Source organism: Oncorhynchus tshawytscha, linkage group LG33, assembly GCF_018296145.1.
Source record: "Oncorhynchus tshawytscha isolate Ot180627B linkage group LG33, Otsh_v2.0, whole genome shotgun sequence".
Classification (NCBI taxonomy): domain Eukaryota; kingdom Metazoa; phylum Chordata; class Actinopteri; order Salmoniformes; family Salmonidae; genus Oncorhynchus; species Oncorhynchus tshawytscha.
Genome location: NC_056461.1, coordinates 26,229,873 through 26,301,961, shown reverse-complemented (window position 1 = coordinate 26,301,961; position 72,089 = coordinate 26,229,873). Strand labels below are relative to the sequence as shown.

General features: G+C 43.1%; 2 protein-coding genes across 3 annotated transcripts; one reads left to right on the top strand and one right to left on the bottom strand.

Annotated features, from left to right (window-relative positions):
* Positions 1-3,481: 3,481 nt before the first annotated feature.
* Positions 3,482-23,869, top strand: LOC112246509 (gelsolin-like). 2 transcript variants are annotated; one of them, XM_024414887.2, is made up of 17 exons: positions 3,482-3,639; positions 9,410-9,607; positions 10,077-10,231; positions 10,724-10,885; positions 11,161-11,310; positions 11,505-11,594; positions 11,749-11,881; positions 12,249-12,553; positions 12,890-13,023; positions 13,120-13,210; positions 13,414-13,440; positions 14,991-15,161; positions 15,282-15,456; positions 15,557-15,684; positions 15,765-15,842; positions 21,594-21,654; positions 21,853-23,869. In XM_024414887.2, the coding sequence occupies exons 2-17, from the start codon at positions 9,415-9,417 to the stop codon at positions 22,020-22,022; spliced, it is 2,223 nt and encodes a 740-aa protein (XP_024270655.1). In that variant the 5' UTR covers positions 3,482-3,639; positions 9,410-9,414; the 3' UTR covers positions 22,023-23,869. The 2 variants fall into 2 exon arrangements, with proteins under 2 accessions (XP_024270655.1, XP_024270656.1); XM_024414888.2 differs by lacking the exon at positions 13,414-13,440.
* A 2,081-nt stretch (positions 23,870-25,950) lies between these two features.
* On the bottom strand, positions 25,951-44,406 carry LOC112246510 (stomatin-like). Its single transcript, XM_024414889.2, has 7 exons — positions 44,224-44,406; positions 32,745-32,854; positions 32,325-32,397; positions 28,508-28,590; positions 28,219-28,422; positions 27,401-27,535; positions 25,951-26,802 (listed from the first exon to the last, which is right to left on the bottom strand). The coding sequence occupies exons 1-7, from the start codon at positions 44,282-44,284 to the stop codon at positions 26,611-26,613; spliced, it is 858 nt and encodes a 285-aa protein (XP_024270657.1). The 5' UTR covers positions 44,285-44,406; the 3' UTR covers positions 25,951-26,610.
* Between the last annotated feature and the right edge of the window lie 27,683 nt (positions 44,407-72,089).

Sequence of the window (72,089 nt, the reverse complement as noted above, 5' to 3'; positions counted from 1 at the left end):
GTACTCCCTGTATATAGCTCCACATTGATCTGGTACTCCCTGTATATAGCTCCACATTGATCTGGTACTCCCTGTATATAGCTCCACATTGATCTGGTACTCCCTGTATATAGCTCCATATTGATCTGGTACTCCCTGTATATAGCTCCACATTGATCTGGTACTCCCTGTATATAGCTCCACATTGATCTGGTACTCCCTGTATATAGCTCCACATTGATCTGGTACTCCCTGTATATAGCTCCGCATTGATCTGGTACTCCCTGTATATAGCTCCACATTGATCTGGTACTGGTACTCCCTGTTTATAGCTCCACATTGATCTGGTACTCCCTGTATATAGCTCCACATTGATCTGGTACTCCCTGTATATAGCTCCATATTGATCTGGTACTCCCTGTATATAGCTCCACATTGATCTGGTACTCCCTGTATATAGCTCCACATTGATCTGGTACTCCCTGTATATAGCTCCACATTGGTCTAGTACTGGTACTCCCTGTATATAGCTCCACATTGATCTGGTACTGGTACTTCCTGTATATAGCTCCACATTGGTCTGGTACTGGTTCTTCCTGTATTTAGCTCCACATTGGTCTGGTACTGGTACTTCCTGTATTTAGCTCCATTCTTGAGTATTTTATTTTATTCCTCGTGTTACAATTCTTTTTTTTTGCCTTATTCTTTTTAAACTGCATCGTTGGGAAGGGCTTGTAAGCAAGAACTTCACAGTGAAGTCTACACCAGCTGTATTCGGTGCATGTGACAAATAGAATGTGATTTGATTTGATAAGAGGGCACTGTAATGTCAAGTGTTAGCCATTAATGCCATGGTGGAAAGGAAATGATCAATGCATACAGATGGGGAGACAGCGACAGCATACACCCAGTTTGAGTCACTTCTGATTTGCTCTACAAACATAAAAAGATGACAATATCGTATTGATTGTACCCAACTTCAAATGACTGGAGAGATGTATGTTAAGCATACCAGGCATCATGGGCATGAAGTTCGGAGGGGCCAGGGGCACATGCCCTGATTGCCCGTTCTGGCAAGCGGCAGTGTTTGCATAACTGCACCACGTGCACCACGAAAAAATACAGGTAGTCCAATGCGAGTCGAAATCAAGGTCATGCCAACAGACACCTATTTAACTACAAGGGGGCATACTTTAGGGTTTTGGTTACTTTTAATGAAACACTTTGCACTGTTCATCATGGCGCACTGCCGGTTTACAAGTGCATAAAGACCATGAAACTCCTTCAAAGACTTTTGAGGCTACTGATTATATATGGTATATTCATATAAGAATTCAAACCGCAAACAAATACCACCTAAACTGAGCCTACACCTTGGAATATCTCAAACACCCTTTTACCTGACTTGGCATTCTAGCTGCCGTCTGGAATGGTAGTCTTCCAAAGTTAACACTTTCCTTCTTGTTTATCCTAAATGAAGCTATTTGTACAGTCGTGGCCAAAAGTTTTGAGAATGACACAAATATGAATTTTCACAAAGTTTGCTTCTTCAGTGTCTTTTTGATATTTTTGTCAGATGTTACTATGGAATACTGAAGTATAATTACATGCATTTCATAAGTGTCAAAGGCTTTTATTGACAATTACATGAAGTTGATGCAAAGAGTCAATATTTGCAGTGTTGACCCTTCTTTTTCAAGACCTCTGCAATCTGCCATGGCATGCTGTCAATTAACTTCTGGGCCACATCCTGACTGATGGCAGCCCAGTCTTGCATAATCAATGCTCGGAGTTTGTCAGAATTTGTGGGGCTTTGTTTGTCCACCTGCCTCTTGAGGATTGACCACAAGTTCTCAATGGGATTACGGTCTGGGGAGTTTCCTGGCCATTGACCCAAAATATCGATGTTTTGTTCCCCGAGCCACTTAGTTATCACTTTTGCCTTATGGCAAGGTGCTCCATCATGCTGGAAAATACATTGTTCGTCACAAACTGTTCCTGGATGGTTGGGAGAAGTTGCTCTCGGTGGATGTGTTGGTACCATTCTTTATTCATGGCTGTGTTCTTAGGCAAAATTGTGAGTGAGCCCACTCTCTTGGCTGAGAAGCAACCCCACACATGAATGGTCTTAGGATGCTTTACTGTTGGCATGACACAGGACTGATGGTAGCGCCCACATTGTCTTCTCCGGACAAACTATTTTCTGGATTAACCAAGCAATCGGAAAGGGGATTCATCAGAGAAAATGACTTTACCCCAGTCCTCAGCAAGTCCAATCCCTGTACCTTTTGCAGAATATCAGTCTGTCCCTGATGTTTTTCCTGGAGAGATGTGGCGTCTTTGCTGCCCTTCTTGACACCAGGCCATCCTCCAAAAGTCTTCGCCTCACTGTGCGTGCAGATGCACTCACACCTGCCAGCTGCCATTCATGAGCAAGCTCTGTACTGGTGGTGCCTTTAGGAGATGGTCCTGGCGCTTGCTGGACCTTCTTGGGTGCCCTGAAGCCTTCTTCACAACAATAGAACCGCTTTCCTTGAAGTTCTTGATGATCCGATAAATGGTTGATTTAGGTGCAGTCTTACTGGCAGCAATACCCTTGCCTGTGAAGCCCTTTTTGTGCAAAGCAATGATGACGGCACATGTTTCCTTGAAGGTAACCATGCTTGTCAGAGGAAGAACAATGATTCCAAGCACCACCCTCCTTAAGAAGCTTCCAGTCTGTTATTCAAACTCAATCAGCATGACAGAGTGATCTCCAGCCTTGTCCTCGTCAACACACACCTGTGTTAACGAGAGAATCACTGACAAGATGTCAGCTGGTCCTTTTGTGGCAGGGCTGACGTGCAGTGGAAATGTTTTTGGGGTATTCAGTTCATTTGCATGGCAAAGATGGACTTTGCAATTCATCTGATCACTCTTCATAACATTCTGGAGTATATGCAAATTACCATCATACAAACTGAGGCAACAGACTTTGAGAAAATGAATGTTTGTGTTATTCTCAAAACTTCTGGCCACGACTGTACTTTAGTTTTCTGAGTCTACTTTAGCCTTACCAGCAGATGGTGCCATGGTCTCTCCAACAGGCAGACTTCACTGGCCTTCATAATGACTCTCCAACAGTGAAGAGGTATTTTATTTTATTTTTATTGTGCCTTTTTTTAACTAGGCAAGTCAGTTAAGAACAAATTCTTAATTGTTATTTACAATGACGGCCTAGGTAAATCAAAAGGGGATATTTGATCTTTTTTATCAAAGTGTTGTCAAAATAAACTGCAACACAAGCTAATCGTTTTTCAGTGTTTTATGGCCACTTTTGGATGCATAACACTGAGAAAAAGAGGGGTCATTTTAATGATGTGCTTTCAAACGATCCGTTAAAAACAGAGAATCTGCAAGACGCAGCTGTAATAGTCAACCATCATGCTGCGTTGTCATCTGTCGTTGTCATCCAGACAAGGCGGGGTTAAATGCCAGGTTACTCCATTTGTAGGTGGGGGAGGCCCTGTTAATGACATAGAGGGGAGTTGCCCGGGCCAGACCAGACGCACCAATACACCCTGCCAAGCAACATAGTCCTGTCGAATTAAACCCTCTCCTGTCCCGCATCACCAAAATACCCGCCGCGGCCTAGAAAACGTCTAAATCAGACAGCATAAGGTAAGAAATGCCATTTTTAAATGTTAGACATTGTGGAGCGCCACTCCGGTGCCTTTGTTACAATGACACATCAAGTCATTGCAGCAATGTATAAGCCATTTAAAGCTCTGATTTAACCAGAACCGGACCGTTATATTCTTTCTATTATCATTATTGGCTACGTAGACATTGTGGACCGCCCCTCCGGTGCCTTTGTTACAATGACGCTTCAAATCAATGCATAAACGTAGAAGCCTTTTAAAGCTTTGTTTTAACCAGAACCGGACCTTTATATTCTTTCGATTATCATTACAGGCTACGAGATATATTCTGAAAACGAAATTTGCAGTCAGTTCTATAGTACCTGGGATGTTTCGTTGGTTGGACACTATTTGCAGCAACTTTATTTTTTTCTTCCCCCTTCTGTATATGGGTCCTCTATTTCGTCAATGTTGCTTTGTTGTTCGTAAATGTGCGTAATTGGAGTAAAACAGCCATCGTTATGAATGACCAAATGTTAACATAGACAGAATTATTTAAATTGAGCATTGCCATATCATATCTAAGGATGCCATATATGGACAGAGACGAGAAAACGTGGATTAAAACATAGGAAAAGCAATGACATTTGCCAAAAAAAGAGAACAAAAAGAAAAGCACGTCAAATCCAGGTCGGATTATATTTCCACGCACAATATATTTGATAACACCATTATTATATTAAGTATGCTATACTTTCATGCTGCCCCTGTTGTTTAAAGTAAACTATATTTTAAGAAAAAGTAAATATTTTTTTACAACATTATTTACATTTGTATAGACATTTTATATGTACAAATTCTAGAAAGATTTTCTTCTTACATTATTTCTGGTCACTTTTTCATTTTGGAATATCAAAATATTCCTCTTGTTAATGTATATTGTTGAAAAGGCTGAGAAAGGGCGTGTCAATCAAATGCCACACATTTGTTTAGGCCTACTGGGCATATCCCATCAACAGCTGGGCATTCTCCTATCTTTAAATGGACTTCGTAGACACCATAGTAACACTCACAACTCTAAAAACTGTTTTTGCGTGTGTGAGACAGAGCACTCTGGCACTCAGTCAGCAGGGGAATTGTTGTGTCTAAATCTTACACACACAGCTGTGAGAGGGCCCAGACCAAGGCCAGCTGTCTGACACCACAGATTTCAGCACACCTAATCCCCATGTGACTCACTTTATCAAACTTTATTCCACTGTTAGCTGGAACAATAACCAATCATTAGTGTGTGTGTTTATCTGTGTGTGTTGATTATTTTATCCGAGAGAGAGACCAGTATGTAATATGTGTAGCATGAATGTGTGTGTGTGTGTGTGTGGATGAGTGGATATCTGAAGGAGAGGCCTGAGGGAGGAGCCTGAGTGGAGAAAATGAGTCACCCCTGAATCCTCCACTAAATGCTGAGAAATGTATCTTGCAAACAGAATTTTAGATTATCAATGCATTATGCATTGATTTGATTTTAAAACGTAACCCTTGAACTCTAAGATCTGATCGATGAGCAAAAATTAGGGAACATCCAAACAGAAAAATTCTAAAACATCCTCTCTCCTCATTTGTTCAATGTAATCAGTCACACGATTGGTTTATAGAAACAGCTATCAGTTCAATGCAGTGGATCAAATTCAGCATCCCCCCTTCCCAGTTTGAAGGCTTTGCACCAGCCAACCCAGAAGCTTTTCTTCAGTTTATCTGATACTGAGGAAAGGGCTGGTTCACGGGGGAGGGGTGCACCATATGCAGGCCAGCAGCAAGTCTCTGGGGGTGAGAATCCTGGAATGACTGACTCACTTTTACGTGGTTGTGGAGAAGAGGGAGGGGTTATGACTTGCTGAGGTCCTGAGATTTTGCACGGAGTAACACAGTCTCTTTTTCCCATGTGCCAATGAGGCTGGGACCAGCAGTCACATGACCTGTTCTATTTATACTCCCTCCTGTGGGGTGTGGAGTCTACTAAACTACCCCCTCTGGGTCTCTGGCCAGAACACAGAGCAGATTATCATTAGAGAAGTGAGTGAGTGTAGCTTGTGTTGAAACATAACATGCACATAGTAACCTCTGCTAGTATAGCCTAGCTAGCAGTGGCATAGATAATTCAATTCTTTAATCATACTGTATGTTGCACAATAGTAATTCAAATATTTTTTTCAGAATATTGACAATCTTAAGGGGGTTAGCCATCAGTGACTGAGTTGAGAACATACTCAAAACAGCCCCAGACCATTATTCCTCATCCACCAAACTTTACAGTTGGCACTACGCATTGGGGCAGATAGCGTTCTCCTGGCATACGCCAAACCCAGATTTGTCCATCAGACTGCCAGATGGTGAAGCATGATTCATCACTCCAGAGAACATGTTTCCACAGCTCCAGAATCCAATTGGGGCGAGATTTACACCACTCCAGCCGACGCTTGGTATTGCCCATGGTGATCTTAGGCTTGTGTACGACTGCTCGGCGTACACAACAGTTCTTGTGCTTCCAGAGGCAGTTTGGAAATCAGTATTGAGTGTTGCAAGCGAAGACAGATGATTTTTATGCGCTACGTGCTTCAGCACGGTTCTGTGAGCTTGTGTGGCCTACCACTTTGGTGAGGTTTCCACATCGCAATAACAGCACATACAGTTAACCTGGGCAGCTCTAGCAGGGCAGAAATTTGATGAACTGACTTGATGGTGGCATCCTATGATGGTGCCACATTGGAAGTCACTGAGCTCTGCAGTAAGGCCATTCTACTGCCAATGTTTGTCTATGGAGATTGCATGGCTGTGTGCTTGATTATTATTATTTTTGTATTTAACCCTTGATCTTATTTCATCGCTGCGAAGGTCGAGTCATGCGTCCTCCGAAACATGACCCGCCAAACCCCGGTTCTTAACACCCGCCCACTTAACCCGAAAGCCAGCCGCACCAATGTGTCCGAGTAAACATTGTTCAACTGATGAACCGAGGTCAGCCTGCAGGCGCCCAGCCCTCCACAGGGAGTCGCTAGAGGGCGATGAGCCAAGTAAATCTCCCCTGGCCAAACCCTCCCCTAAACCAGATGATGCTGGGCCAATTGTGCGCCACCCTGTGCGACTCCGGATCACGGTGGGTTGTGATATAGCCCGGGATCGAACCTGGGTTTGTAGTCATGCCTCTAGCACTACGATGCAGTGCCTTAGACCACTGCGCCACTCGGGAGGCCCTTTTGTGCTCGATTTGATTCACCTGGTGTGGCTGAAATAGCCAAATCCACTAATTTGCAGGGGTGTCCACATACCTTTGTGTATAGTGTATTTCTGCTTCTAAAAATAAAAGTTCAATATAAATAGTATGGAAAATTATTAATTTAAAAATCTCCAATTAAAAACAACCATTCTATCAGATCTTTCAGCTCTCTAACAGAGTTGACGTTAGAAATAAATCTGATGGAGTCAGCAAAATGTAACCTATTTGAACCAAAATGTATATTCTATTGTAATCTATCAGGCAGATGGAATTGACAGTTTATGGTTGTGACCATGGTGATTCCAATATTGTTTGTTTAAATCTATCAAAAGTAGAGAACTTTATAGACCATGAGTGGTCTTGTTGCACTACATGTAATGAGGACATGAATAATGGGTCCTTATGCTATAGATGACCCTGCTCATCCCTGATTCATTTAGGATTTTTGACAAATCTGACGGATTCTTTTAGCAATCCCAGTTTTTAGAGAAATATTGTTTAAAGCCACAGAGGGCTATTGCAAGAAACTACAGCAAATCATTTTTAAGTTAATATCCATTATTTCCGGTTTTTAGAATGTTTTGGAGAGTTTGAAATTGGCATCCTTTGGTCCGGACAAAGGCATTTCCAGGCATAGTGCCTACACGGAAATTAATAATATTGAAACTATTTAGAAAATTCCCAAAACAAATATTTTCCTCATAAGATTCCCATTAATGTAAATGATTAGCTCAAATAATGCAACACAATTTTAAAAATATATACTATAAAAACAAAGTTTCCCTGCTGAACAAGGATTGTCCCAACTTTCAAGAATCCCTGAGCTAATTTCCTGCTATTCTACACATTTTGCCATGAGGAATTTCCCGCAATGCAAATATATGGAGGCATGGAAACACAGTGAGCTGCAGCTGTTCTCTCTATTACCAGGTCTTCATGTCAGAAAAGAGAGAGTAAAAATAATGTGTGGCTGTTTGTGAAATAAGTCAAAGGTTTAAAAGAGGAGAAGAGACCGAAGAAAAAGGAACCCCAGATTCTTCGGGTCAGGGTTGCATGAATTTTGAACCAACGACTTCTCTCTCCCAAACAAGGTCACGAGCGGATTCTTTCCATGGTTGTGGCCAGTGGGCTGTCAAGAAGAATGGCAAGGCCTGCTCTGATGCTGACGGTTAGTCATACAAACTGAGAAGGAGCCTGCTCAAACCGCAGTCTTTTTCTAAATAAATGAGTTGGAGTCTAGAGTCGACAGGCACGCAGATTGACCGCGGTGCAGAAAACGCTGTGTTTTTAGAAACTGTGTTCTCTCTAGAACACAGCCTTATTTAGGTGCACAGAACAGCCTGTGTAAGCTGTCTGGAACGTTAAGTGTGGATCTAAAGGATTCAGGGTGTGTTATGCTGTGTGGATGTGGGCCTACAATAATAGTAATTTTCAGTATTCTTTTTGAACTGTTGTGTTTTAGAAAATGGATGAAGTCACCACTTATCTTGATTAGTCACTGCTTACGAAATATTTAAAAATATAGGATGTCTGACACTTTCCTCTCAGTGGGCAACAACTTACGGGTCTGGGTGCTGTGGAAACAATGTGTGGCAGGGATATTGTACAGGAACCAACTGAGGCATGATTGCCTGGCAGCTAGACATTTAGGAAATGCTTTTCTATGGTCATTATAGTGACCTGCAAAGGGGATAGGAGGAAGGAGTTGTCTGCCAGTTAGACATCAACAGGATATATTGCTAATGTCTTCAAAATCTAAAAAATGGCCACATGCCAAAATTACCTCAAGTACAGTAGGTGGTAATCTCACTGAGCGTAGGCACACACTTGAAGCTTTTAATAGAGCTCCTCTTGGCTTTTTTGTTTCTGATATGAATGAAGTGTGAAATTTGTGGACCAGTCTCATTGGGCTGTGTGTGTGCACTGTGCTGTAGTTCATCTTCGGTCTCTCCTGGGGAGTCTCCCCTCTCTTCTCTACACACACTCATCCTGCAGTGGAGGCTGCTGAGGGGAGGATGGCTCATAATAATGTCTGGAACGACGCAAATGGAATGGCATCAAACCATGTGTTTGATGTATTTGATACCAATGCACTTATTCCACTCCAGCCATTACCACAAGCCCGTCCTCCCCAATTAAGGTGCCACCAGCCTCCTATGTCATCCTGTGGTGGCACCAGTGCTGGGGCTGTCTGTTCCAAACTGAGTCACAGCACTTCCTGTTCAGAGAGAGAAGGAAACACCCAGAGCACAAATGAGTCATTACACCAACTGGACATTAATAACTCACTACTTGAAACTTTATATCCATGACAACATCTCTGAGTAAAGGGAGTGGCTCCCCTCTGCAAACTATACCCACAAATACTAAAGATTGACGTTTATTGTTTTTCACTAGATCGATTTTGAAAGAGTCCTCACAGAATAACCCATTTCTCTTAGCAGTAACTGTCAAATCCTAACTATAATTGGTTAACAACGATCTTCTATACATCATCCATACCTTCTAACCCAGTGTGTGTGATTTCTCCATGCAGGCAGCATGGTGTACCATCCTGAGTTTGAGAAGGCTGGCCAACAGGCGGGCCTCCAGGTGTGGAGGATTGAGAAGTTTGACCTGGTGGCCGTGCCAGAGAACCTGTATGGAAGCTTCTACACGGGAGACGCCTACCTGGTCCTCAACACCATCAAGCAGCGCTCCGGGAACCTGCAGTATGACCTGCACTTCTGGCTGGGTGAGGACAGAACCAGGAGCAGGATGGGTTGCATTACAAAGCCTGGTGGATATGATTGAGGTCATAGAAATATAATTACTAGAACGGGAATTTTTCTTGATGTCAATGTACTGTGATGGGTGGCCCGGAGGCCATATTGAGTGTAATTCTATCTCTATGATTGATGTACACTGGCAGAGTGCTGAGTCAGGCCCATTTTATTGTATTGATCATGCCTACTTTTAGGTAGCCTGTTAGATTGAACCTTAGCAGAATGTTATGGGAAATGTACTAAGTGAGTGATGCCCAAACTAGGTTCATTCATTGTACCGGTATGTATCAATTGGGTTTTGCTTTAGGGAAATAGTAATCAGTGACATCTGTGAAATCTAGCAGACTAAGCAGCCATTGGGGGATGGGCCTCCATTGATAGACCTGAGAGCAAAACGTTGTAATTCAGTGTGTAACATCTGTGGTTTCTCTGCTCCAGGCGATTTCTGCACCCAGGATGAGAGTGGAGCAGCAGCCATCTTCACAGTCCAGATGGATGACTATCTGGGGGGTAAACCCATCCAGTACCGTGAGGTCCAGGGACATGAGTCCAAAGTATTCCTGGGTTACTTCAAGGCTGGACTGAAGTACTTGGTGAGATATTATTTGAGATCATTTTCTTTTGTCATTATTGCTACAATCCTGTCCATGATACATGATATTGCATTCATACCTCAGGCGGGGTTATTGTTATGCACTATGCAGTAGTCTATACCTGAATGGTTATGGAGTAACCGACCTAATCAACCTTTTAATGGGAATAAAGTATAAAGTATTCCTCCATACAATTCATAGAAATTGGAATTGTATGGCGAAATGTGTCCTAGAAATGTGAATGATTCCATTAAATGTTTTTAAAAATTCATTTAACCTTTATTTTACTAGGCAAGTCAGTTAAGAACACATTCTTACTTACAATGACGGCCTACCGGGGAACAGTGGGTTCACTGCCTTGTTCAGGTGCAGAACGAAAGATTTTTACCTTGTCGGGGATTCGATCCAGCAACCTTTTGGTTTCTGGCCCAACACTCTAACCACTAGGCTACCTGCATAATAACTGTACCATATCATTTGTCACTGTTTTAGAAAGGAGGTGTGGCATCTGGGTTCAAACATGTGGTCACCAACGAGGTGGTTATGCAGCGGGTGCTGCAGGTCAAAGGTCGCCGTGTTGTCAGGGCAACGGAGGTGCCTGTCAGCTGGGACAGCTTCAACCAGGGAGACTGCTTCATCCTGGACCTGGGAAGCGTGAGTTACCATCAGCCTGAGGGAGACAGGGGGACTTTTAAGTTTCATATAGGACACGGCGTCATCAAACATTGGTGTCACATTTAAATGATAAAACAGAGAAGCATGTACAATGTAAGTTTTACATCTTGCTTACAGTAAAATATAAACATTTAATAGAGAGATTGTACAAGTACCCTTAGAATTCTTGCAAACTAATTCCTGGTCGATGCTGACCACATAATAATCATGATACATGGGATTTTATGCGCCTGTATCCCTGTCTCCTCCCACAGGAGATCTACCAGTGGTGTGGCTCCCAGAGCAACCGCTTTGAGAAGCTGAAGGCCACCCAGGTTGCCAAGGGTATCCGTGACAACGAGCGCAGTGGGCGAGCCCGCGTGTACGTGTGTGACGAGGGGGCGGAGAGAGACAAGATGATAGAGGTGAGATCATAAACTACTAAAGAACAGGAGGGTCTTCCTGCTCTCTTTAACTCTCTCTATGTCTGTGATTTGTTGACATCCATTATGATGTTTAATGATGTATAATGGATGTTTGAATGGACTCCAGCTGTGGTAAAATTATTGTTTTCTTTTCTGAAGTATATCTAAAAGGGATTTTCTCTGTGCGTCTTCAGGTTCTGGGAGATAAATCAGACCTGCCTGAAGGATCCTCTGATGACATCAAAGCAGATGCCTCAAACAGGAAAATGGCCAAACTGTACAAGGTTGGAGAACAGTGAACAAACCACTGAAACGAACATCCAACTGGTCTAGTTGCATTATGAGGACTTTTCACATTCACCTGTGGCTATCAAGAGAAAAACACATCTCTGATCTCTCCTCTACAACTCTTCTTCTGTCTCTCCTCCTCTCCCCCAGGTGTCCAATGGCAGTGGAGACATGGCCATGTCCATGGTGGCAGCAGAGAACCCATTCTCCCAGAGTGCACTGGAGTCCAGCGACTGCTTCATCCTGGATCATGGCTCTGATGGCAAGATCTTCGTCTGGAAAGGTCTGTTGGGGTCACCCAATATCAAATATTATCGTCAGCTGATTCAGCAAGTCAATTAAAACACAATAGCTAGACTTGTTTTGGCATGGTATGGTTGCTTTCATGTCCATTTGGTAACACTTAAAGTGTAGCATTACAGACCACATTTAAAGAATGAGACATTGAACAGTGTCACATGAACTCCCTCCAAGATAATATGATGCAACTAGAAGGGGGTTCTTCTTTTAAAAGATAATGGTCTTCTGTTATCAACCATGCTGACGGATATACGTAGATGTTGATTTTCAGTCATTAGAATTTCTAAGTGGTTTAATTAATGAAACCTATTTTTTTGTATTTCTCTTCCCTCCCGCACACTCTCACCCAGGCAAAGAAGCCAACCTGGAGGAGCGTAAGGCAGCCATGAAAGCAGCAGATGAGTTCATCAAGAAGATGGGCTACCCCAAACACACCCAGGTGCAGATCCTGCCGGAGATGGGAGAGACGCCGCTCTTCAAGCAGTTCTTCAAGAACTGGCGTGACAAGGACCAGACGGAGGGTCTGGGCGTGGCCTATGTCTCCAACAGCATCGCCAAGATAGCGAAGGTGTCCTTCGATGCCGCCACGCTCCACGACTCCCCTGCCATGGCTGCCCAGCACGGCATGGTGGACGGGGGCAACGGAGAGAAGCAGGTGAGCGGACGAGAGGAGGGGCTGGAGCATGTGTAGACAGCAAGCCTTCCCATTAATCTTTCTTAGAGTAACTATGTATTGCTATTAGCAACTATCAACTTTACATAGTAGGTCTATTGTACAGTAATTGCATTCTGTGAGGAATGCATTCTGTGCAGTCATGTGTGGGTTTCGGCCAGATGCAGTCAAAACAGGAAGGATATTAAATAGTAAAACAGATAGCAATCAAATGAGAGGGACATGATTATGCGTGATACACACTGTATTTACATATCCAGCTTTGTTTCAGTAGCCTGCCACAACTAGGGGTCACATCATGTGTATGTTCATGTACAGATCTGGCGTATTGAGGGATCAGGCAAGGTGGAAGTGGACCCCTCCACACACGGACAATTCTATGGGGGAGACAGTTACATCATCCTCTACAACTATCACCATGGAGGACGCCAAGGGCACATTATCTACATGTGGTAAGATAGACATTAAAGTAGAATTAAAATGATGGAAAATAAACAGTAGAAACTATCATAAGAGATATTTTGCATGCTAACTGGAGTCTTTCTCAGGCAGGGAAGTGATTCTTCCCAGGACGAAATTGGTGCTTCAGCCATCTTGGGTGCCCAGTTGGACGATGAGCTTGGTGGTGGGCCTGTGCAGGTAATGAGTGGGTGTTTGTGAATGGAAGAAGTGGCTCTCTTTCCCGTCGCATATTCCTTTTTTCTATACTTTCCTCTTGGCCTCATCTGTATTCAGCCCAGTAACCTCCTTCCTTACCAGTGTGTCCGCTCGTTCTCCCTTTTCCTCCTCTCCCTCCTCCTCTCATTGCTTCCTGTCATTTCCTGACTCTTTGTTTTTTCCAGGTTGCTGGGGCTCCTATTACCACCCAGGTACTCCTCTGCCAGGGCTGCATGACTCAGTACATAGCCCAGGCATGGGGGACTTAGAATCTGTGTATTTAACTGACATGGCTCAATGTGTTTACAGAGAAATCAAACAGGACATTCCAAAGCCATGTTTATGAGGGAGTTCCCTTTGCCCTCCCTGATTCTGTTGCATTATCTATTTAACTAGGCAAGTCAGTTAGGGACAAATTCTTATTTACAATGATGGCCTACCCTGGCCAAACCCTCCCCTAATCCTGACGACGCTGGGCCAATTGTGGAATCACGATCAAACCCAGGACTGAAGTGATGCCTCTAGCACTGCGAAGCAGTGCCTTAGACCGCTGCGCCACTCACGACCACTCTGACACATACTACTGTTCCCAGACCAGCCTATTTTCTGGCCTGCAGTGGGGGGAAAGAGCTCTCTTGCTTGTCCTTAAGAACTTAGTTCTACTCAAGCAAGGACCATTGCATAGGTTATCTAGAGGCCAACAGTGATTCTAGATCATGCCTTGGCTCTGTATAAGGTTTGATGCTCTGGGAATGTCTGTGACCATCTCTTGCTGTGTGTCTGTCTGTGTGTGTCTGTCTATGCCTGTCAGTGTCTCACCCTCCTGTCTATGTACAGTGTGAAAATGTTTGCCGTGCACTGCGTAGTTATGTTATTGATGTGTTTTAATGCATGACTGACACTGATCCCAAGTTTGTGTAGAAGCCCACCAGGGTGAAAAGTTCCATCACAAACCTGTTAATGTTCCAAGCAACTGTCCATGAAGTCAAAACGCTGATGACGCAGGTCATCTCCCATACATTTGTAACAGTATAATTCACAGTCACGCAAAATAAACAGCATTTAGACTAACTTAATGCATGGAAATAAGTCAGCACAATAAACATGGAACCTTGCCTCACAAGTTTTCAGTACAGAGGCTCCTTATTTCACTCAATATGCCCCTAAGCTCTCTAACCCTCCGTCCAGCAGTCTCCAATTTTGGGAGAAAAAATCTGAAACTACGCTTTGTGCAGGCCAACGCAGGTCCCAAACTTTCAGGAATGGTGTTGAGAGGAGAGTAAACACACTCTTGAGTGACTGAACAGTGAGAGAGCCACACAGTCCATCGGCCTGGGAGGGGGAGAGAAGGCCCCCATTGTGCTGGGGGATGATGAGGCAAGCTGGCTGCATCCAGCAAACAGGACGCCCTGCTGTCAGACAGCTAGACATACAGACAGGCGCACAGCATGCTGGGAGATTAGGGTAGGGAGCGCCATGGAACACTTAACTCTGTCAGAGTTTTCCTAGCCTGTTGTTGTTCAGAGCTCACTGATGCCACCCGGTGGGGTATTATTGTAGACGTATGCAAGGCTACAATTATATTCTTCCAAAGATCCACTGCTTCCTGATTTTCTCTGCATTTGGTCTCAGAATTTCTTATTGCACAGACAATTATTTTTGTAAAATTATCCAGCATGAATCACCATGATTAACAATGTGTCCAACTGCTGTACATCACAACAGTATAGATGTTTGTTAAGTAGTTTGCTCTGTGGTCCAGGTGAGAGTAGTCCAGGGCAAGGAGCCAGCTCACCTCATGAGCCTGTTCAGGGGGCAGCCCATGGTGGTGTACAAGGGAGGCACGTCCAGAGACGGGGGTCAGTCCGCTCCTGCAGAAACACGACTCTTCCAGGTGCGCTCCAACTCTGCAGGGTGCACAAGAGCTGTGGAGGTGAGTAACATGGCGATAGTGCCCTGTTTTTCTGAAATTAGCTACTCAACTGCACTATATTTAAATACATGACACTCGTGGTCATTTTCCACACACCATGTTTCATCCATCCACCTCTAGGTTGATGCTGTGTCCTCCAACCTGAACTCCAACGACACCTTCCTCCTGGTGACCCCAGCAGCCTCGTTCATGTGGGTGGGCCAGGGGGCCAGTGACACTGAGAAAAATGGCACCCAGCAGCTCTGTGACATTCTGGGGGTGTCCTCCTCAGAACTGTCTGAGGGTGGAGAGACTGGTATGTACTGTACATTGTGGCAATGAACATAGGCTTTTCTTTGCTCTGTGGCTGGCTGTAGCATGCCCTAACCAACTGCCTGCTGTGTGTCTCTGTGCAGATGACTACTGGGAGGCTCTGGGAGGGAAGGCAGCATACCGCACCTCCTCCAGACTGAGAAGCAAGGACAAGATGGACGCCCATCCACCCAGGCTCTTTGCCTGCTCCAACAAGACCGGAAACTTCATTGTGAGTCCCATATGATTACTTTCAGCCATTTGTGGTTAATTAACCTGGTCTTTCTAATGCTCCTGGTTTCCTCCACCCAGATTGAGGAGGTACCTGGGGAGATGACTCAAGAGGATCTGGCTACCGATGATGTCATGATCATGGACACATGGGATCAGGTAGATACATTAGCATGTGGTATTTTCTAAGATGTGAATATGATTAAGTGTGGAGATGTATTAACAGTAACACAGTGGATAACAGAAATGTTAATGTCACTTTAATAATGTTCTCATACTGTTTTACCCACTTCATGTGTATATACTGTATTCTAGTCAAGGTTCATCCTATATAACTACTGCTCGACACACCTTTTCTATTAATATAGTGTCCATCATTTCTATACATATCATCATATACATACATGTGTTTTTATTTTATTTCACCTTTATTTAACCAGGTAGGCAAGTTGAGAACAAATTCTCATTTACAACTGCGACCTGGCCAAGATAAAGCAAAGCAGTGCGACAAAAAAACAACAACACAGAGTTACACATAGAATAAACAAACGTACAATCAATAACAATAGAAAAATCTATTTACAGTGTGTACAAATGGAGTAAGGAGGTAAGGCAATAAATAGGCCATAGTAGCGAAGTAATTACAATTTAGCAAATTAACATTGGAGTGATAGATGAGCAGATGATGATGTGCAAGTAGTGTGCAAAACAGCAAAACAAGTCAATTAAAAACAATATGGAGATGAGGTAGGTAGTTGGATGGGCTATTTACAGATGGATTGTGTACAGCTGCAGCGATCGGTAAGCTGCTCAGATAGCTGATACTTAAAGTTAGTGAGGGAGATAGAAGTCTCCAACTTAAGCGATTTTTGCAATTCGTTCCAGTCATTGGCAGCAGAGAACTGGAAGGAAAAGCAGCCAAAGGAGGTGTTGGCTTTGGGATGACCAGTGAGATATACCTGGAGCGCATGCTACGGGTGGGCGTTGTTATGGTGACCAGAGAGCTGAGATAAGGCGGAGCGTTACCTAGCAAATCATTATAGATGACCTGGAGCCATTGGGTCTGGCGACAAATATGTGGCGAGTGCCAGCCGATGAGAGCATACAGGTCGCAGTGGTGGGTGGTATATGGGGCTTTGGTGACAAAACGGATGGCACTGTGATAGACTGCATCCAGTTTGCTGAGTTGAGTGTTGGAGGCTATTTTGTAAATGACATCGCCGAAGTTGAGGATCGGTAGGATAGTCAGTTCTACGAGGGTATGTTGTTAGCATGAGTGAAGGAGGCTTTGTTGCGAAATAGGAAGCCAATTGTAGATTTAATTTTGGATTGGAGATGCTTAATATGAGTCTGGAAGGAGAGTTTACAGTCTAGCCAGACACCTAGGTATTTGTAGTTGTCCACATACAGTGGGGCAAAAAAGTATTTAGTCAGCCACCAATTGTGCAAGTTCTCCCACTTAAAAAGATGAGAAAGGCCTGTAATTTTCATCATAGGTACACTTCAACTATGACAGACAGAATGAGAAAAAAAAATCCAGAAAATCACATTGTAGGATTTTTAATGATTTTATTTGCAAATTATGGTGCTGTTGGCCGGGGTTGGGGTAGCCAGGAGGAAAGCATGGCCAGCCGTAGAGAAATGCTTATTGAAATTCTCGATTATGGTGGATTTATTGGTGGTGACAGTGTTTCCTAGCCTCAGTGCAGTGGGCAGCTGGGAGGAGGTGCTCTTATTCTCCATGGACTTTACAGTGTCCCAGAACTTTTTTTGAGTTAGAGCTGCAGGATAAATATTTCTGTTTGAAAAAGCTAGCCTTTACTTTCCTAACTGACTGTGTGTATTGGTTCCTGACTTCCCTGAAAAGTTGCATATCGCGGGGACTATTCGATGTGAATGCAGTACGCCACAGGATGTTTTTGTGCTGGTAGAGGGCAGTCAGGTCTGGAGTGAACCAAGGGCTATATCGGTTCTTAGTTCTACATTTCTTTTGAAAGGGGCATGTTTATTTAAGATGGTGAGGAAATTAATTTTAAAGAACAACCAGGCATCCTCTACTGACAGGATGAGGTCAATATCCTTCCAGGATACCCGGGCCAGGTCGATTAGAAAGGCCTGTTCGCGGAAGTGTTTTATGGAGCATTTGACAGGGATGAGGGATGGTCGTTTGACCGCGAACCCATAATGGATGCAGGGAATGAGGCAGTGATCGCTGAGATCCTGATTGAAAACAGCAGAGGTGTATTTGGAGGGCAGGTTGGTCAGAATAATATCTATATCTGTTTACAGGGGTTGTACAGCTTGGAGCTGAGGGGGGTAGAACGGCTGGGGTCTATGACAGGCGACAACAGTGAGATACTTATTTCTGGAAAGATTAATTTTTTTAATTAGAAGCTCGAACTGTTTGGGCATAGACCTGGAAAGTATGATACAACTCTGCAGGCTAACTCCTCCCCCTTTGGCAGTTCTATCTTGACGGAAAATGTTGTAGTTGGGGATGGAAATCTCTTTAAACCTAGGTGACGATGAGAGAGGTTGCAGCTCTGGAGGCGCTAGTTATGAGGTCAACGCATGTGTGGGATGTGGGACAAAAGAGGTATCTGAGGCATGTTGGGGGTAGGGGCTCCGCAGTAAAATTAAACAATGATAACTACTCTAAACAACAGTATACAAAGCATATTGACATTAGAGAGAGACATAAAGCGAGCCATTAAGCAATCACAGGTGTTGATTGGGAGAGCTAGCTAAGACAACAACGGGTAAGACAGCAGCAGCTAATCAGCTAAGACAACAACAACAGGTAAAATGGCGATGAATGGGCAGAGAGGGTCAGTTAAACTACACACAGGGCCTGAGTTGGAGGCTGGGGCCGACAGATAAACAAAATGGAGTACTTTGATTAATGAACAGTCCAGCAACATCAGCTATGTAGCCAGGTGATCATCGGGTCCAGTGAACAGCAATAGATGAAACAGGGAAGCCGTTAGGTAGTCGTTACTATGCTAGCAAGCGGGAGACACGGCATTAAAAAAGATAACAGGCCGGGGCTAGCAGAAGCGTCTTCACCGACGTCCAGCAAAGGCCGGTTGAGGGCACAACGGACGGAATTACGTCGGCAGACCAGTCGTGATGGATCGGCGGGGCTTCTTGTCGACAAAGGCCAATTGGCAAAAGAGGTATTGTAGCTGGAGTCATTTCGTTTGCTAGCCGGGAGATGCGCCTGGCTCGAGGCTAACTGGTGCTAGCTTCGTGACAAGGGCGTTAGCCACGTAGCATCTAGCTAGCTGCGAAGTTCCGATGCAAAGGTCCAGAACTTATGGCAGGAATCCGGTGATGTAGTGGCTTCTAGTCGTGTTAGTAAAGAGTCCGGGAGGCATCAGCTGTGTAGCCGAGTGATCATAGGGTCCACTGAGCAGGCTGGGAGATGGGCCTGGCTCAAGGCTAGCTTCGGGGCTGGGCCACTCAGTAGCAGCTAGCTAGCTGTGATGATCTGGAGTAATGGTCCAGAGCTTACGGCAGGAATCTGGTGATGTAGTGGAAAAAAGCAGTCTGGTATGCTCAAGGTTGATATCGCGCTGTGCAGACTGGCGGGTATTATCCAGGCTAAAAGTGGCTGGTGTCTGAGTTAAAGGTAAAGGCCGCTAGCAGTGGCTAACAATAACTAAATAGCTAATTAGCTGGTTAGCATCTGATGGCTAGCTTCTGATGGAGGTTCTAGCTATACGGTCTAAAAATAGCAGATCCGTATCACATTGGGTGAAGCGGGTTGCCGGAAGGTATATTTAATTTAAAAATGGAAAAAGAGATTTAAATATATTTTAAAAAGACGGAAAAAAATGTACACGGGACAATGACAAACGCGTCTGCACTACTACGCCTTCTTGGATCAAGTGCATTCGGAAAGTATTCAGACCCCTTCTCTTTTTCCACATTTACAGCCTTATATGCCCAGGGTCCCTATGAACGTGCCTTAGGCATGCTGCAAGGAGGCATGAGGACTGCAGATGTTGCCAGGGCAATAAATTGCGATGTCCATACTTTGAGACGCCTAAGACAGCGCTACAGGGAGACAGGATGGACAGCTGATCGTCCTTGCAGTGGCAGACCACGTGTAACAACACATGCACAGGATCGGTACATCTGAACATCACACCTGCAGGACAGGTACGGGATGGCAACAACTGCCCGAGTTACACCAGGAACGCACAATCCCTCCATCAGTGCTCAGACTGTCCGCAATAGGCTGAGAGAGGCTGGACTGAGGGTTCAAGGACAACAAAGTCAAGGTATTGGAGTGGCCATCACAAAGCCCTGACCTCAATCCCATAAAAAAATTGTGGGCAGAACCGAAAAACCGTGTGAGATCAAGGAAGCCTAAGTGACCCAAGAAAGATAATTTTTACCAGGTTTAAATGTCAGGAATTGTGAAAAACTGAGTTTAAATGTATTTGGCTATGGTGTATGTAAACTTCCGTCTCGAGGGCCCGCTGATAACATAGACTCTTCTTGACCCGGGCAATTCCATGCGAGGTGTTCCCAGGAGCCACACTCAAAACACCTCCTTTGGTCTTCATCCACCTGGAGTCGTCGGCGGCGGGTCGACTCTCCCCAGTCTGTCTCTCCGTGGGTCTGCAGTCTTTTAGCCCGGATGACTGTCAGATTGGAGAGTACGGTGGTGGGGTCATCCATCCGTCCTAGCCTGCATCTTGTTCAGCAGGGCCTCAGTATTCTGGTGCGTCTCCACGACTCCCAACAGGTCCTCCAAGGTCTGGGGCGCGCATAGGCTTGTCGCCCTCTTCATGTCATGAGATAACGCCCGTAAGAAGTGATCCATGACCACTTTGTTGATAACGGGGAGGTTGTACCCGTAGCGGCTGAATACCTCCCTCGCTAACCGTAGTTAGCCTCCTGTTCGATGTCGAGGTCATAATATGTCTTATGGGCATCTCCGGACAGGAGCGGTGCCAGCAGACTCACCCACTTTGCCTTGGGTCATCCTTCCCGAAGTGCTGTCCATTCAAACGTGCAGAGGTAGGTCTCGATGTTGTCATCTTCCATTAGCTTGATTAAAAACTGACTGATTGGGATGCAATTCAGTCTGCGTTTCTCCTCGCAGCTTCCTGACTTCCTCAAGCGGGCTTCTGTAGACACGGTTCTTCCAGCGTTCGTTCCTGACTGTACTGTTGCGCTTGTTGGGCCCGAACTAACTGAGCTATCAACTCGTCCATGCTGATACTGCGTAAACGTCAACCCTGATCTGACCACGTTGTCAGACTTGCCCGCATTCTCCAACACTTGTGGCAGACCAAGGGGTTTGATCAAGACTTTTACACAGATCAGACACTGACATAAATGTGATAAACACCCTTGAAACTGATGTATTTTAAACAATAAAGGAAAAGAAAAGAAGCCAGTCTCCTCCAGGAGACCTCTTCCGGGTTACCACCTTCTGGGCTCTGGGGAATGCTGTCTACTCTGGTGTAGAACACCGAGCCCCTTGGTTCTAGAAGACCGTGAGCATGTCTATCCAGTAGCAACCTCTTACTACCTCCAACCCTCCTGTGTAGCTTTATGGGCCCCGTATGGCTGGTGAGCAATCAGCCCCTTGGTTACTCACCAGCCTCAATCAGCCCCAATTAGTCTTGGCCGGAGGACCCGTCGAGATCTGGCACATCCAGCAGAGGGAGCCACCGCTGCGTGATGTAGACTCTCTGTCACCAGGCCTCGATGAGTCTCCCCTGGTGGCTTGTCCGCGGTACGCCACAGTATTGTTAGGTGTTACTGTTGGAGCTAGGAACATAAGCATTTCGCTACATCCGTGACAACATCTGCAAAATATATGTACACAACCAATGAAATTGATTTGAATTGCTGTACGTAGTCTAATGTAGGTTGAATATCCTCTTCTAGGTGTTTGTCTGGATCGGGAATGAAGCCCATGAAGAGGAGAAGACTGAGGCTATGGCCTCCGGTAAGTGAATATGGAAAACTGTTGCTGAATTTAATTATTCATTCATTATCATCTAGACTGTTTTCCATAGAGAATGTACATGGCATGCTGCCTTTTGAGTGCATTACTCATGTCATGACCAAAATCATTTGATTGAGAAGTTTACCACTGGGAAAACTGCCCTCTATAGAACCCTCATTTAATCCCCTCCTCCCCTAGCTGTGCGTTACATTGAGTCAGACCCTGCCAACCGTGACCACAGGACGCCCATCGTGAAGATCAAGCAAGGGTTCGAGCCGCCCACGTTCACCGGCTGGTTCCTGGGCTGGGACCATGAGTACTGGACCAGCGACCCCCTGGAGCGTGCCATGGCTGAGCTGGAGCTCTGAACCCTCACCTTTAACCCTGCTGCCTGGCTCTACAACACACACTGAGCAGCTCCAGTCATGAGACTTTTAATGGTTGAACCCTTTATGCCCTGCCAACGTCCTTACCTCTGACTGCCAGTGGGAGAAGGAGGCTTTTTGGAATAAATCAAAAAAAGATATATCGAGAGAGTAGAACAGGCTTTCATACACCTGTTGAGCTGACACAGAGCACTGGTACACTATATTAATCTCTCCTGATAATACTTTATTAGCTTTTATACATATGCAAATAAGCATGTAAGAGACCAATAATAAGGGCTTAAATAGAACCGCAGGCTTAGATAAGGGAATCTGCATGGATATTTAAATATATTTTGTGTGAGATATGCTATAAATATATTTCTACGATGTCAACAGACTGTTTCTCGCTATTCAGAATCTCACAATTTCAACATGAAGAACTTAGCATATTACACTGAACAAAAATATAAACGCAACATGTAAAGTGTTGGTTCCATGTTTCATGAGAATGAAATAAAAGATACCCGAAATGTTGCATTCGCACAAATAGCTGAGGAGTATTTCAGTCTGTAATAAAGCCCTTTTGTGGGGAAAAACTCATTCTGATTGGCTGGGCCTGGCTCCCAAGTGGGTGGGGCTATGCCCACCCATGGCTGCACCCCTGCCCAGAAATCCATAGATTAGGGCCTATTGAATTTATTTCAATTGACATTCCTTATATGAACTGTAACTCAGTAAAGTCTTTGAAATTCTTGCATGTTGCGTTTATATTTTTGTTCAGTGTACAATCTTCTGAACCAGAGGCAGGGGGTAATGCAGGAAAACACACTGCCAGACATAACCCCACCCAAGTAATACAACCATTATAGCCTTAATCTATAATACTTCATGTTCAGTATGAAGTTACTCATCAATGCAGCGGTTCTCTGCCATAATGGAAAGGAATGCTGCGGTTCTCTGCCATAATGGAAAGGAATGCAGCGGTTCTCTGCCATAATGGAAAGGAATGCAGCGGTTCTCTGCCATAATGGAAAGGAATGCAGCGGTTCTCTGCCATAATGGAAAGGAATGCAGCGGTTCTCTGCCATAATGGAAAGGAATGCAGCGGTTCTCTGCCATAATGGAAAGGAATGCAGCGGTTCTCTGCCATAATGGAAAGGAATGCAGCGGTTCTCTGCCATAATGGAAAGGAATGCAGCAGTTCTCTGCCATAATGGAAAGGAATGCAGCGGTTCTCTGCCATAATGGAAAGGAATGCTGCGGTTCTCTGCCATAATGGAAAGGAATGCAGCGGTTCTCTGCCATAATGGAAAGGAATGCTGCGGTTCTCTGCCATAATGGAAAGGAATGCTGCGGTTCTCTGCCATAATGGAAAGGAATGCAGCGGTTCTCTGCCATAATGGAAAGGAATGCAGCGGTTCTCTGCCATAATGGAAAGGAATGCAGCGGTTCTCTGCCATAATGGAAAGGAATGCAGGGGAGAGGGACTGAACCAGGCCAGTTGTGTTTTCATTTGGTGTGTCACAACAGGAGCACCTTCATTTCTTTATTTTTTTTCTTTATTTAACCTTTAACTAGGCAAGTCAGTTAAGAACAAATTATTATTTACAATGACGGCCTACCCACAATTGTCAATGGTTTTCCCAGGCCTTAGTGCTTCTATTCTAGGTGGCTCACTCCTCTCCTCACTGGTCAGTGCATGTTGGCCTGGCTCTGTCTGCAGCCTTACAATGTGGTTCTTCACCGGGAATCCAAAGCTTTGCTGCTATAACTCTCATTAGCCACCACATCACACCTGTCAATTGTTAACCCCAATTGTTTCAATAAAAAACCCTATGTCACTGACACTAGATGTGTTGAGGGTTGTCTCCATCGTATACCATTTCAAGTGTGTATATACTTTTTATTTAAAGGTTGAATCATAGTGGAAAGAACACGCTACAGCTTTGAAGGTAACACTAACATACAAGTTCATGTTTTGTAGTACAGGTTAATGATGTGGATGTGAAAATATTAACTTGATATAGGGATGGGCGATATGGCCTAAAAGTAATATCTACATTTTTTTCAGAGGTTTGGACAATTCACAATATATATCTTTATCTTGTTTTTCTCTAAACAAATTAAAAAAGGCCAAGACATAATTCTTAACCGAATTTTCTTCATTAAAAGAAAAAAATACAAGGCCTCAAAGCCTATTTGTGCAAAACAAATTAACAAACCCACACGTCTATTCTATTGTTTAGGAATGGTTGACCACTAGCTGTTGGAATATTTAATTTATATAATTAATTTAGTTCATTTGTTATAATTAAAAACAGCCTATGGTTATTTGCTATTGGATTGGCAGAATGACAACTACTAACACATTAGCCTACAGCTGGCCTGAACATAACTTTTTTGAATACACTTTAATTATCCAATGTCACACTTACCGATGGCGAGGTGAAGCCTGTGCCCAAAGCACTGCAGTCCGGTCCAGTTGTTCAAGCGCAATGTTGTTGTTTTTTTGCTCCTGCTGTCAGTTGTCATGTACACCTGTTGGTCTTCGCTCATCTTCCACGATGCCAGAGTCGTTGAGACCCTGGGCCATTATTTCACCCGTATGATCATCAGGGAAGTTAGACGTCTGGAGGCAGACATTTCGCAATTTCCAGTCTTCATTGATGTAATGGACTGTCAAACTTCGGTACGGCTCTGACGTTCTGCTCGACCATAGATCGACTGTGGTGGAAAAATAAGAAACACTAGCCAGCTTCTCTGCGACTCTTTCGCGGGTAGCAGTGTATAATCGCGGCAGGGCTTCTTCCGTTAAATACCTACGGCTTGGCAGCTGATATTTGTAGTCAACTGTACTTATCAGCTTTTTAAAGCCTGACTTTTCTACTGTAAAGACTGAAACCATATATTTCGCCATGTAATAGGTCAATGCATCCATTCTCATTCCACCTCAAACATTTCTTGTCATAAGGGATTACGTCTGAAAAGGATCCGGCTATGGTAGCTTCTCTTTTAATTATTAACAGACGTTTTGGGACTCAGGCGACTGGAATCATCATTGCGTAGTCTCACGCATTCCTCCCATTCCCACGTGTTTCAGTTGCAGGTGATGGAAGGGGTTGGTTGTGCTGCTGCTTTTCGTAGCAATTCTCTTTCGACACATTTTGCACAGGACATTCGTTTGCTTAACATCAGACCTCTTAAACCCGAACCCCTTCCATATTACAGAAAAAAATGTTGCTGCCCTTTTTGGGGATGATTTCATTCTCACGAGAGGCTGAGCTGGCTTCCTCACTTTCCATGTGGGTGGAATCTTACCGCTAGTACACCTCTCCGGCGTGGTTACAACCTGTGAAAGGCTGTCTAGGGCTGTGGTGGATAACCTCTGTGCACGTGTTGGCACGCAATTGGAACATGATTCGACATTGGGCTGACAGAAGAGACAGTGAGATGATTCGACATTGGGCTGACAGAAGAGACAGTGAGATGATTCGACATTGGGCTGACAGAAGAGACAGTGAGATGATTTGACATTGGGCTGACAGAAGAGACAGTGAGATCCTGCATTTGTAAAACGTTACGTTATAACAGAACCTCGATTATTGCGATACAGGCATTTTCCACATTGTGTTTTAGCACGAACTCAAATATATTCTGCCAGCCCTAACTTGATAAGAAATCATTTCAATATGATGAAAATAGGCTACAACAGAGCAGTTTAGTAACATACATAATAATGGAACAATGTCCTTTACACAAACAGCAGAGTAAACATAAAACACATACCAGGTTTTATACAGTAAAGTAGTTTATACTGTATAGGATCTGTAACAGCATCTGATCACAGTGTTTTTCTAATTCAAAGACATCTTTGATCTGGATGGAACCGATCACTAAATTCTGTGCCAATACAAACACTGATCAGGACTCTCCAAAGATGATATTTATTAAATATAGCAATACATGAGTATGCTATCAGAAAATGCAGGACCAATTTTCAAATCCCATACAAATTACATGTAGCTTCTTTCACACTCAAGAGTGTGGTTATAAAATACTGCTATTTGAAAATATTAAAATCCATTTCCAATTTCCATCCAGATTTTCTTAGAAACGACATGAAATGAGTACACTGATCCCATAGCAATGACTTAAGGCTTGAGAGGTTTAACATGGCCATAGTAAATAGGTTTCTTCCCATAGAGACAGACAAACAGGGTCCCTAGTACATCCTGGTCTCAGCCTCATAGCAGTGCAGGAAACACCACACCTCAGTAGAGCTGGTGACTCAGTTTCCTTTGGTTTTGTTCAAACCCTGTTTCTCTGTTCACTTCAATTGTGTTAACACACACATCAAATGGTTACATTAAGTTATTTGACGCATAAGCTTAGGCAAGCTCTCTAACTATCCTCCTCTGCACCAGCTGGTATTGACCTAAGAACATTTGGCACAAGGGAAATGGTTCACTCAATCACAGCCACTACATTTTTACAGCAGATTCGCAAAGCAACATACTATGATATATGTGAACGTTTGTTTCTTGAGTGTGTGTGTAACAGCAATTGCAAAGCACCCATCAGACTCTCCTCAGTCTCTCTTCATGAAGGCCTGCATCATGTCCATTGGCAGAGGGAAGATGATGGTGGAGTTCTTCTCGGCAGCAATGGTGTTGAGCGTCTGCAGGTAGCGCAGCTGTAGGCCAGACGGAGACTCAGCGATTACCAGGGAGGCCTCCTTCAGAGCCCGTGATGCGTTCACCTCCCCCTCCGCTGCGATCACCTACACACAGACACAAGGGCCCAGGGGACAGCAGGAAGGGAGGAGGGGGACAGATACAGAGAGAAAGGGAGAGATGGGGGGGGAAAGAGGGACCATTAGTTAATGAAGAGAGATGATAGCGAGAGAGAGAGAGAATTCCACAGTATGCACAGAACAAGTGAATGTGAGTATATAGAGAGAAACCATAGAGAGAGTGGATGATTAAATAAATCAATCCCAGAGACCTCATCTTTAACCAGCAGATTCAACATGTGATGATGGTATCCAATCAGTGTAATGGCCGATGGGAGGAGACTCGGTTAGAGGTTCCCCAGCTTGTGACCTGCTTTGCTCTCACTATCTATTCTAGCTTAATGGAAGGGTTTTTACGGCAAGACCACTGGTTGCTAAGGAACAAGGCAGATGACATCTTGACCCTACACAAAAACATTTTCATCTGAATGATATATTTTGAGAGTAAATCAAGCTAAGAAATAACAAAACTGAGAAGACAACTGGAATTTTCACTCAGAGGAAAAGGATTAACCTGAAAAATAGACTAAATGCATGTATGTTCCAGCGTGTGTGTTACCCTGGTCTGTATGTGTCAGTGCTGTACCTTAGCCCTGGCCTCGCGGCTAGCCTCGGCCTCTGCTGCCATGGCCCTCTGGAGCTGCTGGGGCAGTTTGACGTCCTTTATCTCCACCCGCTCCACCTTGATACCCCAGTCATCTGTAGCATCATCCAGGGTGGACTGGGAACAACACAGGTGGAAAAACATTCAGCTCCACATCCAATAGGTAAACCTCAGGTCATAATAGTCCCAGAACACCCCTTCCTTAGCATCTCTGTGAAGACTAGATGACATATCAATCTGACATACAGGTACCGTAGGGGTTAGAGCATTGGGTCAGTAACCGAAAGGTCGCTAGTTCGGATACCCGAGCCAACAATGTGAAAAATCTGTCGATGTGCCCTTGAGCAAGGCACTTAACCCTAATTTGAACCAGCGGCTCCGTACTTCTACGGCTGTCCCTGTAAAACAACACATTTCACTGCACCTATCCAGTATCTGTGAAAACAATACATCTTTATATTAAACTGATAGAGATCCAAATGTTACTGCCGCAGTAAGTCTGGAGGATGAAATGTCTTGAGAGACCAGGTTAAAAACAATGAGAAAGGCCATAACCAGAAGATCAATGAATGAGTTTTCTCCAATCCTAACCTTACACATTACAGTGTACATTCTAAAAACAGAGCCATTCAGTGAACTCTCGCAATATCTTCTCCTGTATTATGGCAATTATGGCTTGCTGTTCAACACTAAATGAATAACTATAATCTACACAGTCCTCTAGTACATGCAGGATGTGGAGTTGTGCATGTCAGCATATGGTCAGTACAGAGTCATTAGTGGTCAATGTGGTTCAGTACCTGCATGCTGTGGGCGATCTCATTACGGTCAGATAGGATCTCAGCCAGGTTCTTGGTTCCCAGGACGTTTCTCAGGGTGGTTTGTGCCAGGAGGCGGGTGGCAGCGTCAGCGTTGGTGATGTTGGCCACAGCCAGGGTGGCATTCTGAACACGGTAGTATACCACACCATCGACACTGACCGTCACTGAGTCCTTAGTCAGAACCTGATGAGGGGGGAACATTCAGTTACACTGACAACACTATGTATTACATGATAGGCTAATCATGGTAATACAGGGGGGGGCTCACCTCTTGTGGGGGGATGTCGAAGGTGATGGTGCGCATGTCCACATTGATGAAGCTATCTGTGCAGGGCAGGATGAAGAACAGGCCTGTGGGGTGTGACACACGCACACACAAATTTAACAGCAAAGTTTAAAGCTACTCAATATCACAAAAGCTGAGAAAATGTCATTGTCAGTAAGGGCAGCATAAATCATTTAACATACAGTACAGTAGAATTGAGTAAATGTCTGGCATAAGACTACATTCAAGCCTGAGTTCCATTAGTCACACGACTGCTGTTGGTCATGACTCTAAATTCATGAACACCTATTTGTTTGCACACACTCAGGTTCAGCATGGTACAATATAGCACAGTACAAACACAGAGTGCTGGGCATGATGGTGTAAAAGAAAGAGTCTTAACAGAGGCATTTAAAACTTCACTTGTGTATACATTTCCTTCTCCTTCTATAATCATTTTTCCTAGCTGGGACTTTAGCCCAGTGCCAGCTGGCCCTGGTAATACTGCAATGTAGGAGTATGCTCTAAATTTGCTATGAAAAGCATCATGGGATATGATGGAAAATTCCATGGATTCCCACCCTAAAAATGGCAACAACTTGGTTAAGGCTAATGCAGAGCAAGACCAATGCATAAAGCATCAGGGAAAGATCTGGCATAAAAAGTAATGACTACTGACTAGCCTATAGTCTGACCTATAACAGTTGATCCTGTTAACAGATCTTATCCGTCAGTTGGACAAGGCTTGCTGCGGAGGGCGAGGGAGAGAGCGTGGAGATGAGTAGAGTTTACTTGGGGAAACCAAATACTAAAATAAACGTTGGGGTTTAGGCCTGGGCTCTTAGGGCAGATGAGGAACGTGAAGGTCCCTCCGTGATAGATGGAGAGGGTCTATTATTACCCCAGGCTGCTATCATGTGGCTGTTCCGGAATCCCGTGAGATCATGTTTCATCCATGGAGAGCATAACAGAAGGCTTCCCACAAACATAAAACAGACTTGAGAGTTTGAGGTTCAAAGCATGGCTATGGTAGATTAGATAGACTACTGTGGACACTTTACAGTTACATTAGTACCACCCCTGCACAAGTAATGCCATGTCACCTGAAATCACTGGAGGTTGGAGGTTTGTGTGGTAATAGCATATCTTCCACATTGTTAAAGGGATAGTGCGCGATTTTGGCAGTTAAGCCCTTTTCTACTTACCCAGTCAGTAAAAGTGAAGAATATTTGGTTAATTTGGCTCTGCATACTGTTACTATTGCTTTTTTTTTGTTATAGACAACAATTATCTGCAAATAAGTTCAAAACATTCTCTGAAGATGGCAATTCCTCACAGAAGGAACCATTTAAAACAACCTAAAGGTTGCAAGATCGAATCCTCGAGCTGACAAGGTAAAAATCTGTCGTTCTGCCCCTGAACAAGGCAGTTAACCCACTGTTCCTAGGCCGTCATTGAAAATAATAATTTGTTCTTAACTGACTTGCCTTAGTTAAAGAAAGGTAAAACAAATCAATAAATACATTTAGTGAGGAGAGAGAACCTCATTCTGGTCCCCGCAAATGTTTTCAGTGTTCAATGTCTTTACTGAAATGTGTAGGCCCTCTAATAATTTGTTCAGGTAATAATTGAAATCCGGTCAACATTCTTGCCGACAAACTTGACCCAGTTTTGACGGTGCAACTACTTATTTGAAGTCTGATATGCCAGTTGTGTCTTTGAAAATAAATGAGGCCTGCATATTTGTAGGCATTTTCATGTATGCTTTGTCCTGGACAGAGTTGATAGAAAGTCATACAAAATTAGAAAAGGTTATATTGAAATGCCCCTTGACTCAAGTACACTAAATAGCCACAAGTATGTGGACACCCCTTCAAATGAATGGATTTGGCTATTTCAGCCACACCCGTTGCTGACAGGTGTATAAAATTGAGCACACTGCCATGTAATCTCCATAGACAAACATTGGCAGTAGCTGCCCTGGTCAACTGTAAGTGCTGTTATTGCGATGTGGAAACGTCTTGGAGCAACAACGTCTCAGCCGCGAAGTGGTAGGCCACACAAGCTCACAGAACGGGACCACTGAGTGCTGAACCGCGTAAAAAGCATCTGTCCTCAGTTGCAACACTCACTACCGAGTTCCAAACTGCTTCATGAAATGGGTTTCCATGGCCAAGCAGCCGTACACAAGCCTAAGAACAACATGCCAATTGTAAAGTTTGGTGGAGGAGGAATAATGTTCTGGGACTGTTTTTCATGGTTCGGGCTAGGCCCCTTAGTTCCAGTGAAGAGAAATCTTAACGCTACAGCATACAAGGACATTCTAGATGATTGTGTGCTTCCAACTCCGTGTCAACAGTTTGGGGAAGGCCCTTTCCTGTTTCAGCATGACAATGTTCCATTGAAATTTCCCTTGTGCCCCCATGCACAAAGCGAGGTCCGTACAGAAATGATTTGTCGAGATTGGTGTGGAAGAACTTGACTGGCCTGCACAGAGCCCTGACCTCAACCCCCTTCGAACACCTTCGGAATGAATTGGAACGCCGACTGCAAGCCAGGCCTAATCGCCCAACATCAGTGCCCAATCTCACTAATGCTCTTGTGGCTGAATGGAAGCAAGTCCCCGCAGCAATTTTCCAACATACCCCCGGACCACCACAAAATCTCACACTAGTGTAAACACAGCTAATTAATCAGCCATCTTAAGAATGACACTATATACTGAGGGAAAACTGTCAACAAAACCCTCAGCATCACTCTTCCACTCCAACTACAAAGAGAGAGGAGAGGCATGCCCTCTGCTCAGCACATCAGTTACAGAAATTAGGAAAGAGAACCCATTCCAAATACCCATTCCAACATCATGGCAACGCATGTCAAATAGGGATAGGGTTAGCATCAATCAAAGGGTAATATCATCAGGGCGAAGGACAACACACAAACAAAAAATACAAAAGAAAGATGAGAGAGAGCAGAGGGCTGAAGAGGGATGTGGGTGTTTATTCTTCACTACCAATCCAGCACCATGACTAGGCCCACTGCTGCTCATCATGATGTCAATCTGTAGACAGGATAGCAGTAAAGCTCTCAGATCACTTTAATTCAGACAAGAGCTTTAGTTTAAGCCTCTTAAGAGCATTAGTTAATTGATTGCAATTATTGCAAGATTCTGTAGTGACCCTATTTATTGAATAATGACCTCTTTAAAAGTTCTGCTAAAGTATTCTATGAAGATTTGCAGGGAACATATTTGCATATTCAGTTTATCATACCAGATACACCTGACATCTTTTACAGTGTAACCAAGGCAAACATCTTACCACACAAACTATGCTTAAGGAAAGAAAGTGTGCTTGCTGAAAGCATGTGTGAACCCTGGAATTCTGTGTACATTTGGGAATTATGTTAACACATAAGTTACTACAGGACAGGAGAGGTTAAACTAGGACACAGGATGTGCAGAACTGACCCGTTGCAGTGCACCCCTGCACAATGGTCCAATGGAAGTAGTAGTGCAGCAGCCCACTACAATGTAAAACAAATAGGTCAAAGCAGATGTACCCCTAACCACATTAACACTGAAAAGAGGCTTGACTCTCTCCTAACATAGTTTCACAGTTAAGGTGGTTTTAAGACAGGCCCACATACTTTTTATTGCAATTTTCATCCATCTCATACTGTCTGTGATCATAATATGTTTAAATCAAGGGTTTTGGTAAAGTAAGTATGGGACCTTGAGAGAATCATAGCAAATATGTACAGTGAAACTTTCTCCAGGGACAGTGCATGTGATGGTGGTGATGGGAAGTGTATCTATTACCTGGCCCTTTGGCTCCTCCTCGTACGATCCGCCCCAGGCGAAAGATGATGGCCCTCTCATACTCCTTCACAATCTGGGAGAGAAAGAAACAGTGGCTTAATTAGTTGTCCCCTAGCACTCGTTTGACATTTCTCACTCTACCTTCACTGATCAGTCAATATTGAAATACCACTGATTGGGTATCAACAACCCCCCCCCCCTTTTTTTAAAAACTTTAAAGTGAGTATATATATATCTAACAATACAACTCTGGCAGCTGGTGTAGCATTAAGAGGAGAGAAAGCCAATTTCCGTGGGAATAAAGGCATACTGGTAAGTGATCAATTCATAGAAGAAATAGACTCACACAAATGACACCACTAACCAGTTCTCAGTTCACGCATCATCTATCTTGTGTGGATGTATAGGTAATAACTGTACCTTAATACACATCCATATGGAGAGAGGCAGAGTTGCAAGCATCAGAAGAATGGATAAGCCGACTATGATCCAACCACATAGGCCATTGTCAGTATCTGAGCTCTCCAAGGCTGAAAGACAATACAAAAACATACAAACAAAGTCAAATACAACCAAAGACAGAAAATAAACCTTTTCACATCCCAGCCATTACAAGAGCAGCCCCTTCAACATCATGCATTTCTGGTAACTTCTTTACTCTTTATTTTTAATTTGGATTCTTCTGTGAATTGCCAAGTGAAAGGGAAAGGGGGATACCTAGTCAGTTGTACAACTGAATGCCTTCAACTGTGTCTTCCACATTTAACACAATTTTTTTTGTGACAGGCAATTCTGATATTTTTCCCACTAATTGGTCTTTGACCAACCAGATCAGCTCTGAAAAAGATCTGATATGGTAAGACATGATGTGATTGGTCAAAAGACCAATTATGTCAAAAATATCAGAATTGGGCTGCCTGTGTAAACGCAACCTTAATAACCTAAATTGTGCATCAAATACACAGGCTACAAACAATTAGGCTGAAATTTGTTTTAGAACTACCGGTAATACCCAGAAACAGTGTGCATGTGTCTCATGTCAGCAACCAGCGGAAGCATCCCATCCAGGTAACACTAACCTTTCCCTAGATTAACACCCTGAACCACCCACCCACCACACCAACCAATCGGATTAGAAGGAAAATAAACAGCCTAGAAGAGATTCAACTTCTCCACTGGGACTTTTTAAAATTACATTTGGCAAATGCAAACCCCTAAAGTTTTACTAATTGAATTAAACCTACAGGATACATATCTAACAAGCATCTATCCCTTCAAGGAATCACAATCAGCAAGCAAACTTCTTGAGCCTACAGAGAAATGTCATACAAAGCATTCACAACAGTAACATTGCAAGCCTTTAATGAGGGGGATACACTCATATAATAGCCCAGTTAGCAAAACTATTCTGGTGCATTCTAGGGCTAATAGTTACTAATACTAACTGACACTAAACTAAGTTATGGATTTTATCTGGCAAATAACCTTACTATACTACTACCTAGCAGGGATGTCGCCCTACCCAAGCTCAAGACCAAAAATGCAAAAGTAGGCTACAAAAAAGTAGACTAAAATCATTCCAAACATAATTAAATTGCAATGGCAGTTTAGCATCAATTGATTGGTTGGCTTTAGGACCATGCAGAGCAACTCTCTGAAAGAAGCTGCCAGCCTGCCCGCCATTCTCTCAAGAGAGTGCCAGACAGTTTACTTTGCCGGTCAGCCACATTTTTTGTTGAGTTGCAGTGGTCAGTGAAAAGCAGTTAAATATTTAAAAATACAATCGTAGGAAACAGTTTAGAAAGCAAATGGCTTTTTCTGAAAGAGAAGAAATAGACTAAACTGCCTCAACTCCCAATTGAGTGAACAGTAGCCTATCTATCTTATTGGCACCAGTGGAGAGCATTGGCCATATCTCCAGTGAGCGTGCGCATATTCACTTCCTTTATCATTGGATCACTCCCACTGGAACGTGTTTTTGGGGACAAGAATTTCCTCCTCCAGGCTAGATGGATGTCATACTGTACAATTTGCTTCTCCCCTTTTCGTAGACCTAGATTAGATGGTTGATCTGTTGGTCAGTGTCAGCAGAGTAGGCTACTAATTTGTGAGTAGGAGAGTAGGCTACTAAAATATGCTTATGTCTCCAGTCATATAAAGTTTAGTAGAATTGCATGAAATGTGTTTATAAAAAAGTCTACATTATTCCTATGCAACGAAATGAGAAGAAACGTGCTCAGGCATGCATTGTTCAGAACGGTCTATTTTGCTAACAGTGATTGAGATATATTATTAGCCAAAATGATGACTATGCAATCTACTCACATTAGGAATAGTAGCCTAACATGCTCGCGTCGCGTGCGGTACATGTTATTCAATCACTGCGCCTCAGCGAGCGTCTGCGTGGCCAGGCGCTAAAATAGAAATAGGTTCTATTTGTGACCCTCAACGCACTGCAAGTCTGGCCTATCCCATCTCCTCATTGGTTTTTAAGAGCATATACCCACGTGCCATCTCCTCATTGGTGTTTAGGAGCATATACCCACATGGGTGATTGAAAGATGAACTGACATCCACACTCCAGTCGGTTGTATTAATGCACCGTAAAGTTGCTTGCCAACCACCATATAAAGTCCAAAGAAGTAAAATAGAAGGCTGAGGAAGGAGGAGAGTTGACGAGAAAGGAATCCGGTTTACCGTTTTATCTGTGGATTAATAATTGTTGCAGTAAAGGAACCTTGTGCATTTCAGGTCAAATAACAACCCAATGTTTATATCCAAGGACAAATTAGCTAGCAACAGCAAGCTAGCTAGCTAAATTGCCAGAAATGTTTAATGCTTTTCGACCTAACCCCAAATTAATATAATTGGTTCAGAGTTTGTTTTGATATTTCAATCTGCGTGCCCTGATCGTGTCTGGTGTGGGGGTACAAAATCAACATGCGCATGGTCAGCATGTAACTGACATTAGTCTGCAAATGTAACGATCGGCATTGCCTTTAGAAATCATTCACACCCCTTGACTTTTTCTAAATGTTGCTGTGTTACAGCCTGAATAATTGTTTTATTAAATGTAGATTTCTTTTGTCACTGGCCTACACACAATACCCCATAATGTCAAAGTGGAATGATGTTTTTAGAAATGTTTACTCATTCGGAATTTGCAATAATGCCGCGTTCAAAACAACTGAGAACTTGGAAAAATACGAGGTGAAATCATGACGTCAGGGATCTTCAGGTCGGAACGTCGGAGCTCTAGAAAGAGGCCCGAGTTCCCGAGTTGGAATTCCGAGTTGGATGACTGTTCAAATCGTTTTTCCCAGTCAGAGATAGTTTCTCAGATTTACCAGTTGTTTTGAACGCACTGAAGTCGGAGGGTTACGAGTTCACAGTTGTTTAACGTGGCATTAGATAGAGCCCGTTAAGATCCTAATTGCGGTCTGAAGCTGGCAGTGGCATGTATTCATGGATGCCAGGCTTCCCCCCAAAAAAATGACCAAGAAAAAAAGAATACAGAAAATAATGTATCTTTCGTATCTCTGTGTTTCATACTTTTTCTTCAATTTGCACGAGGCTGAATGTACAGTATTATCACTGGAGAAAGCTACCAAGTGAGTGAAACAGAGCCCCTCTGTCTCTGTCTGATAATGTCTAGTCTTAAAGAGTATGACGTCTTTGCCCCCCGAAACATTGAATGCAAGGAAATCAAGCGAGCATTTGGCCTTCATTGATTAAAAAAATATATATAATATGGCTTTCGAGCTAAAATGAGTGAGCTCAACTGTGAATGGTCCTGGCGCACTAACAAAAAGTGTCAAGAGAAGCCAGTTTGAATTTGGCGTCACTCCTATCAAATCGCATTGAGAGCATACGTAAATGACAGAAACAACTTGAATTGTTACATCTCGCTGTGTTGTTGTCCTCCTGGAGGCTAAGCTAGCTAAAATTGCCCTTTCATAAACTAGCCATGAATGGATATAGGGATTTGTACTTCTGGTTTTAACTAGTTCTCCATACTGGTCAATGATTATAATGGTAACTCTGATCCAACCATTAGGTCATACACTGTTCCCCTGGCCTGAGGGGATGGAAGTTCAATATGTAGCTAGATGTAGAAGGCTAATGTTAACTAGCTAACGTTGCCCATGCAAGGAAGTTAGGCTAGTGAGCAAGAATTTTAACCAGGTAGCGTAGGACAACAACAAATAAAAGTGCGTACTTTATGACAGAGTGAAAGACCATTTTGTCAACATGAAAGAGAGAAGGGTGGCATTGGCATTTCTAGGGTGAGTCAACATGTTTTTCTACTTCCAGAAACACACACATATCAGAACCATGGACAGCCACATCATATTTAACCAGTGGCGACCCGTCATTCACGGCAGGTGGGGCTGAGCAAAAAATAAATTAATAAACTACATTTGCCAAAATACGAAGTATACAAACAGCGGACACCTTCAGTGCTTTTAGGGCCCATAATGCAATTCTTTGGAAAATGGGGGTGGATTCACATCATTTTCGGGTTTGAAGAAAATGGCAGAAAATATGCAGCCGAAGTCCAACGAGAGCGGATTGAAATTCATTGCTTTAACTAATTATGACAAATGTTAAAATGTTGAGCAATATAATCAAGTAATGACTTTTCAAATAAGTTACCTTACACGTTATGTTGGCTGACAATTTGTTAGCTACGCTATCCTTATGAACCACATAGCACGTCATTACAGCAGTATGCACCGGTATGTTAGCTAGTTACCTAACATTAATTAACTACTAATACATCAAACTTGCCAGTATATTAACTATATCCTAACTACCCAATGTTTATTGACCTGATTATTCCTGTCATTCTTAACTAAGTGGTATAGTTGTTGTCCGTTCTCAATGGACATTCGGGTGCCTTCGTAAAAATTTGCTCTGGCTATCTACTCCGATTTCAGAGCACTCTACCAGAGCGCAGAATAACTTATACATTTACGAACGCTCAACACCCGTTGAATATGGCCGGCTTCAGTAAACGTCGGCAAAAAAACGTAATTAAAATGTTGCCAGCAGCAACGCTCTGGATAACATGAAAACTGCCTAACCAGCTCTGCTAGAGCGAGTAAAATGGTCAGAGTGAGGTGTCTCTCATTTGTGTCTGTAAGTAACTAGCAAGTTGGACAGTTAGATTGGGTGCTTGACTGCCGTTGTAAGTTTACATTGCTCGAATCAACCCTACTCCTGGGGACAGAGCGTCAAGTGTGCACTCTGTACGCTCCCAGAGCGAAATGCTCTGAATTTACAGACGGACAGTGCTCTCAATTTACAAATGCTCAGAGTGCAATCTGGCACTCTAGACTGAATTTAAGAACACATCCGAAGTCATAAAATGTCTAGCTAGTAATTTGTTATGCTAACAAGCTAGCAAAGGGTTGAATAGCAACAGCATCAACTTCCAGTAGACAGGCAAAGAGCTAGTACGCTGAACTGAAAGGATACTGGTCGTTTACAGTATACTAAAATGAACTACTAGTATACTGTATACTCATTAAGTATGTAGTATACAGCATGTTAGTATGGGTATTCGAACAGAGCTATGGTCCTTTTATTGCTTTCCTGAGTAAGGCAGCTCCAGAATACAGGTGTTTCAGCCTAGCTCAGTGCTTTCTGTGATGGTGGGGCAGCCAGTGGAAAATATGGCGCGTAGGGGTTGGTAATAGAGGTCGACCGATTATGATTTTTCAACGTCGATACCGATACCAATTATTGGAGGACAAAAAAAGCTGATACCGATTAAATCGGCCAATTTTTAAAATGTATTTGTAATAATGACAATTACAACAATACTGAATGAACACTTATTTTAACTTAATATAATACATCAATAAAATCAATTTAGCCTCAAATAAATAATGAAACATGTTCAATTTGGTTTAAATAATGCAAAAACAAAGTGTTGGAGAAGAAAGTAAGAGTACAATATGTGCCATGTAAGAAAGCTAATGTTTAAGTTCCTTGCTCAGAACATGAGAACATATGAAAGCTGGTGGTTCCTTTAAACATGAGTCTTCAATATTCCCAGGTAAGAAGTTTTAGGTTGTAGTTATTATTGGAATTATATGACTATTTCTCTCTATACCATTTGTATTTCATATCTTTGAATATTGGATGTTCTTATAGGCACTTTAGTATTGCCAGTGTAACAGTATAGCTTCCTTACCTCTCCTCACTCCTACCTGGGCTCGAACCAGGAACACAACGACAACAGCCACCCACGAAGCAGCGTTACCCATGCAGAGCAAGGGGAACAACTACTCCAAGTCTCAAAGCGAGTGACGTTTGAAACGCTATTAACGCGCACCCCGCTAACTAGCTAGCCATTTCACATCACATCGTTACACCAGCCTAATCTCAGGAGTTGATAGGCTTGAAGTCATAAACAGCAGAGCTGCTGGCAAAATGCACGAAAGTGCTGTTTGAATGAATGCTTATGAGCCTACTGGTGCCTACCATTGCTCAGTCAGACTGCTCTATCAAATCGTAGACTTAATTATAACATAATAACACACAGAAATGCGAGCCCTAGGTCATTAATATGGTCGAATCCGTAAACTATCATCTCGAAAACAAGACGTTTATTCTTTCAGTGAAATACGGAATCGTCCCGTATTTTATCTAATGGGTGGCATCCATCAGTCTAAATATTCCTGTTACATTGCACAACCTTCAATGTTATGCCATAATTACGTAAAATTATGGCAAATTAGTTCTCAATGAGCCAGGTGGCCCAAACTGTTGCATATACCCTGACTGCGTGCAATGAACGCAAGAGAAGTGACACAATTTCACCTGGTTAATATTGCCTGCTAACCTGGATTTCTTTTAGCTAAATATACAGGTTTAAAAATATATACTTCTGTGTATTGATTTTAAGAAAGGCATTGGTGTTTATGGTTAGGTACACGTTCGAGCAACGAGAGTCCTTTTTCGTGAATGCGCACTGCATCGATTATATGCAACGCAGGACACGCTAGTAATATCATCAAACATGTGTAGTTATAACTAGTGATTATGATTGATTAAGTTTAATGCCAGCTAGCAACTTACCTTGGCTTCTTACTGCCTTTGCGTAACAGGCGGGATCCTCGTGAGGCAGGTGGTTAGAGCGTTGGACAAGTTAACCGTAAGGTTGCAAGATTGAATCCCTGAGCTGACAAGGTAAAAATCTGTCATTCTGCCCCTGAACAAGGCAGCTAACCCACCGTTCCTAGGCCGTCATTTAAAATAAAAATGTGTTCTTAACTGACTTGCCTAGTTAAAAAAATATTAAATAAAAGTTTTTTTTTTTTTTTTAAATCGGCAAAAATCGGCGCCCAAAATTACTGACTTCCGATTGTGATGAAAACTTGAAATCGTCCCTAATTAATCGGCCATTCCGATTAATCGGTCGACCTCTAGTTGGTAATGTTCTCTAGAAGTGCCATGATTGGCCTAGTGCTCTGTCACTCATGGGGACACCATGTCACTGCCAAATCTAAAGGGTAGAGTCCAAAAATTCAAACCCCTTGGGTGCTGCCATAGGCTGCAGTCCAAACACGCTATTTTTACCCCCTCAGCCCTTGCACTAGCCACTTTCCTTCTGGGTAATCCCAGTAAAACCGGATGCAGTTTGATTGCCATCTTAAGTGGAGGTCCAATTCACTGTAGCCCCCTCTGCCCTCGATTTAGCTCGAAGGAGAGAGTGAATAACTTTGGTCACTTGCAGGGTTGATATGACCCACAATTCAATGCAAACTGTAGTCACGTCAAATTCTGGTGGCCGCGAAGTGACAAATTTAATCAACAAGGCTGCATTTTTGACGTCAGAAAAAAGTATGAAGCTAGTTTGCTAAAAAATATATAGACATTGATTTTAGTGTTTGCAAATTGGCTTAGTCTCGTAGTAAGAAGACTATAAAATGTAGCTAGATTAATTTAGGGTATACTTGGATGTGACAAGGTAAAATGTAATTCAAGGGCTGAGGGTTTAGGGCTGAGGGCTGTCTACTTTGAGTATGAAATGCAGCCATAGAGCTACATTAGAAGTGCCCATCTAAGAAGGCTCAAGGTCATTGATCACCGATAAAATGACCTCAAATCATGAAGTCGAAGTTTACATACACCTTAGCCAAATACATTCAAACTCAGTTTTTCACAATATCTGACATTTAATCCTAGTAAAAAATCCCTGTCTTAAGTCAGTTAGGATCACCACTTTATTTTAAGAATGTAAAATGTCAGAATAATAGAAGAGAGAATGATTTATTTCAGCTTGTATTTCTTTCATCACATTCCCAGTGGGTAAGAAGTGTACATGCTACCAAATACTAATTGAGTGTATTGCCATTAAATTGTTTAACTTTGGTCAAATGTTTTGGGTAGCCTTCCACAACCTCCATACAGAGCTGGTGTAAATTATTCAGGTTTGTAGGCCTCCTTGCTCGCACACGCTTTTTCAGTTCTACCCACAAATTATCCATGGGATTGAGGTCAGGGCTTTGTGATGGCCACTCCAATACCTTGACTTTATTGTCCTTAAGCCATTTTGCCACAACTTTGTAAGTATGCTTGGGGTCATTGTCCATTTGGAAGACCCATTTGCGACCAAGCTTTAACTTCCTGACTGATGTCTTGAGATGTTGCTTCAATATATCCACATAATTTTCCATCCTCTTGATGCCATCTATTTTGTGAAGTGCACCAGACCCTCCTGCAACAAAGCACCCCCACAACATGATGCTGCCACCCCCGTGATTCACGGTTTGGATGGTGTTCTTCGGCTTGCAAGCCTCCCCCTTTTTCCTCCAAACATAACGATGGTCATTATGGCCAAACAGTTCTATATTTGTTTTATCCGACCAGAGTACATTTCTCCAAAAAGTACAATCTTTGTGCAGTTGCAAACCGTAGTCTGGCTTTTTTATGGCGGTTTTGGAGCAGTGGCTTCTTCCTTGCTGAGCGGCCTTTCAGGTTATAGCGATATAGGACTTGTTTTACTGTGGATATAGATACTCCTGTACCCAGATACTCCTGTACCTGTTTCCTCCAGCATCTTCACAAGGTCCTTTGCTGTTGTTCTGGGATTGATTTGCACTTTTCGCACCAAAGTACGTTCATCTCTAGGAGACAGAACGCTTCTCCTTCCTGAGTGGTATGATGGCCATGGTGTTTATACTTGCGTACTATTGTTTGTACAGATGAATGTGGTACCTTCAGGCGATTGGAAATTGCTCCCAAGGATGAACCAGACTAGTGGAGGTCCACCATTTTTTTCTGAGGTCTTGGCTGATTTCTTTTGGTTTTCCCATGATGTCAAGCAAAGAGGCACTGCGTTTGAAGGTAGGCCTTGAAATGCATCCACAGGTAAACCTCCAATTGTCTCAAATTATGTCAATTAGCCTATCAGAAGCTTCTAAAGCCATGACATCATTTTCTGGAATTTCCCATGCTGTTAAAAGGCACAGTCAACTTCGTGTATGTAAACTTCTGACCCACTGGAATTGTAATACAGTGAATTAAGTGAAATAATCTGCCTGTAAACAATTGTTGGAAAAATGACTTGTGTCATGCACAAAGTAGATGTCCTAACCGATTTGTCAAAACTATAGTTTGTTATCAAAAGAATTGTGGAGTGGTTCAAAAACTTGTTTTAATGACTCCAACCTAAGTGTATGTAAACTTCCAACTTCAACTGTATCTACAGCAGCTTTGATTGAACTGATCATGTCAACATACTTTCAAAGTCTTAGCTAGCAGTCATCATCCATTCATGAATCAAGTCGACAATCTACTGGCACATCATTTTTAATCCATGTCATATGAAGAGAAATGAAGAGAAATTATAGATAAAACATCGGTACACATTAGCCATTGGACATATAACTACACAACAAGTTGGAAATTGCAAATTCAACAATGAGTGGTTTGGAAAGAATCCGTGGCTAACTGCAAGGATTGCGGAGCAATCACTAGCCTGTTATTCAGTGGAGTGAGAATGTGGTCCCAATTCTCGGTTTAAGGTTCTCTTTTCCGAGCTTAAAATGGTAAACATTCAACATCGGCCATGCTGTCAATCCAGCATGATTTTTGCCACGCTCAAAACAACTTAACTCAAAACTGGGAAATCTAACTTCAGTGAGTTTAAGACAACTGGGAACTCAGGAAAAAATTATCTCTGACTGAGAAAATATGTTTTGAACGGTCATCCAACTCCAATTGTAAGTCGTGAACTCGGGCCTCTTTCTAGAGCTACGACATGAAGATCACTTACGTCATCATTTTTCAACTGTATTTTTTTTTGAGTTCCCAGTTGTCTTGAAAGCACCATAAATCCAGAGAATGCCAGACTTTGATGACAAAGTTTTATGACAAAATTTGCCCATGGAGGACTGCCGTGCCACCTTCCTGTTCAAGTGAGCACAGCACAACAAGGTGAGTCCAAAAATGTCTTGTTATTATGTAATATGCCTGGGAGATATGTATACGGTAGCTAAGAAAGTAATACTAAGTATGTTGTGTAGTAAGCTGTTAGTAGCCCATGTGCCTCACCCTAATAATTTGGTATATTTTCCCCTCATAATTTCACCTACTGCTCTGACATGGTGGTGCACAGGCCTATAACCGGTTTTAGAGAAATGTAATCATTAAATATTGTAAGAGCTTTCATTGTCTGCTTATACGCCCCATTTATTTATCCTACAGTTCTGACTTGGTGTACAGGGAGAACACTAAGAACAGCCCACGTTTTGAATTCTGTCACTATACATTTCAAAAGTGCTGAACAAATAGTTCATGACTACAACCTTCCCAGCACGCTCATTAATGTCTTGATCAATTTTACATATTGCCTCTTATGTATTGTCTTCCCCCTTATGCTGCTTATTGTCAGTAGAAAGCGCATTTGTTTAAGCATGTCAGCTATGTTTTTTTTAAAGGCAGTAATTGAGGCTGAATGAACTGTATCGCTGCCAGACGAGGCTCCGCTGTTAGCCAGGTGAGGCAGTGGTAAGGTGTTGGGACTCTGCTGGCCCTAACAGTTTGTGTTCACCGTTTGTCACCATTTATAGTGCAAGTAAATAATTTGCCCTACCAAGATTTACATGCTAAAATCGCCACTGTATGTAGCTTACGTTGATTGGACTAAGTTGTTTTTGGTATCTTTTAGTTGTCACTGTATTAGACGAAGCACATGTGATATGATGGTGCTGGAATAGTGGAGGCAGCTCCTGTTTTCTTTGTGACTTGCATAACTCTCGTGATTCTAAATCAATTGGCTAGTTGTTTAGTGGTCCGAAAATGTCGGGAAACATTAACTTGCTTGGTCGTGCTGTAGGTCAATTAAATGTTTGTTTACATGCAATATGCTTTGTGGACTTCACCGGATAGAGGTTGCTCTCCGGTTTTGTGATACAACAAAGGGGTGGTTGAATTTATTCTGCTACTGTGTTTTCTTATTGTCTCGGCCTTTAGGCCTATATAATCACGGTCGCAATGCATATGAAATAACAGGTTCTAGAGCAAACAACTAAATTATCACAACACAGGTTGTAATATGGCTATTTTTCTGACTTTTCCCTGGTGATTTTATCCACGCACAGCTACTGGAAGCTCGTAGCTTCTGCACAACACTGTAGGCAAAATGTGTTCAATGCAACAATGTAATTGTAATCTCAAACTGTAACTGTTATATCAGCAAGTCTGCTACATTGTGGCAAAAATGCGTGGGTTGCTGGACTTGCATGACACAGCCGTGTTTTGTAGGGCGTGTCCCTGTCCCACTACTTTCTTTGGTCATGTGTTGTCTAAAGAGACGCAAATGTGGCCATTTTGTCTATAAATATAAACATATCCGCCGGATTTAGTAAATAAACCGGATTACCTGCTTGTCGTTCCCGTCTTTTACTCTCTCTCGACTGGGTTTCTTTGCCGTATTCTTCCATTGTAAAATACAGTTCAGTCACTGATCTCAGAGCTGTGGCTTCAGGTTAGTATGTTTGTTGCTGAAAACCAGCTTGTGTTTGAGTCACAATATAGTAGGCTACATTTCCCGATGACGCTTAAATATATTTTTTCTTAATTTTCATGCACTTTGTCACCCCCTACTGGGTATAATAGGTCAACCACTACAATGAAATAGAGATATATGGAGGACTCCAGTGCCAGAAAGCTCGTTTTACGTTTTAGCATGAGCAGCACCATTGAGGACTTTGACCATTTTGTAGTAGTCAACTGGGTGGACTTCCTATAGGTTAAGGAAGTATCACATAATTCCACCCAGATCATAAGGATGGATCAGACAATTAATTATACTTGTAAGCAAACATTCCATAATTACAGGTGGCATAAATCGCCAACCTTGGCTTTCTACCTGTTCAAAAAACACATTCCAGGTGGCAGTATGCACCTTTCCAGTTTGCTTGCCAACTCAGAAGTAGTAAAAGAAGAACATTGACCACTTCAAAATGGAGATGGCCTCAATTACACTAACCATGCTCTCATAGACGCCATGGTGGGACAGATATGATGTTGCATCCTCTAACTATCTCTATGGATGTGCCTATATCCCATTATATGGTGTATCTGATAAATTAACGTTTTGATAAAAGCACCACATTTGGCAATGATGTAGATTTATGTGCCCTGAAAATATTTAGATATGGAGCCACCCCAGATTTGGCCTATGGGGGGTGCGGCAGCCATTTTGGGGAAAAATGGCCCCTGACTGTAATTCTATTTTACAAATCAGAAGGACTGCTTTGAGGTCAAGGGACCAAATTTGTCATAGATCTTGATTTATGGACCCTGAAAATATATTTAAATACGGAGCCACCACAGATTTGGCCCCAGGGGGCCGTAGCGGCTATCATTTGAAATGGCTGCTAACGGTAGCACTATTTAACAGTTCAGATGGATTTTTTTGTTGTTGAGACAAACACACCAAATTTGTCACAAAGCTAGATTTATATAGCAAGAAAACAATTAGATATGGAGCCACCACAGATTTGGCCCCTTGGGGCCGTAGCAGCCATCATATGAAATGGCTGCTAACGGTAGCACTAATTAACAGTTCAGATTTTTTTTTTTTTGAGACAAACACACCAAATTTGTCACAAAGCTAGATTTATGTAGCAAGAAAACAATTAGATATGGAGCCACCACAGATTTGCCCCCCTGGGAGTCGTGGGGCAGTCATTTTACTAAATGGCCGCAGACTATACCACTATTTTACAAACCTTTAATCTACAAAACGTGGCCTCTACTTCTTGCCCTGGATCTCCTGAAAACCAAAAGGTTTAAAGGCCCAGTGCAGTCAAAACCATGATTTTTCTGTGTTTTAGATACAATCAGTGGCCAGATTATTAGGTACACTGCCTCACAGACAGTGAGTTACGTGGCCGTGGCTTGCAGACAGGCATTGAGGCATTCAGTTGCTGTTCGACTGAATATTAGAACAGGCAAAACGAGTGACCTAAGCGACTTTGAGTATGGTATGATTGTCTGTGCCAGGCGCGCCGGTTTCAGTACTTTAGAAACGGTCGGCCTCCTGGGCTTTTCACACATGACAATGTTTAGGGTGTACCGAGAATGGTGCAACAAACAAAAAACATCAAGTCAGCGGCACTCCTGTGTGTGAAAACAGCTCGTTGATGAGAAGCCGGGGAGAATGGCAAGAATCGTGCAAGCTAACAGGCGTGCCACAAACAGGCAAATAATGGCACAGTACAACAGTGGTGTGCAGAACAGCATCTCGGATCGCACAACTTGTCAGTCCTTATCACACATGGGTTATTGATTTGATTGATTTGATTTTATTAGGATCTCTATTAGTCCCCATTTGGACTAATCTTCCAAGAGTCCTTAACATGAAAATACAATTTATAATACAAACACACTTTCACATATAAAACACTATTACTGCACACTATTATTGCAGCAGACGACTACACCGGGATCCACTCCTATCAACTAAAAACAAGATGTGGCTCCAGTGGGCATGTGATCACAAACACTGGACAATTGAGGAGTGGAAAAACATTGCCTGGTCTTACGAATTCCTGTTCCTGTTCCATTATCCTGATGGCAGAGTCAGGATTTGGCGTAAGCAGCATGAGTCCATGGCCCCCTCCTGTCTTGTGTAATTAGTACAGGCTGGTGGCAGCGGTGTAATGGTGTTGGGAATGTTTTCCTGGCACACATTAGGTCCCTTGATAGCAATTGAGAAACGTTTCCTTGCTCCGAAGAATTCAGGCGGTTCTGGAGGACAGTGTGGTCCGACCCGGAACTAGATGGGTGTACCTAATAGACTGGACACTGAGTGTATATTTCCACTATGAGGTTAGAATAATTCTTTGAAATTACGAAAGTAATTTAGTGTTAGAGCTGTTTGAAAAGACCGGCTGAAATTTCAGCCTGTTGTGGTGGGAATTGTTTTTGCCTGCCTGGTGACATCACCAGGTGGTAAATGAGTTAATAGAGCAATAATAAAAATAATTTGAAAACTCTCTGCCAATAGCAGCTAGTTTTCAGTTTTCCCCTCCCCACTAAGACCACTCGGCTTGAGAAATTGCTCTTTGGTTATGGTTATGGGCTTAAACATGCGTAATGTCAGAAAACTATTCTACTATGTCTAGTTTTATGTATTTACCTAGTTGGCTTGTTGTGTGTTCTATGCAAGAGAAATATTGCTCAAGGCGCATTCAAGTTACTTGAATTGAATATAGGCGGCAAATATAGGCCACATTTGTTTAGTAAGCTACTCAAACTTCTACCAGCCGCACTGGTTTACAGTTTATACGTAATGCGTATGGTCTAATGAACGAAAGCCTGAATTAATGCAACGATTAACTGATAATTAACAGAATTCTCAAAAACAAATAGGCCTACATGCTTGCATTTGTGCAGGCTGTGTATCCACCGCATTGTTGTTCTTCTAAACGGGTAAAAAAAGGTCAACGCAACATGTAACGTGTTGGTTTCATGAGCTAAAGTAAAAACATCCCAGACATTTTCCATAAGCACAAAAAGCTTATTTCTCTAAAATATTGTGAACAAATTAGTTTACATTCATGTTAGTGAGCATTTCTCCATTACCTACATAATCCATCCACCTGATAGGTGTGGCATATGAAGAAGCTGATTTAACAGCATGATCATTACACAGGTGCACCTTGTGCTGGGGACAATAAAAGTCCACTTTAAAATGTGCCATTTTGTCAAGCAACACAATGCCCCAGATGTCTCAGGTTTTTTAGGGAGTGCGCAATTGGCATGCTGACTTGCAGGAATGTCCTCCAGAGCTGTTGCCAGAGAATTTAATGTTAATTTCACTACCATAAGCTGCCTCCAACGTCATTTTAGAGAATTTGGCAGTACGTCCAAATGGCCTCACAACCGCAGATCACATATAACCACGGCAGCCCAAGACCTCCACGTCGGCATCTTCAACTGCATGATCGTCTGAGGGGTGGTGGGGGTAGCTGAGGAGTATTTCTGTCTGTAATAAAGACCTTTTGTGAGGAAAAACTCATTCTGATTGGCTGGGCCTGGCTCCCCAGTGCGTGGGCCTGGCTGCCAAGTGGGTGGGCCTATCCCCTCCCAGGCCCTCCCATGGCTGCACTCTTGCCCAGTCATGTGAAATCCATAGATTAGGGCCTCTTTTATTTATTTCAGTTGACTGATTTCCTTACATGAACTGTAACTCAGTATAATATTTGAAATTGTTGCATGTTGCATTTACTTTGTTGTTGGCCTTTCACGTGAGCTCAGCTTTCCAGGGAAAACCTTGGCAACGTGTTGTATTCTCACGTGCAGAGAACTTGGCCACGCTCTGCGCTTGGACAAATTAGAACGTTTTTGCCCCACACAGAAGGGGGAGTTCCCAGCTCCACACACTCTCAATGCGTGCATGGCTGCTGTGTCTGCCTCGCTTGAGCACAGAATGGACTTTGCAAAAAAACACAACCCAACATGCTCCTCAGTGTTTTAAGAAGTGTTTGAATATATATAAACTCCGTTTAAAAAAAAAATTCCTGCCATTTAATCCTAGTTAAAAATTCCCCGTCTTAGGTCAGTTAGGATCATCACTTTATTTTAAGACTGTGAAATGTCAGAATAATAGGAGAGAATTATTTCTTTCAGTTTGTATTTTTTTCATCACATTCCCAGTTGGTCAGAATTTTGCATACACTCAATTAGTATTTGGTAGCGTTGCCTTTAAATTGTTTAACTTGGGTCAAACATTGCGGGTAGCCTTCCACAAGCTTCCCACAATAAGTTGGGTGAATTTTGGCCCATTCCTCCTGACAGAGCTGGTGTAACTGAGTCAGGTTTGTAGGGCCTCCTTGCTCACACACACTTTTTCAGTTCTGCCCACAAATTTTCTATAGAATTGAGGTCAGGGCTTTGTCCCATGGTCCCATGGTGTTTATACTTGCGTACTATTGTTTGTACAGATGAATGTGGTACCTTCAGGTGTTTGGAAATTGCTCCCAAGGATGAACCAGACTTGTGGAGGTCTACATTTTTTTCTGAGGTCTTGGCTGATTTCTTTTGAGTTTCCCATGATGTCAAGTAAAGAGGCACTGAGTTTGAAGGTAGGCCTTGAAATACATCCACAGGTACACCTCCAATTGACTCAAATGACGTCAATTAGCCTATCAGAAGCTTCTAAAGCCATGACATGATACAGTGAGTTATAAGTGAAATAATCTGTCTGTAAACAATTGTTGGAAAAATGACTTGTGTCATGTATAAAGTAGATGTCCTAACCAACTTACCAAAACTATAGTTTGTTAACAAGAAATTTGTGGAGTGGTTGAAAAATGAATTTTAATGACTCCAACCTAAGTGTATGTAAACTTCCGACTTCAGCTGTATATAATTTTAACTAATTTGACCAGTATGTTATTTGGCTAATTTCTGGAGGTGGAAATTATATTTTAGATGGTGTCAGCATAATTTTAATTGAATTATTTTTGGAATAGAACTGAGTTTCTCAGTTGTTCTAGAGGGTAGCCTAGTGGTTAGAGCATTGGACTAGTAACCGAAAGGTTGCAAGGTCAAATCCCCAAGCTGACAAGGTCTGTCGTTTCTGCCCCTGAACAGGCAGTTAACCCACTGTCCCTAGGCCGTCATTGAAAATAAGAATTTGTTCTTAACTGACTTGCCTAGTAAGATAAAGGTTAAAAAAATAAATTTAAACCCCAAAACAGGGAGGGACACCCACTTTAACCATTACTCTTACATCGTCTGCGGAGAGTGTGATCACACAGTCTTCCAGAACAGCTGTCAGCTCTAGCCTTTAGCTCAGTGCAGATTTTGCCTGTAGTCCATAGCTTCTGGTTGGGGTATGTACGTACTGTCATTGTGGGGATGACATCATCGATGCACTTATTGATGAAGCCAATGACTGATGTGGTGTACTCCTAAATGCCATCGGAGGAACCCTGGAACATATTCCAGTCTGTGCTAGCAAAACAGTCCTGTAGCTTAGCATCTGCTTCATCTGACCACTTTTTTTTATTGATCTAGTCACTGGTGCTTCCTGTTTTAATATTTGCTTGTAAGCAGGAATCAGGAGCATAGAATTATGGTCAGATGTGCCAAATGGATGGTGAGGGAGAGCTTTGTACGCATCTCTGTGTGTATAGTAAAGGTGGTCCAGAGTTTATTTCCTCTGGTTGCACATTTAACATGCTAGAAATTTTGTAAAACTGATTTAAGTTTCCCTGCATTAAAGTCCCCGGCTACTAGGAGCACCGCCTCTGGGTGATCGTTTTCTTGTTTGCTTACTGCGGAATACAGCTCATTCAATGCTGTCTTAGTGCCAGCCTCTGACTGTGGTGGTATGTAACAGCTACGAAAAATACAGATGAAAACTCTCTCTAGGTAGGTAGTATCATGACGTTGGCTTGATGGGGGAGGTTTATGACCCCCCCCCCCGTTCTCCCTCTCTACTCTATAGAGTTGACTCTTGAAAAAGCCCTTTGTTAACATAGAGATTCTGGTGACATCAAAAGATGGGAAACAGAACCATATTTCGGTAATCCAACCAGTTTGAAATATGCGTTGGGACTTAATGAATATGATGTCAGTTCAGTTGGCATCTGAGACATGATTACTGATGATAGAATGACAAACTGTATCTCGGAAAGTCTACACATTATAGTTATCAGATTCACATGGAATTGTTGTGCAATTTAAATGTTTAAATATGAAACTATTCATGAAAATATTAAATGTAATTTAGCTTCTTAATGAGAGAACGGTTTGTCATAGAGTAAACTCTGCCAACTCAGTGGCCCCGCCCATGTGAACAGACAGTGGTTGTAAACTCTACCAACTCAGTGGCCCCGCCCATGTGAACAGACAGTGGTTGTAAACTATGAAACACGGCCCTCTCTCCCAATCCTATATAAGCCCCTTGACGAAAATGTAACTTCCTGTTCCAAGGACGTGCGGACTGGCAGTCCCCACATTGAAAGGAGAAAGACCACCTACAGAACTAAGCCAACATCAGCAAGAACCTAACGCAATTGACATCAAATTTCAATGTGGTGACGACCTACACGCTGAAAGGATGAATTTCGACTATGCCAGCCAGAATATAGTATGAGCTTAAAAGTATGGCAACTTGGTATGAACTTTGAACTCTTATTCACTAAAGAAGTGATACCTCCTAGCCGTCGCGTTAGCGCAGCAACTGTAGACGTGGGCTAGGAGGAGACGGACAGAGTAACTGTTCTATCACAAGACGACGGTACTACCAAGTATCCATTCTACCATCAGACATTCTTCAAAGGACAACCCAGCCTCACATCTACGACCAACCGATCGAATCGCAGCTCAGAGTAAATATTTATTGCATTTTCCTTTTTCAAATGGGAGGTCATTTATAATGCATAAGATACTGTATTTACGATAGCGTAGCTGCCTACGGCCCGATAGAGACATAGCTTCTCCCTTTGTTCCTCAGTCTTCCCGCTCTTTCATTCAAAACCCCACCCCCTTTCTTTGTGTAACCAGCTGTCATATCTGTTCCGTCCGCCAGGGACGTTTTCCTCTATGACATAATTTGTAATCTATGTATGATACATTCTGTGTATGTAATTCTGTGCGATTATTTAGGTATTTAGTAAATAAATAATTAAACCAAATTTTGTATTTCTGATTCAACTTGTTAGCCAGGGTTCGTGAAGATAACCATCAGGTAATATGAATTACAGAGAAATTATTTTATAGAATAGCATGTCATATCACTTAATCCGGCATAGCCAAAGACACGACAGCCGTGTGGTCTACAGTTTATCATGAGATACTCTACCTCAGGCGAGCAAAACCTCGAGACTTCCTTAGATATTGTGCACCAGCTGTTATGTACAAAAATACATAATCCGCCGCCCCTTGTCTTAACAGACGCCGCTGTTCTATCCTGCCGGTGCAGCGTATAACCAGCCAGCTGCATGTTGATAATGTCGTCGTTCAGCCACTTCTCCGTGAAGCATAAGATATTAAAGTTTTGAATGTCCCCTTGGTAGTTTAATCTTCCACATAGGTCATCTATTTTATTGTCCAAAAATGGCATGTTTTCTAGCAGAATGGAAGGAAGTGGGGGTTTACTTCTGTAGCCATGAAGTGCTTCGAAAGGCTGGTCATGGCTCACATTAACACAATTATCCCAGAAACCCTAGACCCACTCCAATTTGCATACCGCCCCAGATCCACAGATGATGCAATCTCTATTGCACTCCACACTGCCCTTTCCCACCTGGACAAAAGGAACACCTATGTGAGAATGATATTCATTGACTACAGATCAGCATTCAACACCATAGTGCCCTCAAAGCTCATCAATAAGTTAACGACCCTGGGATTAAACATGTCCCTCTGCAACTGGATCCTGGACTTCCTGACGGACCGCCCCCAGGTGGTAAGGTGAGGTAACAACACATCCGCCACGCTGATCCTCAACACAGGGGCCCCTCATGGGTGTGTCAGGAAGTCAGGTACTCCCTGTTCACTCATGACTGCACGAACAGGCACGACTCCAGCACCATCATTACGTTTTCCGATGACACAACAGTGGTAGGCCTGATCACCGACAACGACGAGACAGCCTATAGGGAGGAGGTCAGAGACCTGGCCGTGGGGTGCCAGGACAACAACCTCTCTCTCAACGTGATCAAGACAAAGGAGATTAATTGTGGACTACAGGATAGGACCGAGCACGCCCCCATTCTCATCGACGGGGCTGCAGTGGAGCAGGTTGAGAGCTTCAAATTCCTTGGAGTCCACATCACCAACAAACTAACATGGTCCAAGCACACCAAGACAGTCGTGAAGAGGGCACAACAAAACCTATTCCCCCTCAGGAGACAGAAAAGATTTGGCATGTGTCGTCAGATCCTCAAATGGTTCTACAGCTGCACCATCGAAAGCATCCTGACTGGTTGCATCACTTCCTGGTATGGCAACTGCTCGGCCTCCGACCACAAGGTACTACAGAGGGTAGTGTGAATGGCCCAGTACATCACTGGGGCCAAGCATCCTGCCATCCAGGACCTCTATACCAGGCCGTGGAAGGAGGCCCTAAAAATAGTTAAAGACTCCAGCCACCCTAGTCATAGACTGTTCTCTCTGCTACCGCACGGCAAGCGGTAGCAGAGAGCACCAAGTCTAGGTCCCGGAGCACCAAGTCTAGGTCCAAGAGGCTTCTAAACAGCTTCTACCCCCAAGCCATAGGACTCCTGAACACCTAATCAAATGGCACCCAGACTATTTGCATTGACCTCCCCCTCTTTTCACCGCTGCTACTCTCTGTTGTTATCATCTATGCATAGTCACTTTAATAACCCTACTTGTACATATTACCTCAATTAACTGGTGCCCCCGCACATTGACTCTGTACCGGTACCCCCCTGTACATACAGTTGAAGTCGGAAGTTTACATACACTTAGGTTGGAGTCATTAAAACTTGTTTTTCAACCACTCCACAAATTTCTTGTTAACAAACTATAGTTTTGGCAAGTCGGTTAGGACATCTACTTTGTGCATGACAAAAGTAATCTTTGCAACAATTGTCTACAGACAGATTATTTCACTTATAATTCACTGTGTCACAATTCCAGTGGGTCAGAAGTTTACATACACTAAGTTGACTTGGGAGCAATTTCCAAACGCCTGAAGGTACCACATTTATCTGTACAACAATAGTACACAAGTATAAACACCATGGCAGTCATACCACTCAGGAAGGTGACGCGTTCTGTCTCCTAGAGATGATCATACTTTGGTGCGAAAAGTGCAAATCAATCCCAGAACAACAGCAAAGGACCTTGTGAAGATGCTGGAGGAAACAGGTACAAAAGTATCTATATCCACAGTAAAACGAGTCCTATGTCAACATAACCTGAAAGGCTGCTCAGCAAGGAAGAAGCCACTGCTGCAAAACCGCCATAAAAAAGCCAGACTACGGTTTGAAACTGCACATGAGGACAAAGATCGTACTTTTTGGTGAAATGTATGGTGAAACAAAAATAGAACTGTTTGGCCATAATGACCATCATTATGTTTGGAAGAAAAAGGGGAATGTTTGCAAGCCGAATAACCCAACCAAGGTTGTGGCAAAATGGCTTAAGGGCAAGGTATTGGAGAGGCCATCACAAAACCTGACCTCAATCCTATAGAACTGATAAAGTGTTGCCGAGCAAGGAGGCCTACAAACCTGACTCGGTTACACCAGCTCTGTCAGGAGGAATGGGCCAAAATTCACCCAACTTATTGTGGGAAGCTTGTGGAAGGCTACCCGAAACGTTTGACCCAAGTTAAAGAATTTAAAGGCAATGCTACCAAATACTAATTTAGTGTATGTAAACTTTTGACCCACTGGGAATGTGATGAAAGAAATAAAAGCTGAAATAAATCATTCTCTCTACTATTATTCTAACATTTCACATTCTTAAAATAAAGTGGTGATCCTAACTGACCTAAGACAGGGCATTTTTATTAGGATTAAATGTCAGGAATTGTGAAACTGAGTTTAAATGTATTTGGTGAAGGTGTATGTAAAACTCCCGACTTCAACTGTAGTCTCGCTATTGTTATTTTACTGCTGCTCTTCAATGACTTATTACTTTTATTTCTTATTCTTATGCATATTTTTTTAACTGCATTGTTGGTTAGGGGCTCGGAAGTAAGCATTTCACTGTTGTTGTATTCGGCGCATGTGACTAATACAATTTGATTTGATATTGTGATTAAAAACGACTGAATTGGACCTTTATCAGTTACACACAGTAGAATAGAATAGTGGATAATTTTTGCAACGGTTGGTGGATTATTATTTGTTCAGATGGTGAAGAAATGTAAATATGTAGAAAAAGGAAAAACCCCAAATGCATGTCCATACTAAAGACTCAAAAACAAATGAAAAGCCTCATGGTCACCAACTAAACCAGCAGGCTCCGCAAGCTGGCACTCAGACTGACAATCTCAATTGGCTGCCACTACCCCCAGGGGACAGATATGTGGTGGCTCCATAACTAAATCTTTTCAAGGTACAGTATGTACATTTATCTCTGTACTAAATTTGTTCCGTTTATATTAAAAAAAGCTTTCAGAGCTCCAACATTGTGTTATCGACAGTAGCCATTTTGCAGGATGGCTGTCACGCTCCCCTAGGGGCCAAATCTGTGGGTTTATTAATAACTGCTAACTTTAAACAGTGAGGAGCACCAACGGGAGCACCAGGAAAATCCTTCATTTGAAGCACATTTCCTGGAGTAGGCCTAGTTATCAGCCCCCTAACCTTTTGAACGGTTTAGGCTAGAGATTAGCCGTTTTCTACATTCTAGGCTAAAGGTTCAGCCAGCGTGACGGTCTCAAAGATGAACACTGCTGCTACCCTGTTCCCGAACCAAGGTACATGAATTAGGGAGAAAACTCAAGTTATTAAGAGTGTTTTGTCTTTGTAGGGCAGAGTTGATCAAATCTTTTTTTTTTAAGTGCTTCGGCCCTCATTTTTGTTTTACACAGAGAAATGATGTGGGTTTTATATATTGGAAGTGCTTTTTGTGAATTACTCTCTTATTTCACACAGGTAGGCCTACGGGCAGAAAGTAGTAGGCCTACCTACAAAGGTTTATCACAACAATAATTTACAGACAAAGTAGTATGCTACAGTAGCTTCAATTAGCCTGATCAAGGACATGCCTAATGACAAATTTATTAGCCAACTGGCTGGCAGAGGTAGGTAAACCTGCAGCTTAGTCTATAGCAGATCACAGCTGTGTGTTCAAAGTGACCCAGGCCCACTGCCTACCATTCCTCTACTGGACTGCCTTTTCCAGGCTCCAGCTCCAAAGAAAGCCCTGCAATTCCTGGAGGTGTGATTATCCTGGGAAAGCGAGGGGATGGAGGCTGCCTGTGCGTGTTGGAGCGGCCCGGGAAAACGCCATGCCGGCTAATCCTCTTTTAATTAGGGTAAGGAGAGAGGATCTGGGACCCCTGCTGGATTAGTCACAGCACATTGACAAAGCACCAAGCTGGGACCAGTGCACTGGACTGGCTGGCAGTGGCCAGTTAGGGCCCGCCAACGGCCTCTCAGGCGTGAAAAAATGCTCTTCCCTCTCCCAGCGGCTACCTGGGATTTTAGGTTCTTTGGTCCCTGGTGGAATATGATTACAGAATGTAATTCACACATTTTCCAATATCTCTCTCCTCCTTTCTCCCTCTTGGTCTATCTGTGCTTCTTCCCTCTCCTTATTATCCTTCCCCCTTTCTATTCCCCTGTCACCCTCTCACTATGTATTTCCTCTCTCCTATTTCCCAATTTCCCCCCTCTCTCTATTCCCCCTCCTCCCTTTCTCTCCCCTTTCCTGACCCTCTTTATTTTCACTGCGCAGTACTAATGGAGGTGAGAAACCCCTCATGAGAGTAAGGATGGAGTTGAGAACAAAAGGATGCTTGAACCAATCACATGTCTACACAAAAAAAAGGCACTTATGGTGCCGTAAATATCATCAGGGCAACCTATGAACGGGCTTGTAGATCTACTAGAACATTAATGGTAATTAAAAACACTGGATTTGGGGTTCTGAACACTAGAGGGCAGTGTTGCTCTCCAAACAAGATTAAATCAAATCAAACTTTATTTGCCACACGCGCAGAATACAAGTGTAGACTTTACCGTGAAATGCTTACTTTACAAGCGCTTAACCAACAGTTCAGTTCAAGAAGAAGAAAATATTTACCAACTAGGCTAAAATAAAAAGTCATAATAAAAAGTAACACAATAAGAATAACAATAACGAGGCTATATACAGGGGGTATCGAGTCAGTGTGCAGGGGTACAGGCTAATTAAGGTAATCTGTACATGTAGGTGGGGGCGAAGTGACTATGCATAGATAACAGACAAACAGCGAGCTGGAACACATTCAAAGATAGAATCCTCCATTAAAACGATAACAAATTGAGCACCCAGCTTCAGTTTTGGTAAAAGCTGCAGGATGGGCCTAGAGAAATAACTGTTTTGAGGCTATACAGTGTTTGTTTACATTTACATTGTTTACAGACATTGGAGTTAAACAAGCTCATATTTTGGGTTCTGATGGGGTACGAATGTTGAACTAAACTCAGGATTAATTTACAAGTTATATTCTTCCAGAATCAGTGGGTATACATCATTCATTTAAAAGCAACTAAGGATTCTAGCTTTAACAGCTCTATCGATCAATTAGCCAATTGTAAGGAAGGTATGCATAACTGAAACATTAAACATTTACTGTGGCACAATGTTTCTACATCATTTAACATTCATGTACATACTACCTCAATTGGCCCGACCAACCAGTGCTCCCGCACATTGGCTAACTGGACTATCTGCATTGAGTCCCGCCACCCACCAACCCCTCTTTTACACTACTGCTACTCTCTGTTCATCATATATGCATAGTCACTTTAACCATATCTACATGTACATACTACCTCAATCAGCCTGACTAACCGGTGTCTGTATGTAGCCTTGCTACTTTTATAGCCTCGCTACTGTATATAGCCTCGCTACTGTTTTTCACTGTCTTTTTACTGTTGTTTTTATTTCTTTACTTACCTATTGTTCACCTAATACCTTTTTTTGCATTATTGGTCAGAGTCTGTAAGTAAGCATTTCACTGTAAGGTCTACCTGTTGTATTTAGCGCACGTGACAAACAACTTTGATTTGATTTAGGGTTTGAAACAGACACTTATGAGTAAAGAAGACTGAGTAAATCAAGTAATAGAATAGGATCTTCAAACTGTTCTTATTTATAGTCACTGTAGTCTGAAGATCACACTGGTTTCCATGTATTAAATACACAGAATAGTAGACTAGGTGTTTACACAGTCCATAAATGTTGTCTGAAGATCACACTGGTTTCCATGTATTAAATACACAGAATAGTAGACTAGGTGTTTACACAGTCCATAAATGTAGTCTGAAGATCACACTGGTTTCCATGTATTAAATACACAGAATAGTAGACTAGGTGTTTACACAGTCCATAAATGTTGTCTGAAGATCACACTGGTTTCCATGTATTAAATACACAGAATAGTAGACTAGGTGTTTACACAGTCCATAAATGTTGTCTGAAGATCACACTGGTTTCCATGTATTAAATACACAGAATAGTAGACTAGGTGTTTACACAGTCCATAAATGTTGTCTGAAGATCACACTGGTTTCCATGTATTAAATACACAGAATAGTAGACTAGGTGTTTACACAGTCCATAAATGTTGTCTGAAGATCACACTGGTTTCCATGTATTAAATACACAGAATAGTAGACTAGGTGTTTACACAGTCCATAAATGTAGTCTGAAGATCACACTGGTTTCCATGTATTAAATACACAGAATAGTAGACTAGGTGTTTACACAGTCCATAAATGTTGTCTGAAGATCACACAGGACTTCATGTATTAAATACACAGAATAGTAGACTAGGTGTTTACACAGTCCATAAATGTTGTCTGAAGATCACACTGGTTTCCATGTATTAAATACACAGAATAGTAGACTAGGTGTTTACACAGTCCATAAATGTTGTCTGAAGATCACACTGGTTTCCATGTATTAAATACACAGAATAGTAGACTAGGTGTTTACACAGTCCATAAATGTTGTCTGAAGATCACACAGGACTTCATGTATTAAATACACAGAATAGTAGACTAGGTGTTTACACAGTCCATAAATGTTGTCTGAAGATCACACTGGTTTCCATGTATTAAATACACAGAATAGTAGACTAGGTGTTTACACAGTCCATAAATGTTGTCTGAAGATCACACTGGTTTCCATGTATTAAATACACAGAATAGTAGACTAGGTGTTTACACAGTCCATAAATGTTGTCTGAAGATCACACAGGACTTCATGTATTAAATACAAATTCTGTATATTAACGAGAGCATTTTCCTCCTATTACAGTGATACATTCTGTATTGTCTTATTACATATAAAAATGGGCTGTATGATAAAACCATGCTCACTGGGTTAACATAATCACTTGTACGTACCACGTTCAGAGCTCACTCAGTGGGCCTTATCATACGGTCAGTGCCCGATAACCTAAGAACCTTTTGAATAATTAGCGTTTTAAAATTCCGTCAATACCAGTATGTGTGGTGCGGTGCCTGAGCACTATGATAATGTAATAACATTATGATAATGTAATAACTGCTCAGGCAACCACTGCTTTCCATTGTTCCTGTTTGTATCCAGGGTGCAACTGGGTATCCAGGTAGTGTGCTGCTGCCTTGCGAAGCGAGGCGCCTGCCTGGCTGTGTTTGGCATTCTGCTCCACTTCTCCCAGTGAAATGAGTTCTCTCTCTCTCAACTTCCAGAGGATGCAGCGCCCACACAGCTGTTCTCCCCTGAGCTGGCGTACATAAAACATAAAAGCCGGGCCTATATGAAAAATGCACAGAGAGCTGGAATATAATGCGCTTGATACCCTGATGCTGTGTGGAGAGAGGCAATAATAAAGAGAGAAGCTGGCCCTGGATAGATTCTCTTTCTCCTCAATTCGTTTGACTGCAGATCTTGGATGGCTGCCTGCTCAAACATTTACTCACAGTACTTCATCCACATATCACATTACAAGGATTGATTGCTCGCTTGCCTCTCGCCCACCAATGTTTCATTGGCCAATATGAAAACAAATGGGATTCTTGAAAGGAGAATTAGACGGGTAAAATTGTTATGCACAGAGCAAATGGCTGCCGCTCTGCCAAGGGTAAAGACCGGCTTAGAGGCCTGTGTGTGTTTCCGGGAAATTCACACCATTGTTCTTATTGTGTATTGAAGATGAATTGAATGCTGGGTCCAGTGACAACAAATCAAGGTGAAAATGACTGTAACAGTGCATTAAGTGGAACAGAAGACAGTGGCTTTTAAATATAATAACCATCGTAACTATTTGTACTTGTGGTAATTATGTTGTGAGAGGCCTCAAAATACTTCAAATGTAATGACAAATGGTATTTGTAAATGTATGTTTATTTAGGCATCGATTGTTGTGTAATCTATATTCACGTCTACTCTCAATTGAAATAGCCACTAAAGCACAGCAGCTGAAACTGGTGCTGCAGGATGCAATTACTACAGATATTTAAGTTCAAATTTTCATCTTGTGTTCATCTATAGTTTTATTGGTTTGGGGCACTGCAGAAGGAAAAACTATCTTGGAAAGAAATATTCCAGAGATAGAGGGAGAAGGAAATCTCATACCAAACAATAGAAGATGCCTCCGGTCCCAAGATGCAGTGCTCGGAGCAGATTGAAACAGACATTACTCTCAGTTCAAGGTGACCCACAGCTTTTATCCCAGTCTTTTCCGACCAACTACACCAGCCAACGCAAATCAATCTGCAGCATTTAATTTTATGTAGTAAAACAATACGTACTCCCCCATGTTTTAATCAATAGTGGCGTAAAAGTAGGTAAAAAATGAGCACACTGAGCCCTGGTGGAGAACGGGGCTGAGCGGAGCTCAGGGCTCTGAGCAGCTGCGGTGTGTCAGAGCAGCTCCAGTGGAAGTAAGAGGACAGATCAGGTGCTTTGACCCTGGGGATGAAGGGTCAGCACACAGGATGCTGTGTTTCTCCTCAGCTAACCTGCTTTCAAAATAACCAAACCGCTCTCTGGGACCCAAGGCAACTGCAGATTAGCCTCCCTCTGCCGCATCATGTCCTCCCACACCAACATATCCCCTCTCCTCTCTCTCTCCTCTCTCTCTCTCTCTCCCTCGCTCCCTTGCATCGTTAGCATTTAGATAGACGAGAGCCAAGAGGCTTGGGTAATAGGCTTTCCCCTTCCCTCCATCCCTCCATTTCTCTTTCCCTCTTGCTCAAATCAACTGAAGTGTGAGGGATTAAATCAAAAGAACAACAGTGATGATGAGAGAGAGCGAGGGAGAGAAAGAGAGAATCAGAGGGGAGGGAGGAGAGAGAGGGGAGCATCACGCTCGATCGGCTATGAGCTCATTAACCGAAGCCTTGACAGAAATGATGTTAGAGGTGATTGGAGATTATCACATTTAGGGAATACTTCACCCCTCCCCTCTCTCCCCATCCTCCCTCGTTCTCTTTCTCTCGATTTCATCCAGGTCAGCCGTCCCCGGTCAGTTCCCCAAGCCCTGGCCTGGAGCGGGAGGAGGCCTCACAGATACCATCAACACTAGCTGTCTGCTTGATCTCCTAATTCTGCTTCATTTAAACTTCATCAACTGTTCCACTGGACCGGAAGAGTGGAAGAATGGAAACAGCTTGGGTGGAAACAGCTTTTTTTTTCTCTGCTCCCTTTGGTTGTCAGATCTCTGATATGATATCCCCATAGCTACCCCCTCTCCCCTCCCCTCCCAACACACACTCTTGCACATACATGCGTACACCAGCCCCCCAGAACCTGACCGACCCCAGAGATAGGAAAATACACTAATCCTACGCACCTGTACCCCTGTACCCCCCTATGCTTAGACAAGGAAATTTAGCATGCCCCTTTGGCTGAAGCAGAAAATGAGATTACTGTATTTAAATGAGTATGGTAATAGAGAGCATGCTGTCGGGCCCCTGTAGGATAGGGGATTTCTCCTGCGCTCATTGTTAGCAGTTTTGCTAAGCGCCATCGTCCTGCTCCTAGTTACAATGGGGATGTCATCTGAAATATATTTTTTTCTATTTCGTTCTCCTCTGTTCTCTCATTTCCCTTTGCCCCCCTCACTATGTTCCGCTCCACTCAATTTCAGTTCCTCAAAGGACTTTGTGTGTGTGTGTGTGTCACCCTCTCCAGACCAAGGTGAATGTTGTTCATTCAAAGCCTCGCTGCAGTGATTGGAAACGCTCAGTCTGTCTGTAATCCATTTTATGTTTGCAATGAGACACCCAAAGGACTCCCAGCTCTACCTCCTAGCTCCATTTTGAGAAGAGAGGCTAGGTGTCCAGTAAGTCAGTGAGTCGGGTGTTTGGTCATACCTGTATGACTGTTCAACTGCCCTCCCAATAGCAAGGCTTTATTCCATTATTTTGTTTCTCCAATCTATCAAGAGGTGGTGGTGGAAGTAGAAGGAGAAAGACAAGAGAGAACATGTCTTTATTAAACAGCTCTTTATGGGGTGCTGTTGTGGGTTTGTATCAGGGTCAAGCAGTCACACACTCCTCCAATGTGCTTCCTCATATCAATGATTTGATGACCACCACAGTAATTGATTACCCCCCCCCCACCCCACCCCAGTCCTCCTACCTGTTCCAATCCCCATCCCTGGTCCCTCTCTCACCAGCAGAGGGAGCGATAAATCACGGGAAATGGGAGCCGCCGATGATTTGGCTGCGGGTTGCAGAGAGTTAGAGAGCGAGCGTAGAGATGGATTGGAGAGGAGGAGGAGAGGAGGAGGGGAGAGTGCGGGCTACAGCACAATGCAACCATCAGACAGGTTACTGATGCTGTTGGTTTCTCCAGGGGAGAGCTATACCTGTGTAGGGGGCAGAGTGAGTGTCCCCTGGGTGTTACATAAAGAAGCTATTGGTCTGTTATGGGTCTGTGGTGGACACAGGGAGCTTCCAGGACACATACACTGGGGGAGGTGACAAGAATTACCTAGAATATAGGCACAGCATGACTTATTCGGGCCAAGCCATTATAACAGCACTACTCTAGAGAGCGGAAGGTGAGAGAGAAAAGGAGGGTGGAGGAGGGAGATCAGGTAAATAGTGTTGAATACATTAAACACAATTAAAACTTCATTTGTATAAATCTGTGGATTTTTGCCTCATTTAAGCCCTGGATAGCTTGATATATAGTAGGAGAGGCAAATTAAGAGAAGTGTTTAATGAAGACGCCCAGTAAGCGCTTACGGCTTACATTTAGAAGCTATTTTGTTCTGAAACGTTCTCAAAATGGGTGCTAGTTTAGCATCTTTGGGCCAACTCGAGACAGTCAGACTGGCTATCCATTATTAATGACCTAAGAATTTGATTATGGTAATAGGGTGAACATTGATGAAGAACCTCCAGCATGATAGGCTACACTGGAGTCTCTGTCATCACATTGTGAGAGTCAGAATGCAAGTCCCCTTTTCTGTGCCTGTCACCTCTCATCTGCTTGTATGTGTGTGTCTCGGTCTCAGCCGCAGCATCTGCTTGTATGTGTGTGTCTCGGTCTCAGCCGCAGCATAGGAAGTCACTACACAAACACGAAGCTGCCTGCCAGGAATAATGAACCACAGCGAGTGTGACGGGGAAGCCTGAACAAGATTCCTCGCAGTGTTCAGGCTTTTACAGTACAGCGTTTCTCGCTGCTTGCCCTTTTAATGGATGTTCTCTGTTTCAGTGTGTTTCATCAGCGTTGGCGAGGTGGCAGGTGGGAGGGATCCTGCCTATGAAGGAGTGGAGAGGGCTTTTGTTTGCTTTAGTTTACACGCTGCCACTCGTTGTTTGTGGCGTGTTCGGCAGCCAGCTCTCTGTCATCAGCTTTGCCATCATTGAGGATGACAGCTCGCCGCCATGTTGTGAGGGAGGAGGAAGAATTACTGTAAAGGACAGAACAACAGCAACAGATAAAACAGCCTTACATCTCCTTGAATGATCTTCAGAGCAGATGTAAAGATCTAATCTCACTTTGGTTGTCATTTCATTTGACTGATTGGCTGAGGCTACATAAGAGCTAAGTGATAAAGAAAGGGGTGATTTTTGGGGGAGGGAGAAAAGGGGGGGCAGGGGGTCTGGGATTACAGAGATCATCCTGCCATTCATCCTAGCCCTAAACAGACCCCGTCTTCCCTGCCCAAACCCTGCTAATTCCCTTTTGATGAGGCGTGCTAAATAAATCCTTTTTTCACGGCTTTATTCCCCACGGGCTCCCGCAGAGCTGATCAAGCAGGCAGATCTGAGGGCTTCTGCTGCCTGCCGTGTGTGACCCACAATGGAGTCTGTCTATATCATGTATGGCCTGCTTGGTCCACTCAGCAGCCTCATTACGCTTTCACCCCAACACATGTCTGACTGGTGGCCCACAGACAGACACACTCATCTATATCCAGACAATAATAACACCAAAGCACGTTTACACAGAAATGTAGCCAACAAGGATACATGTTGCGTGATTGCAATGGGCTGATCGCTGACACATCAATACATCAACGTTAGGACTATGGCTGAGTTGTGTGTCTGTCTGACGTGTGTGCTGTACTGTACATCTCCCTCTTGTTCCCTCTCTGGTCCAACAAACGCCTCCACTCCCGTCCCATCTCCCATGCTGGGCCCCTGATCCCGTCTATGAGGCTAACAAGCTCCTCCATCTCCCTGCCTCTTCCCACCAGGGCCCAGTTATTACTGGGGACCAGCTGGGAGTGGTGAAGGTACATACACAGCCAGACAAAGCCCCATATATAACCATAAAGTAATAACAAATGACCTGATGTAAATGAGGGAGGGTGAGGATGGGGAGAGGGGGGGGGGCTTCTGAGTGGAGCGAAAGGGTATGGAGAAACGGTGGTGGTGGAAGATGTGGGTGATACGTGTCATCGCACGTAAAAATGGCCACTGCCCTCTCAGAGGGACCTGTCCGCCCTGGCCTTTGACACTCTGGACACGACAAGTTGGAGGTCAGGCCTTTCGAGTCACGGCTGAGTATGTCTTGGGCGGGTTAGTTGGCTGCTGAATGGAGCAGTTAGCCGGAGAAGAAAGCTGCTTGCGGATTGGCTACCATACGTAGTCCCTCTATGCTGCTGCTATAGACCTACCATGACAGACTAGCTACCACTCGGAAAACACATAATAATAATGTTTCAGTCATTACGTCAAAACATTATAGAGATTGCTTTAAAGGCTAAATTGTTGAGGGGACGGATGGATTGAAGGAGGATGGATTTGACGTATCATTATACTGTACGGTATGGCAGGCAGAGAGTCGGAATCCTGGCCTGCTCATCTGCAGTATGGAGGCGTCGCCAAGGCTTACCCCGACACATGCTCCCAATTAGCTGGCCTTCTTCATGTAAATGCTTCATAAATTACCCCCCCTGCTCCGGGATTAGGTGCTCATAAAGAGAGTTAGCATCTCAATAAACAGCCAGGTTGTGCATGGAGAGCAAATTAGTGGGACAGTAGGAAAAAGGATGGTGAGGGGGACGAGGGAGGTGGAGGTGGTTGCAATGGATTGTGCTTCTAGTTCCGACAGTGCAGCAATATCTCACATGTAATCTAACAATTCCACAATAACTACCTAATACACACAGATCTAAGTAAGGAATGGGATGAGAATATATACATATAAATATATGGATGAGCGATGACCGAGCGGCATAGACATGATGAAATAGATGGCATAAAATACAGTATATACTGTACATATGAGATGAGTAATGCAACATATGTAAACATTATTAAAGTGGCATTATTAAAGTGACTAGTGATCCATTTATTAGACTGGCCAATGATTTGAGTCTGTATGTAGGCAGCAGCCTCTCTGTGTTAGTGATGGCTGTTTAACAGTCTGATGGCCTTGAGATAGAAGCTAGTTTTCATTCTCTCAGTCCCAGCTTTGATGCACCTGTACTGAATTTGCCTTCTGGATGGCAGTGGGGTGAACAGGCAGTGGCTCGGGTGGTTATTGTCTTTGATGATATTTTTGCCCTTCCTGTGACATCAGGTGCTGTAGGTGTCCTGGAGGGCAGGTAGTTTTCCCCGGGTGATGTGTTGTGCAGACCGCACAACCCTCTGGAGAGCCTTGCGGTTGTGGGCGGTGTAGTTGCCGTACCAGACGGTGATACAGCCCGACAGGATGCTCTCAATTGTGCATCTGTAAAAGTTTGTGAGGGTTTTAGGTGACAAGCCAAATTTCTTCAGCCTCCTGAGACAGAATGATGTGGTTTGATGTTGTGTATATGTGTGTTGTATTGGAAATCTCCTTCGCCAGTGGATTTTACAAGGTATATTTTGATGTAAGGTTGAATGAAGCCAATTGGTTGTCCACCTCCAGCTGCATAACAACATGTATTACCAAGCATTCTGTAAACATCCATTCTTCAGATGACATTGACGCAAATAACTATTTTCTATATGCCTGACCTTACAGAAGCCAATCTTTTCGATGTCTTCTGGTAAACCAGTGTCTCTCTGTGAAATCTGATATCTGTAATGGCTGTGGCATTATGGGGATTAGACTGCTGAGTCTGTCTGAAGGTAGGAGAGAGAGCCCTGAATTCTGAAGGGCATGTAAAGCATCTGTAAACACACGACACAAAGAGCCTTAACAATCTAAACCACAAGCCACACTGCCCATACAATGGAGCGTCTTATTGAATTGGCCCAGTGCTGCCTGGGGGAGAGACTATCTGGTTAAAAAGAGAACAGGGTGTGAGTTAAGCTGGGAGAAAGCAGCATGGTGGACACTTGTCCATGTCGGGAATTCACACTGTGCTTTAGACACCACTCTCTTCTCTAGTTTATATAAGCACATTGACATACTCTGTCAGACATTCATATAAATGCAAAGTCACTTTTTATGTGTGACCGTGACACACAAACATGCACACAAACACACACACACATCCACAAACACACCTGTGCACACATGCACGCAGGCATGCAAGCACACACAAATCACCAAAACAACCAGTCAATAAACTGGGGGAAGGGATTCATTCTAAACCTGCCTTCTTTTCATACAGCACAGGAGCTGCTTTCCCCAGATCAGGCACCAGATGGCGCTGTCCCGGTTGGTGCCATGAGATAATCGGGACAGATCGGGTCACATTACTCCCCATTATCTTCTCATTATTCTTGTGTGGAGCGCTGATCCTGCCGTTTGTGTAAGAGGATGGCACAGAGAGCCTGCCTGTCGCCCCCGGCAACATGGATTCCTCCCACTCCCCTCACCTCCTCGGGGACAGAGCGAGAGAAGGGAGATCAGCTGGGGGTGGGGGAGGAAATAGAGGGGAGGTGGCAGCATAGAGGGTTAAGGCAACCAACCGTATCAAAATTCTTATAAGACACTATCTGTAGTAGCGATATGCCTTAAAGAAAGGAAGGACCCTGGAACAGGAAGAATACACTGTTACCTGCAACCTTTGACCTGTGTCAAAGAATATGTGGTATCATGCCCTCATACTGTATTACCTACCATACGATTGCAGCTGTTTGCCATTCGGGTCATGATCTGTCCCCTTACTTCCTGGTGTAGCCTATACCAACATACTAAAGATGCAGTATTTTCCTTCTGATGACTCTATAAAGTGGTGTAAGGATACAGTTCAGCAACACTTTATTTTAAAGGTCTGTAATAAACCATTTATAAGGCATGTATAAATGGTGTGTTCACCATTTATTAATCATTACTCCCACATGAATAAACCATTTACTAATCATTAGTCAAGTCTTTTTTGCAGTCCCTAATCTAAAATGAGTGCTATTTATACTTTATAAATACTTCATGAATGTCTGAGTGACCAGTGTAATTTCTCACAAAAATATGGGCATGCTGTTGGTAGACATTCAGGATGTTTAAGGAAATATGTGTGAATAACTAGCTTACTAAAATGTACAAATGTGGGAGTAATGATTAATAAATGCTGAACACACAATTTATACATGCCTTATTAATGGTTTATTTGGGACACTTAAAATGAAGTGTTACCCTGTCTTAAAATGTAGTGTTACCCTGTCTTAAAATGAAATGTTACCCTGTCTTAAAATGAAATGTTACCCTGTCTTAAAATGAAGTGTTACCCTGTCTTAAAATGAAATGTTACCCTGTCTTAAAATGAAATGTTACCCTGTCTTAAAATGAAATGTTACCCTGTCTTAAAATGAAATGTTACCCTGTCTTAAAATGAAATGTTACCCTGTCTTAAAATGAAGTGTTACCCTGTCTTAAAATGAAATGTTACCCTGTCTTAAAATGAAATGTTACCCTGTCTTAAAATGAAGTGTTACCCTGTCTTAAAATGAAATGTTACCCTGTCTTAAAATGAAGTGTTACCCTGTCTTAAAATGAAATGTTACCCTGTCTTAAAATGAAGTGTTACCCTGTCTTAAAATGAAATGTTACCCTGTCTTAAAATGAAATGTTACCCTGTCTTAAAATGAAATGTTACCCTGTCTTAAAATGAAATGTTACCCTGTCTTAAAATGAAATGTTACCCTGTCTTAAAATGAAATGTTACCCTGTCTTAAAATGAAATGTTACCCTGTCTTAAAATGAAATGTTACCCTGTCTTAAAATGAAATGTTACCTTGTCTTAAAATGAAATGTTACCCTCTTAAAATGAAATGTTACCTACAGTTCAACTCTCCGAGGTTCTATTTTTACAGTGCCTGCGCAGAACAGACTCACCCCCAAAGCACAGCAATAACTGCTCGGTGGCATAATGGCTTACCATGTGATGGGTCCTATGTGCACACTCTTAAGCGCGACACTACCCAGAACATCTTCACTTAATTATCAGCATTTTGTTCAGCAGCCTCCTATTTTGCATATTAATATCTGTCAGCTCAGTAAGTAATAAGAGAAGAGTAGAGGATAGATCCCTGCCAAGATCTTACAGTGAAAGCACCATTCCTCTGAGTGATTCACTCTCACTAGACATGATATGGAGGCCAAATGCTTCAATGCATTTTTCTGACTCATAAGTACATCTGTGCAATGTGTGCATATCCTCAATCTTCAAAGTGTGTATTTACAGTATGTTGAGTGTCTGTGCATTACGTGTGGATGTTTTATGTGTGTGTGTGTGTGTGTGTTCGCATATGGATGTGTGTAGTGTGTGGGTGATCAGGAAAACATGTCTCCCCACTAGTGTACCTGGCTGCGTGGGCTGGTGTGTATGTGTGTGCCCACTGCGCCTGGTAGCAGCCTCAGTCTGACATGCGATAAAACACAGTGCGGAGTTGATCAATCTCGCCGGCTCACAGGCCGCACAGCAAGGGCATGTACATGCAAATGAGAATAGCTAAATGCCACTGTGGGGGCGGGAGAGAGAGGCAATCAGTTCAGCTGACAGACTGCACAGGGAGGGAAGGGGGATGGGATGGGAGCTGGTATTCGGAGGGAAATACTGTATCTGCAAGGTGAACCAAGAGAAATAAGGACAGCAGTCGTATTTACTGTTACCCTATGTGGGTCGGATTGGTCCACAGCCAGTAGACTTCAAACCTATGGGTTTGGGTTAGAGAGATCCATTGGCTTATAAAGAGCCACAGTTGATTATCAAAATGTCTATGACACATTGGGTGATGATGGGTAGCCTACTGAGGGGGGGACAAATAGGAAGCATTGTCTGTGTGAGTATTTGTCTGCATGTGTATGTGTGTGGGGGGAGAGAGAAAGAGAGATTTAATGAAGAGTGTTAGAGAGCAGAGTGTGCAAGATCTAAAAGAAGAGTGGAACCATTCCCGGGGTCAGGCCAGCTAATCTGGGCCACTTGGCCAATAACTAACGCACACACGGCCAGAGAAAGGAACAAAAGTGCTTGGAGCTGCTGGTAAAAGGATGATAGAGAAGGCCCATGAGAAGATGATCAGTCAGGGAGATCCTGACAGGAGAGCAGATTAGGATGGATGCTTTTAGAACTATGGGAACCGTCGGAGGGAACCAGCGAGAGCTCTACAAACTCTGACCCCTTACACAGAGACTCAACCCTGGGAGCCAATCCCCATCCTCTAAGCTGCTCCAGCCTGATCTACTGATGGTTCATTAAACAACAATGAGAACAGATAACCACTGAATGGGAGTATAGAAAGCTTTTAGTTTACCTTCAGGAGGCTTTAAACCTACGTCATCTCCCATTTGAGAGAGTAATCCTTTGCCTCTTGTCATATTCTCTCTTGTCTTTATAGTACTAAAACCACAGATAGATCTGTTTTTTTTCTTCTTGAAGGCAACGCCCACCCGTTCCAGCTAGATGTGAAAAAGTCTATAGGTGCTTTGACTAGTCTTGATGAAAGCATACACATCATCGCCCGTCATTCAATCTCCCACAGTTAATCACACAGTTGGACAGTGCAAAGAGAGGGCTGAGAGAGGGGAATGTTTCCCGGAAATAACGTCCAGGCTCGGGGCTTTCTCTCTGTGCACTCCATCGTGCTTTTGGAGGAACTGCTCCGGATCAAAGGCAAGCGCCACTGATGTGTGAGTGCAGTGCTCCCCCCACTCCCCAGTGCCCTTGTCATATATGCTACTCTCTCCTCCACCCTTTGATATTGCTCCCCCTGCACACACGATCCATGCCTCTCAAAGGAAATAGCATTCCTTCAGTAGGGACAAGGGAAGGTTGGCCCCTTCCCCGGGGCCCTGTGTTCATCCTCAGAGTCAGTCAGGAGCAGAGGGGTCAATCTCAGAACAGGAACATCCTTAATTTTATCTGGACTGGGACTGCCAGTCAATGGATAGTCATGACACCAGCCACATCAGTCAAAGTGAAAAGAACTGGCAGCCAGGTGATAATTGTATATTATTTAACTTACTAAGAGCATGCCATGCTGCTCTAGCTTGTTGATATCATATGCATAATTTAGTATGGTCTCCATACATGTATAATAAATGATTTGGATTTTTGAGGTGGTACAATGTAATTGATATCCAGGAGTATGGAGCCTTCTTCACAAATGTTCTGCCTTTCTCCATCCTCTTCCATTGTCTGATTCGGTCTCTGGGACTCTGTCTCTGGGACTTTGAGAAGCAGTATGTGTAAGTGAGTGAGTGTGTGTACATGCGTGTTGTGTGCACATCTGCCTGTGTGTGTGTGTGTGTGCGCACTAGAGGCAGACAATACCTTATCAGCTCCTGCTGAACGCCAACACCTTGACGTCCCTGACAGCAAATTATTACTTTTTCATGACGCAACCAGGTGCAATTATAGAAACATCTTTGCACCGTATGCTGCTGCCGTAACTGTCAGAACACTTTCTGGGCGGGATCCTACAGCAGGTAAGACATCAAGTCCTCCCAGTCCTCCCCAGACAGACAGACAGACAGACACAGACACACACACACACACACACACACACACACACAGACAGACAGACTTTACAGGTGAAGGATTTGAAATATGTCAAAAGATAATGCAAATTGCCATTTTCAGGTACATGTTTTGTTTTGACTTGATTGGTTTCAGAGTGAACAGTTTATTCCCATCTAGAGGTTTGGTTTCAGAGTGAACAGTTTATTCCCATCTAGAGGTTTGGTTTCAGAGTGAACAGTTTTATTCCCATCTAGAGGTTTGGTTTCAGAGTGAACAGTTTATTCCCATCTAGAGGTTTGGTTTCAGAGTGAACAGTTTTATTCCCATCTAGAGGTTTGGTTTCAGAGTGAACAGTTTATTCCCATCTAGAGGTTTGGTTTCAGAGTGAACAGTTTATTCCCATCTAGAGGTTTGGTTTCAGAGTGAACAGTTTTATTCCCATCTAGAGGTTTGGTTTCAGAGTGAACAGTTTTATTCCCATCTAGAGGTTTGGTTTCAGAGTGAACAGTTTATTCCCATCTAGAGGTTTGGTTTCAGAGTGAACAGTTTATTCCCATCTAGAGGTTTGGTTTCAGAGTGAACAGTTTTATTCCCATCTAGAGGTTTGGTTTCAGAGTGAACAGTTTTATTCCCATCTAGAGGTTTGGTTTCAGAGTGAACAGTTTTATTCCCATCTAGAGGTTTGGTTTCAGAGTGCACAGTTTACTCCCATCCACAGGTTTGGTTTCAGGTTGTTGACTGACATTAAGAATGATATGTTTGTAGATTCATTGATATTCAATTGTTTAGCTGAAAAGTCAACAGTGATTGTTTGAAGCTATCAATACCTCAAGTAGAACACTTACTATAGACCTATGACCCCGTACAGCTAATGTATTCTAAAATTGAAAGTGTAACTCAAAGAGTCAGAAGTGTGTGAAGTCCTCCCTGTGGATAGAGCTTCCAGACAGGGGAGAAACCTTCCATCCTGGAGTGTAGGTTGCCTCATGCCTCTGTGTTTGGTGGGTCCCCCAGCTGGGACCAGTGGAATACAAGACGGTGTACGTGTGTGTGTGTGTGTGTGTGTGTGTGTGTGTGTGTGTGTGTGTGTGTGTGTGTGTGTGTGTGTGTGTGTGTGTGTGTGTGTGTGTGTTTGTGTGTGTGTGTGTGTGTGTATGTGTGTGTGTGTGTGTGTGTGTTTGTGTGTGTGTGTATGTGTGTGTGTACGTGTGTGTGTGTGTGTGTGTGTGTGTGTGTGTGTGTGT

Coding starts and splice junctions, on each gene's coding strand:
- LOC112246509 (XM_024414887.2), top strand. CDS start 9,415: ATGGTGTACCATCCTGAGTTTGAGAAGGCTGGCCAACAGGCGGGCCTC. Junction 9,608..10,076: donor TGACCTGCACTTCTGGCTGG/GTGAGGACAGAA, acceptor TCTCTGCTCCAG/GCGATTTCTGCACCCAGGAT. Junction 11,595..11,748: donor AAATGGCCAAACTGTACAAG/GTTGGAGAACAG, acceptor CCTCTCCCCCAG/GTGTCCAATGGCAGTGGAGA.
- LOC112246510 (XM_024414889.2), bottom strand. CDS start 44,284: ATGGAAGAATACGGCAAAGAAACCCAGTCGAGAGAGAGTAAAAGACGG. Junction 32,398..32,744: donor CCATATGGATGTGTATTAAG/GTACAGTTATTA, acceptor TTTCTCTCCCAG/ATTGTGAAGGAGTATGAGAG. Junction 27,536..28,218: donor AGATCGCCCACAGCATGCAG/GTACTGAACCAC, acceptor TGTTGTTCCCAG/TCCACCCTGGATGATGCTAC.